Here is a 69,347-nt window from a genome sequence, read left to right on the forward strand (position 1 = left end):
GAAAAAACAACCTTTGTGTTATGGATTTGATCAGCACAGTCTATTGAATTTTCTAGTGTCAGACTTAGTGATTTTAAATGTTAAAATAGGAAAAATCTGTTCCTGGAAGCAATATTTAGTGTAATGTTTCTTGCTCAAGGAAACAAACGAGTTGCCTCTGACGCATTTTGAACCCATGCAGGTTGTTATCAATAAGTTACTAGTCTGATACGTTAACCAATCAGCCATGCGGTCATATCAAATCAGTTTTGATTCCAGCTGATTAATGGTTAAGATGATTCCCTTGAAAAATTAATATGCTATGAAAAATGGTTCCAAAATCTCATCGAGCAGCAATACTTTATATGTATTTTATTATCCTATAACTAACTACCAGTTTTGATTTATTGCCCAGGTATGACAGAGTTAGTACCTATCAGATGGCTACAAGCTATTTTATTATATGTTACAACACATGTAAAGTTGGTAACATTATTATCACTTCCATCATTATTATTGTTCACTCGTTTACATATCTTTGATATGCCTCTCTGTTTACTCTTTCTTTGATATATGTGCACTTGTAAAATTGTTCTTTAATGATATATGTGCACTTGTAAAATTGTTCTTTAATAAATTTTGTACCAGTTTTGACTATCTTTTATTATGATATGAATTATTTGTATATTAATTTTCTTGATTTCCTATCCTTTTTTTCACTTTCTTTAATTTGTCTACATGTTTGCAATTTCCGTATACCGGTATGCCTAAATTGTATGTACATTTTTTGACATTCTTCCTTAGCAATTATGGATCTTCCGGAAAAAAAACAACAGCTTACCCCTTCAAGTACTGGAGAGTGAATATCTCTGCATAAAAAATTTTTTACATGGCATATTACTTGTAAAAAAAATATGTTATTAAAAAGATAGAAGCTTGTCGATAATAATGATATAACTGTTACATTACAGTTAATAATACATTTTAACATAGGGAGAGAGGCAAAAAATGCTTAAAAGCTAAACTGCTCAATTTTAATAAAATTAAAATCAATTTTTAAAGGTATTTTGATTCAAAATGATTATGTCATAAAATGTGTTTTTTGTGCAAAAATGAGTAAAAAAAATCTTATTTTAACATAAGTAATGTGTTTTTAAGCAGATGTGATTTGTATGGATCAGCCATATCTTGTAGTGTTGAACATTATTTACAGATAAACTGAAAATATAATTAAATATTATCATTTAATATAAGATTTTTTCAATTGATTATATATACCGCAGGTTTTTAAAAGGTTCGTAAGATCAAACGATATAAATTATCTCCAAAATTGAAGAGTCATTGAGGGATAAAATGTAAAGGTGCTGTATAAGGGTTTTCACTGTTTTGATGACTGTACAGTAATGAAAAAAAAAATTTATTCAGGTATGTAACTTGGTATTAGAAATTTTAAAAGTAAAACATTTTGATTTTGCTTTTAAAAGATGGTTATTATTAAGAGATACCAAATTATGAAAATTCTGTGGGTTCAGAACTGATACGTCAAGGGACTGTAAAGTCTTTCATGTAAGGAAGTTTAATAGCAGCACAAAGGTGGTCATTGGTTATACAAATTTAAGATGATGGCTCATGCCCTGAAATAAGAATGCAAGGATGGGCACTGGAGGTCCTAATAAAAATATATCATTTAGCCATATGACATTAATAGTGTTGATGTGGTTTAAGACCTAACTGACAAATCTTGTACAGAAATAAAAGGAACTAGTGAGACAAAAAGATTTGTTGCAACCAAAGCAAATTCTTTTGAAAGCCAAAAAAAAAAGAAAAAAAAGATTAAACAATTATTTCTAATTTATACAAAAGTATATACTAGTATAAACAAAGAAAATAGAAGTGCTTAAAGGTGTTCATCTCAAGTTACCTATGACATTTATTATAATCATTATTTAGGTATGCATAGTGAGTTTGATTCGCATATAATAATGAGTGAATATTTTCCGATGATATGGGGTCACCAAGGTAACATGCTAAATCGGCTTTTATACCAAGCTGCCACACTCCATTTACATCAAATATACATAATTTCCGACCGTAATCCTTAAGATCATTGCCGTAGATGAGTGTAAATCTCTTGATGTGCGATAAAATACAATGAAACGCATATAACTCTGCGTAAATTTCTTCATCGAGGCAAAAAATTCCCGAGATTGGAATAGAGTACAAATATGGCTGAAAAATTTTGATTTCACGCCTTCTCTATCAATAAAGAATATTAAAAGTTCATAAAAGGAATGTTAGAATAATTAGCTGCTTGATTATGGGTATTTGGAGTCATTTTTATACAGGTGGGGTCTGGAGATTTGAATTTTTCTCTAATTTTGTCTTTCAGAAATTAAAGAGCCTCAGGTGTTAAAGGAGGTATTAGTCAGCAGGAATAGGTGATTTTGTTTAGTTGACAAGTGGTTATAACAAAGCAGAACATGTTCCTCAAGTTTTGACCAAGAGCCTTTGATGCGAATTTTAGACCATTTGGTGGCACAGAGTAATAGAATGGGCAAGTGGAGAAATATGGTACTCCCAAGATATTTGTCATGGTAATTAAAGATTATTACCAACTAAAAGGCGTAAAATTGAATCCAGCTGAACAATTTGACAGAAGTGCTAATTATAACTTCCAACATGTCTCCTCTGTGGAAACAGAATTATAAAGTTCACCTGGTTTTAACGTCTCCTCATTTCAAATGAAGTAAGCTCATTAGTTTTACAAGGGTTTTAAAGCATTTATAAGGCTCAGGGCCGGCAAAATCTAATTTTGATTATTTCGTTTTTATCTGAAGCATTTCTTAATTTTTCTGTATGATATTTATATAGTAAATTTCTGAAAATTTCCACTTGTCTGTACAGGTTGGTTGTCAGACAACCTTGGCAATATGGACAATTGTTTTTCGCCACCCTGCACACATGCAAACACAATTGGTGAGCGAAATCCATCAGTTGCATTATAATTGTGGCATTTACAAAGTTTCTTCATAAAAGCAGGGTTAAATTAAAATTTTAGCAATAAAAACCGTTTTTACAAAACAAGTTGTTTTTTTTCTCTTCAGAAATAAAGTTAATTTTCTTACAAATGACATGTTTTTGACCTAAAGTCTTCTTAGGTGAACTTCTTTAACACCAAAGCTTTTAAATCATTTTTAAAACTACCGGTAATGGCTGTAACTTTTAGTCTTACTGACATTTATTTATATTTTTTACGTGAAATTTACTTTTCTATCAGAGAATTAAATACTTGCAAAAAGACAGAAAGAAAAAGGCTTTAAAAGGTAAAAATTTCTGCAATATGATGTGGTATGCTTTTGTATTTTTATTTATCTACTTTTTTTTTCATTTTTAAATGCAACATCATAGTCTTAACAAAGGAAATTAACAATTACAGGCGCTGTGAAATTAATGCATGTTTTTGTCAAATTTTAAAAACGGTCCTTTCCATTAAACGCACGTAAATGTCAGCGCGAAGGAGCTTGTAGCAGGCAGAACTGTTAATATTCGGGGGAAAAAATCGGGAAAAAACTGTTAACTAAGTAATGACGGCCTCCCACTTTTAACTCTTGAAAACATTCATGGCTTTGTAAGGATGACAAAAAAAACGTTAATTCTCACCTGTAAAGCTGTTAAAACAGAGATTATTAATTGGCCTAATTAGTTTTTTCTGTATATAAAAACAGGCAAAACGTATAAAAAAAATAACGCAAGCAAAAATGAGGTCAGGACATTACAAATGAGCAAATTATGAATAGTTCAGAGGATTTATGGGAAAATTTAGAGAAGTGTGAAGTGAAAAAAGCCTGATTGTCAAGTTATAATTGTCATGTGGCAGGCAGGGAAAAATGGTGTTTTTAGACCTTATGTCACGCAATGTGGTGCAGGGATGCTGGAGGGAAGTCAATGGAAAAAAATACATTATTTATATCTCGTATAAATGTTGAATTATATTCGCCATAAAAGGATGAAACTCTATTAATATGATTTTTATGATGATTTGAAAAGTGTCACTGTTTTCCCTCAGTGGTATTCTATTAAAATTCTGCTGTATCCCAGTAGACTAAGATGAAAGTATAGAAATATATGATACAGTAACTATATTAACTCTTAGCCCCAGTGGCTACAACTGAATTTTTACCCATGCGACCATTGCAGACCATGATCGGCTGGCACATCTGTGCTGCTTAGTCTAGGTCTGAACTATTGGCAATTCAGCCAGAACTTATTTAAAATTTTCCCTGAATTGATGAATAGTTATGTCCAGATTAAATGACGGACAAGTTCATTTTAGATATTTAGTGTGTTATTAGTGTTAAAGCAGCATGCCTTCAGATCATTGCTGACTTTTATTTAAAAAATTAAATTTTGATGTCAAGTTTACAATTAAGGAAATCTTACTGCAATGCTTTCCCGCAAAAATATTTCTAACATGGGCCAGTATCGTAATAAATTCAATGATTTTCCACCCTTTATACCGGTAACCAGAATATAGTGGATGAGTGATTGTAAATAATCTAATGCCCAAGATTTTGAAAAAAGTAACATTCCTGAAATAACTGATTTGCTACAATATTTGCCGATGTTAGAAAGCTTACAGTTAAGACTTAAGTTTAAAGTAACTTTAGGTAGCATTTTGTTCTAATATCTGCGAAATTTACTTTTAAATCAATTGCTCTTCCTCTTTTAGCCCTTTACCCTGCTGAATTTATAGACTGAACCAATGTGCACGTTGGCCAGGCTCTACACTTGTGGCAAAGGCTTTTCACTTTTGGTTGCAGCAGGGTAACGGCACTAACGGGGGAATAAAGATACAGGGGATAAAACAGTATATTCTGTCATACTTTGCTAGCTGTGCTTGCAACTACATGTTTTTTCTTTTTTGACACAAATTCACTATGATTTGACATCAAAATTTTTTTACGAGAAATTCAAATTTAGAATGTCCATTAATGATATAATATAAGTTTTTTGAGTCCTTGATTATGTGTTATATAATCAAAATTTGGTTATCTGACATTTATTAATGATATCAATTAAAAGACAATTAATCATATTCAAATTTCATCTATATTAATATCTAATAAATTTGAAAAACACTTACATTTAAGAAATTGCTTTTACTCTTTAAATGGCTTAATTTTGAAAGGCTAAGGTCACATTACATCTGTGCTGTCTGGATAGCTCAATTTCTCTTGTTTGATATTAAAAGCCCTATAATTAACAATGAACTCTTCCAAAACTATAGAAATGGCAAGTGCATTATATAAAGTAAGCAAAATAAGTGTAATTGTATTATAAAATTTTAATAAAATTTTTTATTGGACCCTCATTATGCATCTTTGTACACTGATCTAAGCCAGATTGTTGTGTGTTTTTTGGGTTTTTTTTTTGTTACTTACACTGTAAACTCTGCTGTATAACGATATTCAGGGGACCACCAAATTTATTTTGTTATTATCCGAATATCTTTATTTCCAAGAGGCAACCAATTTGAAAACAAGAGTCCGGACTGCAGCAACAGGCTGGTTATAAGTGTTATATCATTATAAGTGTTGTCATTGGAGTTAACTGTATATCTATATTTGGAGATATACCTTTAAAGCATCTGGGGGCCGTTTTATCAACGTGTCGTAGTCTATGACAAATTTTTGTCGGTGTCGTACGTCTGCGACAACGTCGTACGACCGTTTTATGAAACGTGTCGCAGACGTTGTTTTTCTGCGACGTCGCAGCCTTTGTCGTAGACAATAATTCACACGAGACACAGTCTAGCCAGTGCGCGTTTTGACGTCACATATGAAATCAAAGTACTTAAAGTACTGATGGAATTTACATGACTATTATCAAACGGATAAATTTACATGATTATTAGAAAATGGATAAATATTTTTTATTGTCATTAAAAGAACAAATTTAGTGAGAAATACAGCATATATTTTCTGCACTCGATTCAACCCTTAAAATACTAAATGACGCTACGGTTCCACCATTAATGCCGGGTCTGAATACTAAAGGCACATTATGTCTCAGTCTAATCAAGTTTCTGAACACGGGTTTTATAACCTTTAAATAACTATTTCAAAGCATGCAGCCGCTTATGACTTGAAGCGGTGAATGTAAAATTATTAACCAAAAATGTCAACAAAGTAGTATTTGACTTTTATACAAAGTACTAAATAACTATCACAACTAAATTGCCAAAAATTAACAGACGCAAAAGATGGAAACGACCGATCAGCCACTTTTGGAAATTAAAACAGAAAACTAAAAATCAAAAGCATTTTTAAGAAACGCCAAAAAGTATGTTAATAGTACTTAAATAGTAAATTAAGATTTTAATAGCACCGGGCTTTTCAAGTATATCGTTTATCTATAATAAACGGATTGAAAGTAGTTACACCACGTAAGGAATACGCACATTTTTTTCAAACTTTGCTGTTATTCAACTGATTTTAACGAGATAAGTTGCGGAGTACCCGTGACTATATAAGCTACCCACAGTATATAAAAACTAAAAAAATAATAACCTGAAAGCATTCGAGTATAGCCATTTTTCATAGTATTTTCCGAGAAATACGGCACAGACTCGAATATATGAACAAGTGAATAAATAGTCCCTTGTTTTTCTAGTTGTTTGAAACAAAAATTATAATATACATGTATATTATAGATATACCATTGCCAATAAATCGAAATAATAAATTGCTGTTTTGATTTTTTTGTTTATTTCGTTTTTAATTGAAACGAAACACGCTGTTTTGTATTCTGTTCCAATTTGTAATCTTAATGAAATATTTCTATTTAAGTGTCATGTATATTTATTTGTTAGTGTTTTTTCAGAATTATATTAATTGTTTAAAGGTATTTATACATATATTTCATGTAGTATTCTAAATAATCCTCTACTCCCGGCATTGTAAATACAGTTCGGGTACTATATTTTTTCAAGTCTTAAAAAGAATTGAAATACATAACTGGAGAGGTCATCAGACCTCTTCACAGTGTTCAGACTGATTGCTGGCGGCATCCATTTTTGCATATCTGATTGTAGTGAATGAATCTCATTTATAGCGTAAAATCATTAGGAGAAGTCTACAAAAATGGTTTTGCGCATGCTCCGTTTCAAAATTCGACCTAACTTAAACGAAAAATAAACATCGAAGTAAACAAATCGGTACGTAGAAAAATCGGAAAATTTCATTTACGTCACTTAAAGCTACGTGGATGTGTCATTCCGTTTTAATCTTTTTAATTGTATAAATCAATTAGCGTATTGTTTTCTGAATAACGTTTTACTATGTCATATTCCGATAAATAGAAACAGTGAACATAACAGGTACAATATCACCATTCAATATGACCGAGAGAACCGTGTACCGAAATTTTGCTGCTCCTTAAACTTTTGAACATGTACGACTTAATAACGCAACGGAGATTTTTTTTTGGCGCAAATGCAAGATTTTCCTCAAATATCAATTGTGGTTGGAGGCATGCAGCTTTATATACTGTTTATTCCAATCAAATGATATAAACATTTTTATGTAAATTATGGGACTTAAAATTGATTAACATACTTTATGCCCGGTTTGGAAATTGTAGAGAAAATGTTTTCCGTATACTAACCATAACGTTAACCGAAAATGTGCTTATTGAATTTTACAAGAAACTTTTATTTTTGATACATGTACTACTTTTAATATAAATATATACATGTGTCTATCATTTATTATGCCCCCATTTCGAAGAAAAGGGGGTATATTGCTTTGCACTTGTCGGTCCGTCGGTCTGTCGGTCCGTCGGTCCGTCGGTCCGTAGACCAAATGGTTTCCGAGTGATAACTAAAGAACCCTTAGGCCTAGGAACTTCAAACTTGGTATGGTGATTGGTCATGATCAGTAGATGACCCCTATTGATTTTGGGGTCAAGGGGTCAAAGGTCAAGGTCACATTGACCTTGTAAGCAAAAACGGTTTCCGATCAATAACTAAAGAACTTTAAGGCCTAGGAACTTCAAACTTGGTATGGTGATTGGTCATGATCAGTAGATGACCCCTATTGATTTTGGGGTCAAGGGGTCAAAGGTCAAGGTCACATTGACCTTGTAAGCAAAAACGGTTTCCAATCAATAACTAAAGAACTTTAAGGCCTAGGAACTTCAAACTTGGTATGGTAATTAGTCATGATCAGTAGATGACCCCTTTTAATTTTAGGGTCAAGGGGTCAAAGGTCAAGTTCACATTGACCTCTTGGGTAAAAATGGTTTCTGATCAATAACAAAAGAACCCTTAGGCCTAGGAACTTCAAACTTGGTATGGTGATTGGTTATGACCAGCAGATGACCCCTGTTGATTTTGGGGTTAAGGGGTCAAAGGTCAAGGTCACATTGACCTTGTAGGTAAAAACGGTTTCCGATCAATAATGAAAGAACCCTTAGGCCTAGGGACTTCAAACTTGATATGGTGATTGGTCATGATCAGTAGATGACCCCTATTGATTTTGGGGTCAAAGGGTCAAAGGTCAAGGTCACATTGACCTCTTAGGTAAAAACGGTTTCCGATCAATAACTAAAGAACCCTTAGGCCTAGGAACTTCAAACTTGGTATGGTGATTGGTCATGACCAGCAGATGACCCCTATTGATATTGGGGTTAAGGGGTCAAAGGGCAAGGTCACATTGACCTTGTAGGTAAAAATGCTTTCCAATCAATAACTTAAGAACCCTTAGGCCTAGGAACTTCAAACTTGGTATGGTGATTGGTCATGACCAGCAGATGACCTATTGATTTTGGGGTCAAGGGGTCAAAGGTCAAGGTCACATTGACCTTGTAGGTAAAAACATTTTCCGATCAATTTACTAAAAACGCTTAGGCCTAGGAACTTCAAACTTTGTATGATGATTGGTCATGACCAGCAGATGACCCCTATTGATTTTGGGGTCAAGGGGTCAAAGGTCAAGGTCACATTGACTTGTAAGTAAAAACGGTTTCTATCAATAACTTAAGAACTCTTAGGCCTAGGAACTTCAAACTTGGTATGGTGATTTGTCATGACCAGCAGATTACCCCTATTGATTTTGGGATCAAGGGGTCAAAGGTCAAGGTCACATTGACATTGTAAGTAAAAACGGTTTCTGATCAATAACTAAAGAACCCTTCGGCCTAGGAACTTCAAACTTGGCATGGTGATTGGTCATGAGCAGCAGATGACCCCTATTAATTTTGGGGTCAAAGGTCAAGGTCACATTGACCTTGTATGTTAAAAACGGTTTCTGATCAATTAACTAAAAATGCTTAGGCCTAGGAACTTCAAACTTTGTATGATGATTGGTCGTGACCAGCAGATGTCCCCTATTGAGTTTTGGGTCAAGGGGTTAAAGGTAAAGGTCATGACCAGTAGATACTTGATAAACCTTATTAATTGTTTGATCACTGGGTCAGAAGTCATGCATAATAATCTTATCACATGACTAATTGGCTGCTGATAGGGGGCATACATGTTTTACAAACATATCTTGTTTTAAATTTAGTTTGATGGCATAACACAAATTATTTTTCTTTGTGGAAAAAGTATCGCTTAAAGTATCTCCGGCAAATAATCTTTCAAAACATTTTTAAAAAATGAAGTGTAAAACAAACTTTCATTATGATACTATATAATAATAAAGTCTATTTGTTAAATAATTGTAATTAATAACCATTCATTGTGTCTTTTATGCAAAAAATATCCCCAAATATTTTCGAATTAAACAAATCTCTCACAGCAGCAAAAAAGACCTCTCGCATGCTTCTTTTTAAAGAAGCAATCTTGTTAATATATCATGCAGTTTGTGCAGACTTACATTTTTGTTTTGCCTGTATTTCTACAGAAAGTAGTTGTGAATGTGAAAGTATTAAAATTGTTACTGTAGCAAAATTTTGACTTTCATACAAATTACTAAATCATTAACACCGTTCTTGATTGGCAAAAATTAACAGAAGCAAATGTTAGTTCAGGTTAATGATAATGGAAACAAAAATAATAAAAAAAAATTAAAAAATATAAATAAAAAGCTTTACAAAATAAAAGCATTTCTAGGGCTTTATGGGCCTTTTATGAAAGGATTTTTGCGCGTTAGAAACAATTGTAGCTGCTTTTTTTAGAAACGCCAAAATTGTGTTTAAAGTACTAGCTATCATGATAAAGCCAATGATTTGTACATAATTTACTTAAATGGCACCCAATGTAGTAGGAAGTGTGGCGCACATTTTTACCAATTTTCCGAGGAATTCAGTACACACAAGATTTCAAACTAGTTCTGTTCCTTCTCGTTGTTTGAAATAAATATATATAATTTATCTTATAGATTTACTATTGCTAAAGTATTGAATTGATGTTTTGACATATTTTTGTAAAGTTATATTAAGCGCACTGCTTTTAAATTGAAACGCCCCACGCTGTTTTTGTTGTAATTTACATGAAATAATTCACTTTAAAGTGTAGATTTTTTTGTTGTTGTTTTAGTTGTTGTTGCGTTTTTTACGGAAAGCGGATTAATTTTTCTCATAGATTAGCCTGGGTTCCAATCTGTCGATTTTTTTATGTGCTTCTTGTCGGCAAATTGACATAATTGAGCCGCATCATGACAAAACCAACATAGTGGGTTTGCGACCAGCATAGCTCCTGACCAGCATGCACCTCCGCGCAGTCTGATCAGGATCCATGCTGTTCGCTTACAAACCATATAACAAGTAGAGAAACTGAGAGCGAACAGCATGGATCCTGATCAGACTACGCGGATGCGCAGGCTCTGGTTTGGATCCATGCTGGTCGCAAAATCCAATTATGTTGGTTTTGTCATGACGCGGCTCATATCTTGATACTATCAAAACCAAAGATGTTGTGTTACCTATGACGATCGAGTATTAAATAGCGCGTTAGTTATGAATAAGCAAAAAATATATCAACGCATGAATCACAAGCTACTTATACATATATATTTACGTATATCTCATGTAGTTGTAGTATACTAAATAACTCCCCATCCGGAATTGCAATTTACGTAGTTACAGTTCGGATTCTAGATTTTTTTAAAGATTTAAAATTTATAATTAAAACACCATGCAAATTGTGCAGACTGTGCAGACTGATTACATGTACACTGTATATTGCAGTTTACCATAAAATTTGATAATTTAAACATTAGTGCTTTTCACCCACGGTAACTTTTAGTTAATGTCACCTTGTCTTGTTGATCTTCTTTATATTCTATTGACTTTTTTTTCTCTTTTTAAAATTGTTCTTCCGGAGTCATGACCACGGTAACTTTCCTGTGTCCTTTATTTTATTACCATATGGGTTTCTTCAAAGAAATATCTAAATTTATATAAAATCTAAATAAAATATTATGATTTTTCCAATATTAATGTGAAATAAAAAAGATGTGAGTTAATTTATTTTTTATTATATTTTCCGAAGACATCTTTGGAACTCATTATTTATAGAATAGAGTATGACCGTAAGGGCATATTTGCTCCAAACAAACGATATTTGAGACATTTTTATAGGGTATAAGATTTGTATATTCTGTCTCTTTCTTATACTTAGAGCACATTAAAAAAAAAACAAATTGAAATATGTTGTTTTTTTTTTATTCTGAAAAAGTTATTTCATAAAAATAAATGTGCTGAGCATGTATACATGTAAACAGTGATCGCCAGTCTTGACGTTACAGTAACGTCGTACGACAGCCCTAACCCTGTCGTAGAGCTGCGACATTTTTTACGACGTCGTAGGCTACGACAAACGTTAATAAAACGGTCTTAACGTTCTGCGACATGTCTGCGACAAAAAACTATCCTACGACGTGTCGTAGCGCGTTGATAAAACGGCCCCCTGTTGTAGGATTGGGAATTCTTGTCCTTTGATGTCATAATTACCAGTATGCGTATATGGTTAAAAAAGACTATTGCCGACTTTTCAATCCTCATTTGCTACCTTTACAAAATAAGGTTTTTAGCAAGTAGTCAGAAGCTTTTCAAGTTGGTTAACATGATGTAACATTGTTCTAATGAAGTGATCTTCACACCTCCTCAAGCAGACCATGCTGGGCTTGATTCATTGTGAAATATTTTTCTAGTCACTTGCTCTTTTGTCCTTAAATAGTTGCTTTTAGACTTGAAGTTGATTACTGTTATGTAATGGTTATAGACTGAAAATGTCCAAATATGGCATAATAGTAAATATTCTATTGTATGGTATCAATACAATGATATGTTTTTATATCTTTTGTGATGTTTTTTTTTTCCCCTGTGCTAGGAAGCGTTTTTTAAGATAATATTCTTTATATCTGCATTCGATATATTTCGGCCACAGTGAAAATTATATTTTATAATTTCACTGTCCATTGGAAAGCATGTAATAAATAATTTTATTATCAATGTTAACTTGATCATCGGTCAGAAATATATATACTGGTATATAAAATTTAAAGATTGGTAATGTTTATCAAATTTGGCGCGTAACGTGTTACGTTAAACTTATCAACAGTTACCAAAACGTCACATAAAATTTGTATAGGTCTTAACATTATGTTTAATATGATAAAAATATATTTTACAAATACATGATAAAAACTTACGATCTTTTTCGTCCGATTTAAACTACTGACCCGATACCAAATGTGTGCAATATGATAAACCATGTTAATTTTTATAACCGTGCTAATGGTAATGTATCATAAAAAAATATAAATTTTATCTAGTTTAATTTGATGTAATGCTTTTTTTTTCATTTCGCAAAAATTTCAGATTTTTTACCCGATGATATCAGTGTACCAGTTACGACTGATTTTTTTTCCGGTAAAACCATCCGTTAGTGATTAAAAGATGTTTTAACATGATAGACACATGTTTAAAAAATGATTAATATTCTCATATTCAATATGCCCAAATACAATATTCTCAAATACAAATATGTTTTTTCAAATCGTTACATTATAAAAAATGTATATTATTCAGAATTACAAATTAATGTTTTTAAATGTTATTTATAAAAACAAAAATACCATTTCTATGCATTTTAAGTTAGTTTTACTTATTCAATATTAAGTTGACGTGAATGTTTATTCAATCCCTTTCATACAGTCAAACAGTTTTACAACTATTTTGAAATGTTTCGACTTAATATTTTTCAAAGTTTTGAATAATAAAGTAAATTGACATATTACATAATAAATGTGTCAAAAATTAATGAATTTATATTGATAGTACAAGAAAAATACACAATAGATACTTTATGTCATATCGTCTTGAAGTACCCTCCGATCAAAGTCAATATTGTTATTAAGTGTCTTGTTAAATTTGTAACGCGATGAAAGATTCTGAATAACCTACGTTAATAATTTTTGCGTTAGATTGTTTACCCTGATCAATGGACCGCCTTTGTTGCGATCCACAATAACAAGGAGGTATTGTTGTCCCTAATCCCGAAAATCTACGTAAATATTATCTTTTCAAAGGTCCTAAAAGGGTAGTTTTAGCAGTCAAACCGTACTATTAGCATAGAATGATTGAATAAATATTGACGTCTATTTACAAAAACAAACTAATATTGATTTGCTTCAATGTCCGGGGATTTATCATTCCTCGTGGAATTAACCTGACCAGACGTTACTTAATTAACCGCCATCACTGTCACTATCTTTCTGTGTAATAGAATAAAATACAAGAACAAATAAAGGGTTGATCAGTTTTAACTGTTTACCTGCTGAATTTGTATAATGGATTTGCCCTTTGCTTTGGATGGGAAAGTCCACTCAAAGTTTAAAGGGTAAAAAGCTGTATCTAACAAAATATTTCTAGAAAATATGTAGACAGTAAAATTATGTTGTTTCCATAATATTATGGTAGATTCTGAAAAGAAATGTAAGATGGACCATCTCTATTATTTAACACACATGAAATATGTACACAAACATAATAAAACATTTTTGTATTTTCTGATCGTAAGATCAGTAAATACATAGCTAACATCAACGGTCTAACACAAAATTTCCTCACAGTCCTAACAACGCAAAGTAGTTCTCACTCAAAACTGCTTAAAAACCAGCAATTTAAAAGAAAGAATAATTTTTAGCTCGACTTTTCTATGAAAAGGGGAGCTATCCTACTCGCCCCGGCGTCGGCGTCGGCGTTAGCGTTGGCGTCACACCTTGGTTAAGTTTTTCGTACCACCCCACTTTATTTCAGAAGTATTACAAGTATGGCTTTGAAACTTACCATACTTGTTCACCATCATAACCTCCATCTACAGACAAGAGTACATACCTCTGTCAAGGTTTTTGACAGAATTATGGCCCTTTTTTGACTTAGAAAGTGTATTGAGCTTGGTTAAGTTTTTTTGTACCACCTCACTTTATTTCAAAACCATTGGAGGTATTGCTTTGAAACTGACCATACTTGTTTACCATCACGACCTTCATCAACAGACAAGAGGACATAACTCTGTCAAGGTTTTTGACAGAATTATGCCCCTTTTTGACTTAGAAATACATTGAATATGGGTAAAATCCACTTATTGCCTTAACCCTTTGAGATATTGCTTTGAAACTTTTAATGCTATTTCACATCATTACCCCCATCTGTACGCAAGAGAAGGTAACTCTGTCAAGGATTTGTTTTAAAAATTAAGGCCTTTTATCGACTTAGAATCTTGGTTAAGTTTTTAGTACCAGTCCACTTTTTGACTGAACTGTTTGAGATATTAATTTGAAAGTTGGAATACTTGTTTACAATCATGATTCCCAAACATGTCCAGGAGAAGGTAATTCTGTCAAAGATTTTATTTGAATTATGGCCCTTAACTGTCAATGTTTTGTATTATAGGCAAGCACTAAAAAACTTAAAAAATCTAAAAAAATTCATTCCTATCCACTTGTTCACTTTACCATAAATTATGTCATATAAACATTGCTGTAATATTCAAGGGTATCAAACAACTAGTTATTTTACCAGTAAATCATATAACTTTATTCAGTTTCGTGATGCTACACTGTGCTTACATACAGAAATTAGGAGCATTCGAAGATAGTGAGAATGAATGTGTTCAACGAGATGCCCCAATTGGTAAAAATATACTCAATGTCACGATTTTCATGAACATTTAGCATGACATTAAATAATGAATTGAACTTCCTTCATGTAATTCAAATATCAGTTTACAACGCATTATCTACATAGTGGACCCACGAAAAGTAACCAGTCACCCACAGCCTGTGTGAAAGAGATCCACTTGTGACCAACTGACAACATCTAAAAAAGCTTGATAAAATTTATCTATTACTTGTATTATAAGGTAACTATAATACTTTCACATACAAAGTCAAATCTATATATTATGCTGATTGTACAAAAATATACTGCTTCCTTGGCATAGATTTCTTGAAAAATTATGTTATTATGTCATTTACCAAGGTGTTCTGAGTGACGTAAAAATACCTTATTCTCTCAAAGTGGGTTTAATACTATTAAATTTATTTAAGGCTCAACTCAGTTTTTTTTTCTTTCTTACCAGCCCTCTTTTGACTTAAACATTTCAAACTTTGCTGCAGTGTTCAAGGGTATCACACAATTCAGTAAAATAATTCTTCACTAAATATCTTAATGCTCATGGCCATTGTTCACTTTAAAAATACAGAGATTCTTGTATTGCCTTTTACTGCAAAAACTTTTTTTATTGGCAAGCAATAAAAAAGTCGAGCGCGCTGTCTTACGGACAGCTCTTGTTAATGTAGGCATTTAACGAATTACAGTGCATTAAAAGTTTAGATTAGTCAATAGAAATATGAGGTTACAATCACAAATTTCGCGGATGAATATCTTTTTTACCCAATGAAAAATGTTCGGCTATTTCCGTAAAGCTTCGGATTATCATGAATATCATTTTAATCAATGAAAATGCTATTTTTAGCTATGTCGATTACCGAATACTCCAGAGCGTAGTACACAAATAAATCTGACTGTCGAGTAGTGGAATATATACATGTCGGACTGTTTTGGCGAGAAGATTTTCGCTAAATTATTTTCATCAGTGTTAAACAACAGGTTTATCGTGAACAAAATACCTCGAAATTAATAAGGATTACAAACACGAAATGGAAATTCTCAATGTAGAATTACATAATGTATTCATTTTTATTCAAGGTACATATGTATAACTTCGCCGTGTTGCAGAGGTAAGCGGTCTCTTTGAGGGTGTGAGAGGCCTATGGTTCAAATCCTAGTCGAGGCAATTCTATTTTTTTTCATGCAAAATTCCATATGTATCAATCTCAAACTGTTATAGAAGAAAATCAAAACGCTGTCGCTGCGTAAGATGAATTATAGTATAAAAAAATAAACTTATACAGGAAAGTACATACAGATAGTCAGTATGATTTAGATTGCAAAAATCAGAAAATACCATAGAGCTGCAGCCCTTTGATTATTTAAGGTTTTTTTTCACCAAACCTACTCTCTGGTAATGTGTAACTGCAGTTTTAAGCTGGTTGATATTCAGGGATCCTGGATTACAATTAGTGATGTTCCGATTGTCGCAAGTCGCCGATTATCACTTACTGTTATGTAAAACGACAATAATCGATTCACAAAAGTTTGTTCCGCGACGTCGTCAAAAATGTTTTAATTATCAAAGGGAATTTAATTCTGACGGTAATTTACCTTTAGGAACACCTCGCGGATCGCAAAAAATCACTCAGAGACAATTTGGAGTTGAACAGGATCAATAAGTGATGTAAAACAAAAGAAATATAATGTGATGAAAATGGTATTATTTGATATCCATTGAAAAATAAAATCTATTTCGTAAAATTATGACTATATAAGGTTAAAACTGTGTTGAAAAGTGCTAAATGAAGTTCATGTTATTAAATATAATCAAGTGCCTTGGTAAGAAATGTTACTTCCCTATTATTTTTTAACGCGACTTCATTCGAAAGTTATCGATTATGTCCCATTCGACTGAACCGATTATCGATTGGGACAAATTTCATCCGATTTCCATCACTAATTACAATTGCTTATTTTACTGATGCCCAAACTGTAAAACTGTATGTCCCTAAGCCATAAAATTGTAATACAATAATAATAATCTGCTATTTTTTGCATCTCAACTTTCCTGTCCAATTCTGACCAAAATAAATTATCCGAAAAAGGTAAAAAATCCAAGAGTTTTTGGCAATAATATGATACAATCGGACCCCCCTAAATAAAGAACACATATCTAAACAAACTTCACAACTCTGACAAGATTAACTTGTTTTATTTCTTATTCAAATTAACAGTTCTTTAAAAATGTACATAAATAACATTTAATACTAATTTAATGCAAATACTATGTATGTATGTAGATGTCACCTTAAGATACTAGAATTATTTACTATCGTAACTTCAAAAACTCGTACATTTCTTTCAAGTTTTGAATTTGTTCGCACTTGTGTGTTATTTCGTTGACACTAAAACAGATCTGAAGATTCTGAAGTGTTGTTGGAATTGTATTTAGAATTAACCGTTACAATAAATCGTGTCATCGAAGAGTTTGCGTTCAATTAAGGATCAAAGGGTGTCACTGTTTGTCTTTTGGTTCAGTTGTGTTATGAACAAATACACGAACCTGTTACCCTTATTAGATTAGTTACGGAAAATTATGCCAAAGTTTACGGTAAATTTAAATACTGTATGAGAATTTTTGTGTTTGAAAAATGCTAATTTTACTTTCGTGTGATCCTTGTTAAAATTATGGACTCTTAGAATAACAAAAAAATGTTACTCTTCATAAAGGAGATAAATATTGTTTAAAGCTTACATGTATCTTTGCCATATACAAAATGTAAGTGAGTTTGTTTGTTTTTTTCTGACTATGTTTTATTCTACAAACTTATTCTGTATAATTTACAGCTGTAGTAATAGTAAACTCACTATTTTTATTGAATTTTAATTTTCTTTTGGGGATAATGGCATAATATTTTATGACGCGAATAAGATAAGATATTTTATAATTTTTGATAATAACAGTTCGAATTCAGATTTTTTCTCTTTTTCTTTTTTTTTTCTTTTTTTTTCGTTTAAACTTTTTTCATTCAAACACAATAAATTGTTCTTTCCCCCATATCTTAAATTTAACTAATAATATAAAATAAAATACTGTCCAAAAAAAGCTTATTTCCACAAATGTTTTGCTTCTCTTTATTTCTTATTTGTGTTTGGAATAATTTTTAAACAAAAAAAAGGTTCCATGGCAGGTATCTTTAATACAAATAATGCAAAATAATAACCTGCTAGCTGCTTGTATTTAGGGAACAATCAGTAAATCTGTGACATAGCAGCCAGGTGGGGTGTGGTCATTGTATTATATTATAAATTACACTTACTGTATTGTATAATGCAGGTGTCATAACAAACAGATGATGTGTCAAGGCCAGGGGCTAACCACTTAACCACCAACTGACTTGGTCTATAATATAAATATTGCACCATTATGAGACCTGATAAAGATGATAATGACCAAAAAGAGTTGAAAGTCTATAGAACCCTTTTAAAGGGCTTCATTTCACAGTTTACCAAAGTACTTTAAGTTGTCAGTAGTTCATTATTCATTGGATATCTTTTAGAGCCCCAAATCTCATAACCATACTGTTAATGTAAGGCTTAGTGTCATTTGTTTTATATATAAATCTATGGCACATTATATGAATCAATGGTCATTCCTAGGATTTCTGTATCTATAATTCAGTATGTTTAATACATACAAAACATTTGCCTTTAAGGAAAATGTTTAAAAATTGAAAAATAATTGACTTACAAGGAGTATAAAATTAAGAATTAATGCCATAGTTTGTTTACAACCCTTACTATGCTAAATATATCTTAAATAGTTTTGTCCATTTTTTCAATTTGGATAAAAGATATTCATCACTTTTAAAGAAAATTTGAAAATATTTAATATTGACTGAACCATAGTCAGCTGATCTTGGTCTGCACTGGTTGCATGTTCAGTTGGAACCTTAGTTAGGGAAGAGTTGTTTAGTAAGACAAAGCTCACCCTTACTCCTACTCAAGTTTCTGCGAATAGTTCTTACTCATATTCAATCTTAAGAAAAGTATATTGTTATATGAATTTACTCAAAATATGTGAATTGTGAAAGAGTACAAGAACATAGTCTTTCTGAATTGTTTTCAAGGTTTTGTACAATAAGCACATATACCACATTTTTCTCCTTGTTCTTAGGTTTGTTAATTCAATTTTATAACTGAAATAAAATTGCCAAAAAGAATCGTGGCATTACAAAACTATATAAACATTCAGTATTTCCTTATTGACACTTTGATATCTTATTACCTGTGACTTTGTTAAAACATTGGTGTGTATATCTATTGTTACATTATCAGTTGATTGTCTATATTTATCTTAATCTGTATCAAACATTGAACTATATAGGGGCTTACAGTGTACAGATAGGGCCTGATCCCTTTGCTTGTGATTAGGGATTCTCAAGGGCGTTATCTTTGCCAGACAGTCCAATTGTTATTAAGGCTCTTGATTACAATTAAGGGTGTTTTGCCAGTAAGGTTTATACTAAAATATCTCTTTGTTTGTTTGTTTATTCATTTTTGGCACTTTCATTGCCATTAATGATTTCAGAGATATTTGGGGCCTAACATGACCTTTCTGACCTTTTTGGGATATTCTAGAACTGGCTACATCTAGTCATAATGATCTAGAAACGTTCAGTGTAAACCAGATAGATATTGAACAAAAAATACACTTTTGTTGAATCAATTTTACCATATTACAATAAAGTATTTATAAAATACATAATACTTACGTATACTTGATTTTATGAATTAACATGTATATTAAATTTAATTCATGAGAGAAAATAGAAAACACTCATTCATCATTCTGAAAAAAAAACAATTCTATGAAAAATTACATTATTATGTTGACAGAATGACTGTATGTACACAATTTTTCACTTTGTTTGCATTTTTCCCTTGTATCTGATGAACTTCGTCATCTATTTTCTATCTACCGCAGAATCAGCGTTTTGACTCAGTTCAGCTCAATCATGCTCCATCTTTCTCCACTACATCAAAGAGTTTTGACCAATTTTCAATTATTTTAAAATACCCCAATGTTTGTCAATTTGCATTTGTATTAAAAGTTCAGGTCAATATTAAAATTATCGACTTTATATATGTATAGTGGACCAGGGTCACCTTAAACGGTTTTTGTTCAACCGCAATAATTTACTGTTTGATACGAAATTTTGAGGGTAAACATAGGAAATAATGAAGTATTTGTATAAGTCATTAGTAACATTTGGTTCTGTGTTTAAAATAAGCAATAAGTCTTGTTTCAGACTGCTGGTTGAAAGTAACATCTGTTGAAGTGTCTTTTCAGGGATTGTAAATATATATCTGATACCCAAATCTTCCCTTTTCAATTCAGATAGATGTGGAATGTCTCTTTTGTGCAACAATGAACATCAATGAAGAATTTTTGTTTAACTGTCAACTTTTTGGGAAAAAAATGAAAGTATGCAGTAGGTTGGTTTGATTACTTGTCAAAGAAGCCATTGTAAGCTTATCATTTTTTTAAATTTCAGCTCTAATGTTGCCATAGAAAAATGTTTATCCTAAATCTGATGTAGAAGATGAAAACGCAGCACATTAATATTTATTGTAACATGTTTTTTGTTGTATTTGTCAAGAAATTTGTGAAGTGCAATATGGGAACTTATCACATACTTTCAATACTTTAATTTACATGATACATTTATTTTCATTGTCATTGAGTTATTGTGATATAGCATGTGTTACTGATGAAGCTGTTAAAATTTCCTCATTTTGAATGCAAGTGGCTGGACATGTACTAAGAATCCTAGACATTTGACCCCAGTCTCCCAGTTGTAAAATGTATGATACCCTGCCTCCGCCTCCCCCCCCCCCATAGCCCTTCCCCCTACAATCTGATGAGACTATAATAATGCTGATTGCTCAATTTCTTCATTTGAAATTTATAATATAAAATGATAAACAATAAAACAAACTGTTACACACACCATCTACTGGGCGTTACACCAAAATGGTGTACATATTTGACCTTTACCTTTCTTTTTTGACAGCAGCACACAATCATGGTATGGACCTTTTATTAACAATATACACAGTTTCAAATTTAAAGCTGGGAAAATCCATTACACAAATTCAGATTTTTGTTGTTATGGGTGATGAGATATGACTATGTTGCTAAAGTTTGTCTCCTGAAATACCTAATCATAAAACAGCCAGTTATGAAGAGAGCATTAATGCCTTCCTGCATTGAGAGCTAAAATAATATGTTTTAATTCAGATGTATAATCACCAAGTTTCATGCACTGTTAAAGTGCTCTCACATACTGCCAAGGATTGTTGCCAGCGTAATAGAAATTGTTTCCTGCACTAATAGTTTGAATAGGAAATCACACACAGAAAACACATCACTTATGTTTAGTAATGCATTTTTGCAACCTTTAGTGTTTTCATAGTAATTTGTTAATTGTAAAAATCAATGCTATTACAATTCCACCATGTTCTGTTTTGAAGTGTTCACTGGTTGTTGGTTTTTATGTCATTAAATGTTGAATGTATACAATCATGTTATCAATTCATTTTAATATTTGGTCTCTTCTTGATGTATATGAATTGCTGAGGTTCACAGGGAAGACTACCCTTGCCAAGCCCATCTGTGCTGCCTCATTAAATTAAGTTGTTACATTACTTACTTTACTTTACGATATTTTATGTTACTTTACGTTGCTTTCTTGCTTGCTTACTCAGTCACAAAATGAACTTTTCAGAAATTCAGTTGAAGTACATTGCACAAGTATTCTTAGATTTAGTATCAACAATAGATTGTCCCAAATCTAAAGCATGATTCAGAAATTTCAGGACAAGTGATGCCCTAGTGTCACCTTGTTCAAACCCTACCGTAGTCATGCCCATGATTCCTTATATGACACCGGTACTGGTTATTTAGAGTAGTTTAAATTAATTATGCTTAAAATTTTCTCCGCAATAAATAGATCATCTTTAAACTACAGAGGTTGTACCTGATTTTTCCACCAGCAATAAAGGGATTGTAACTAATTACCTCTACATTGTTACCAAAATAGAATTTTTTTAAGGTTGTTGTTATTTCTTTCTGTCAATTTGATAAACATATTATTTCAGCAAAGCTCTATAGTCACTTTACGTGTTTAATGAAGTGTTTTGAATGGAATGACTTGTTTTTCAAGATTTATCAGACGTATCAGCTGAAACCAAATATGAAACGTGGACACGGCACTTTTTAAGATTTTTTTTATTCTTTTCCATAATCCTATCATTTATATTGAAAGCTGTTCATCTGAAGTAAATATTTTTTTCATGTTCCAGTTTTTATTTCAATGGTTAAAAAGACAAAAGTTGCCCTAAAAATGTTTGTATTTGTTACCAAAATGAAACATTTGATTATTATCTAAATGGGTAAACAGTTTTCTTCCCTTTTCTTCCAAATTCCCCGTCCATTCCATATTATTTCAATCTATTGTTTTAACTTAAAGAAGCAAATCATAGGATGGTTTCGATTTGAATGGAAATTTGTCAGGTGTAGGTTGCAAACGGCCAGGTTTTTTAACGTGGATGAAGATTGTTATCTATTTAAAGTACGAGTGATGTGTGTAAAGTTACTTAGTTTCACAATTCTATTCATTCCTTTAGGGTGAAAAAAATGTTACTGTGTTTTTTTCCCATTGAAAACGCAAATGAATGTTTCGAAACAAGAAAAACCTTTTTGCGTAGTTTAATGTTATGCATTATTCAGTGACCGAATAGTTTTTTTACCTCATTGACGATCTGGCTGATATGTAGTGTATACTAATAGAAGAGTAAAGATTGTTTAAAACTAATTATGATTATGTTTTAGTAAAAATCATGTCAGCTCAATTTTATATCTATGTAGCTATAGAATTTGTTAAAACTCACTCCCTTCCTGATGAAAATATTTGATACTAGTTAATAATAATAATAATAATTAATTGATAAAACCATGCACAGTCTGTTGTTGAATTCTGCTGAAGGCAGTGCTATGTGATGTTGACTAGCTTGCAACAGTCAAAGCAAGTCAATCTGCGTTCTTTGGTGGCCTTGGAGGTTAAAGACATACAGTCAGTTTGATCCTTTATTATAAGAATGAAGATGGTATAAATAAACATTCAATCAAAGCTTAGTTTTGTGATAAAATGAATTGGAAAAATCCAAAACCATTTGACTGTTCAGCTGTTACTCCAAAAAAAATCCCTTGTTTTCCCTTTTTGGAAAAGAGGTGAAGGGACTGTGGGGGCAGAAATGAAATTATTCATTGCCATGGACACCAGTGGATTGAATCAATAGTCTTGCATCCTTGGTAACGAAGGCTTTTTACTGTATACCAGTATTAAAATTTAAATGTAGTATATACGGAATATGTACCATGGGTTCTGACGAAGTCTTGCAATTTTATCCAAATATTTTTTATTTCAAGATTAAAAAAAAAAATGATCCTAATTCTTTTCTCACAGAAATTTATACTTAAAAATCTACTTGTTAAGTTGTTATGTTTTAATTTTCGAATATATGACAAAGAACCCAAAGATATATTACCCCAAAGAAGTATCAATTGTAGCAAATTAACAAAATTGCTGACAGGTTTATGCCATATTTGTAGATGTTGGTTACAAAAGACGTATTCTTGTATCATAAAATAAACCACCCAGAAAATATTCTCAACCAGATTGTGATGAAAAGCTAATGATAGGGTTTTATTCTATAAATTACCAAATATTGTCAGTTTTATGTTGGATTTTTCAGTAACATTTACATTTTAAGAGAAAATTCTCCAGCTTTGTGAAAGGCTGGCTGATGGTTATCCAGTTTTATTTTTTTGAACTTTGAGTTCATTTTAACCATTTGGGTTTAACATTTCCTGTAAGTTAAATATTAAAATTTAAAGAATTTAGATGCATATCACTGTTTTGAGCGTCAGACGTGTACGTCCTGTATAGAGCAAGGCCAGCATGCTCCTCTTCAGACCTTCTAATCCTGGCCTATACTCCTATTGGTACTAAAATAGAGAAAATTGGAATCCCTAGTTAACCCTTAAAACAACAAAATTGAAACTGTTGCAGGCTTGGTTTAATTGAGCCTGTGCATGGACAGTACTGGCACGCCCCCTAGCACCAGCTTAAGTAGAATTTAACTTTTATACACCAAAATGGTGAAATTTTGAATTTAGAAACATAGGCAGGTGTGTTCAAACCATAAATAGGCGGTTCCAAATTCAAAGCAAGTCCATTAATGAAATTCAGCAGGATATGGATTAAAATAGATACACATTGATATAAATATAAGAATTATATGTTATCATTTGTTAAAAAAACAAAGACAATTTAAAACATTTGATTAGAATTAGGAAAAATATAATAAACATCCGAAATATTGCAAAAGAAGGATAAAAATTTTTTAAAGGATGTGCTTGGAAATTTATTTTTACTGAAATTATATGACAAAAAAAAATATAGCTTTTTTCTTGCCTAACATAAATTGTAAAAATTAACAATAAATAATAGCTTTTGGAAACACTTCCACAGTAAAATATAATAACATATAAAGCAGAATTGCTTAACCCATGTCACATTAAGTCAAATTACGCATTATGCCAAGTGATATTAAAAGGCTGTCATAAAAGGAAAGTTAAATCCAAAAACGATTGACAAATCAAAGGGGTGTCGGAACCTTGGTTCAGATTTGATTGTCGACTAATTTCAGATTAACAGATTATTGGTTTAATCCTCTGTAAGTTAAAAGGAAATTAAGTGACAGTCGTAATAGAATTAATTTGTATGTCAGGATTTTGTTTATTAGTTTATAACAAGATTAACCTACGGGCTTTCGGTGTTGCATTTTTTTATTGTCCATGATATACTAACCACTTCATATTTTGTTGTACTTTAACTATACCAAGCATTTGTAAATTTGCCCAGTATTTGAATTTTGAACTATCAGTTGTATTAAAAAAATAAATGAATAAAACAGACTTAAATGAATGTGGCAATAAGTGAATATAAGTGCGAACCTTTCTTTTGCAAAAATCCTATTAATAATAGTTAAGGCAAGTGAATGGGATACAACACAAATGATATGTTTACTGATAAAGGATGCAGATTTATAATTTGAAAGTTTTCACCTCTGAAAAAGACTTAAACAATCTGTTTTGATAGATTGTCTACTTCATAACCATAAAAAATATGAGACGAATCATTTTTCATGAAAATATTATACAGGTCCTAACCCTCGAGGTAGTAAAAGCATAAATTTTCAAAGTCACCAGTAAGTTTATATCCATTAGAATTAAATACTTATTAATATGCGTTTAATGGTTGGACTACGGAATACAGTAGCGGCATTATGCCAATTACATTGACAAGATTCGACCTTACCTTGAAAATTGAAACATTGCGACATTTGGTTGCATAAAACCTTGTATCAGTGAAATCAGAAATTAATAATTAACCATACTATTTAATTATACAGTATCGGATTAGCCACTGATTAAAATCTGTACTGTGTGTCCTGTTAAATAATTGAAGACGTCTGCTTTGCAGTTTCTTTTATTTCGGAAAGTGACATGTGCCATAGAAGGCCATTAAGATCTTAGAATTGAATAGAATGTGATAAGTATCTGTTGCCACCTAGTAACATTATATAGGAAAAGAAGAAATGGTCTACTTTTTTTACTTTTTCAGACTGGGCTTTGAGCATGTTGGGAGATGGTGATATCATTTACTTCTAGACTAGATCTGTGGATTTTGTTTGGTTTTACTAAAATAAGGTGAGTGCCGTATTTTTTTTTAGAAATAAATTATGATACAGATTGTGTATCATTTGAATAATTTCTATAACTGATTTGTATATTTTATTTTGGTATGTTCTTATGCTTATATTCATTTAAAGTCTTTCAATTCTATGGGCCATAATTTTAGTGGTAGTGTTGGTAGTTTAACCTCACAGCAGAAGACCACTTTAAATTTACCAGAACACAGTTTAGCTGCCGCATCATTCCTGGGCATGCTTTCAAGCAATTTACCGGTACTAGTTGCTATCACTTTCGTAAGGAACTGATAACTTCTGTACATGCTAGAGCAGAGGTACAATTCTAATGACTAGAATGTAGAAAGGCTTATATGATCAATCACAAAGAAAATGACCTGTATCGTCTGGGAATCGAACCCAATTCAGTCTAATGCTTTAGCACTATTGAGCTTAAAGCAGAGGGTTATGCATAATTATGTATTACATGCCACCAATATATATTTGATAAGCTAGCACACTCGTCAGTGGGAGGTGCACTGTTGGCTACCCAATTGAATCTGTTTTGATACTGCAGCCCTTACAATTCCGATACAAGCAAAGAGTTGTGTCCCTTTAAATCTCAAAACTGCTGCTTTGTCATTCCTCTATATTACTCACGGACAGAAATTTCTCCCGTTTATATTTGTCAATAGAGGGCTGAGTAACAAGAGCACCAGCTTTGTCAATAAATATTTATTTAGATCCAAGTTAAATAAATTGTTATATCAAGTATTATTATAATATCTTAAGCTCTCATAATCCATTTTACTTCTGAAATAGCACCAAAATGAACTTTTCTTAATCTGCTGCAAACGTGGGAAAGTGACTTTTAGTTCCTGTTTGAACTTCTTCTTTATAAATTTGTGTCTGTATAAGTTCATTCACTCTTTTCCTTGTGTGTTTCCAAAGACTGTGTTATATAACTTGGTTTAATGTGTAAATTATTTTCATTTTATTTAAGGTGATGAAGCCCATAGTCTTTTTTTGCAAAAATGACACCTTTATATAAAGGTTTGATTATTAATTTTACATTTATGCAACATTGGTTTGGTTCAAATAGTTTATATGTCCACTTTGTTTGAAAACCCCTAGATTTGAATTTTCACAAGTTGCTTTGATTTTGAAGGTCAGCTCTCTAGATGAATTTAGCATTGATTTAATTATATTTTCAAACCTTAAATATCTGCCAGTTCCAGTTGCAGGCTACCATGCCCACCTGATCAATTTAAGTCAATTTTTGAATTTCATATTCAAATCCCAATAGTTTCTGATGGACTGTTCTTAATTCAAAGCAAGGAAAATCCATTATAAAAATTCAGCATTTTAGGGTACAGAATACTTTTTTGTTACTTATTTAACAATATAATTGACTGTCTAAATTTTGGTCTTAAGTTGACTATTGCAACTAACTTGGCTAGTAAATGTATTTTAGGTGCCAGAGGCATATCCAAAAAAGGAAAGTCAAAATCTGCTTAAATGCTTACTAAATATCAGCAATATAGGATCTGTGAAATACTTTATAATAATAATACATAACTGTTAGATATACTGGTCCTGAAGCCAATGATAGCAATCTTTACTTTTACTTAAGTACAAAGTCTTGTTTTCCAAATACATGATAAAGATCTGTTTTAAGTTGGTAATAATGTGATTAAGATGTTATAATCATCATAATCCTATTAACTCCCTTTATTATATTCATGAATTACTATGTAACATATCCGTATTTTGTTTTGTGACCGTATAGCCGTATATATTTTTTTAATATAAACAATTTCATGCCAGGTAAATCAAAAGTGCAATTTCTGATAGCCTTGTGTTACAAAGCGAAATTAATAAAAGGTTTGGTTATGTAAGATAAATAAATGGGAAAGACTCTGTGTCTGGAATGAATTTGATTTCAAACAAAATAGTGTAAGATAGGACTTAGACTTTACTTTATACCTTTGTTTGATTAAATTTCATAAATTTATATTACACATATGTAATACAATTAAACATACATGTTTATAATACATTTGTCCAGAACATAAATTTTGTAAATATTTTTTTCTTATATTTGATCACTTTTATTATTTATATTAACTTGAAAATTTAAAATAATATTTATTTGTACATGTATATCATATTTTAATTTGTTTTTACATTACTTTTTTACATGTCAACTATGAAAACTCTCACCTCCCAATTTTTATAAATCATTTACATTTACTTCTTTGTGACATTTATTTTAATTCTTACATCATAATATTAATTATGGGTGTATGTAATGCTTTAATGTCTGTTTTAATATTTATTGTTGTTTTTTTTCTCCTTCTCTTAAATTAAAGTTTTGAAATTTTATCAAATTAAATATTGATTTCAGCAATGGATTTTTTTTAAAGTAATTTAATTTAGATTAAAGTTTGTTCATCATATTTGTTTCCACATTTATTTCTTAATTGCTATTTCAGTCCCAATGTTTACATTTATCTGTCATATTGATCATTGCCTGATGATGATTTTCAATATTATATGCTCATGAATATTAATGAGCCATCCTTTAATATGATTGGCTGTTTAAATTATCAATAGTGGACAGATAAACAGCTATCGTCCAATCAGACGCGAGGTGTATCAGTGCCTATCTACCCTGTATCAGTGTTTACTATACATCTCAATACGGCTAATATATGGTAGTAAAAATAACGAGAGCACTTCAAAAACTGGCTACCGATATTATGCAAATTTTAAACACTTTTCTATTAAATATTCTGTCATGTATTTAGATGCTTGAAGATTTCAAGGTATTATGAATATTTATTAAAAATTAGATGTTTATTCAAATCAATTAGTAATAACATCGTATTGAATTTATAATATGTCAGAAAAAGGTAGAGTTCGCATTTCAGTCTTTTGTAAATGAAAGTAATGATGGATTTTTAAGTCGTTTACAAAAATATTCGCAAAATGAAGGTTCAGTATACAAATTTGATAAAAATTGTGTTGCAAATTTTTTCTTGTAGATTATTATCAGTATCTTTAAACAAATTTTTGTTGTTTTAAAAATATTGTGTGAAGCATAAAAGATAAAGATCTTAAGGTTTCTTTTGTTTCTTTAGCCTTTTCCAACATCTTCGTACATAATTATCACATGTTAACATCTTTTGTCTTTTCTTTCAGTTTAATCAAATAGGATCTCTTGATCAGAGTTTGACAAATACTACGGTCCTATGAAGTGGAACGCTCGTTCTTGTATAACGTTGAAAAAAAAAGATCGTTGACAAAAGCTAAGGTAATAACACTGTGGTCACTGTACCACGAGCCTTGAGGTGTTTACAATACGCTATAACGTTATAGAAGAGATCAGTTTGGTAAACGAGACTGCTATTTGATAGGATAGCTTTACCAGTTACACGATACCTCTGTAAAAATTGGATATTTTTGTAAAATCGGACACACATGGGATCCACTCAGTATAGTAAAGGACGTGACAGTGGCCAGCATGCTTTTGTGATTAATTTAATGGATTTATGATTAATGAATATGTGCAAGTGAAACATTTTGAATGGGATTTTTGAACGAAAAAAAAAATTGTTAAAAATACAAAAGTGTGATTTGATTGTTTTTGTAAAAAGGACGTTTAGTGCTGGTATATTTTTACATGGAAAAGGAGTGTTCCTGTTAACTGTTTTGGATTTAAACCAAGCTTTGGTAAATATTATATATTATAAAAATTTATTACATTGAATAATAAGATCTTTTTATATCAATTTATTCTACCATATCAGTCAATGATTAATTTGATTGTTTTGTTAATTAGCCTTCAATTTACAAATCTTTTGAACAATGTTAACTTTCAGTTATTTATATTTCGTCAAAAGCAAAAGCAGGTCAGTTAGAAAATTTGTGCAAGTGTTGATTTACTAATTTTTAAAAGACATTTGAAATTTGACACATATATTTACATGCAAGATTTTTTTTATCCAACCCTAATCATGCAAATGCATTTATTTGATCAATCTTGTATTTTTTTACTTTTTCTTTGGCACAACTCCACAGGATGTATATTTGATACTTATTGTTTAAATGGGTGACAAAACGTCTGTGGAATTTCTCTGCGGAACTTATCGCTGAGTTATTCATACTGTTAAATATAATAGCAGAATTATTCTATTGAAAGTGTAAATATTCGATTTCGTGTACTTTCACATAGTCTCAAACGTGGCTTTTTTTCATGTGGTGTGGTAGGGATAGTCCTGTTTTGTCGTTCCTGGATTGTCATGTTTGTGGTTCCCTGGACTGTCCTGTTTTGTGGTTCCCTGGACTGTCCTGTTTTGTGGTTCCCTTGATTGTCATGTTTTTTGGTTCCCTGGATTGTCCTGTTTTGTGGTTCCCTGAATTGTCCTAAATTGTGGTAGGGATTGCCTTTGAGATTTTACATTAACTATACACAATTGTATTTATAATAATTGAATGAATATATTGTTTGTACATATAACATTGTCAGAATGATGCACCAATAAGTTGTACTTAGAAATATATAACATTTAGTCAGCATGTTCTCCAATTCCTTACCTTGTGTAACTGTAAATATTATGACAAAAAAGTGTAGTTCTTTAGCAAGTATTGTTATGTTTCATTTGATAGACTGCTATATCATATCAAAACGCTGAAGTGGTTGTACCAGTATATGTTGTTTTGTACCAAAGTACAATATGAAGGAAAGAATGATAATTTAGAAAAGATGTCTCTTCACAAATTATGACTAACTTTTATTCAGTTCTATTTCTAAAGAGGAAAAATCAGTAAAAAGTAAAATTTATTAAATATACAAAGTGTTTGATTTTTACAATATTTCTTTATGAAATCTTTTTAGGGCAATAACTAAAATAACAATTAAAGTTTTGGTTTTGGCAGAAAAAATGTTATTTACAAAATTTATAAGAACCGTGGAATAAAATCAAGTCAAAAATGAAATATCAAAATTTCAAACAACATTTTCTTTTGATGTTTGGTATGACCAGATATACACACATGTAGCAAATAATGATTAATTTCACCACAAATCAAGCTGGACATGTGCACAAAACTGACCACAATAGCTTTTTTGACTGGCTGACTGTCCGAAGAGATGTCATAACAGGTCGGTTAAAGAAATCAATAAAAATGCACGTTGATGTGATAGATGCATTTATTACGAAGGTGTCCATTGTTCACAAGTTACATATCAATCACACGAATTCCTAACTGTCAATATTGATCATAAAAATTATGTGTCTTTTATCACCTTGTATGTAGAAGAATTTCTCCTTTGCTTTGATTGGCTGTCAAAATAATGACAGGAACAAAGTTGTTACTTACTTAACTGGTAGCAAAAAAAAATAATCTTGATATATGCTATCCAATAATGCTTGAGAAATAAATAAGTAACTTGTATCGATTCTGTAGAAAATTTTATAAGCTGTAAAATTAAGTTGTATGGTATTTTAGTCATTCACAGTTATTTTAATATCAATATTATTTTGAAATTAAACAATAAACTGACTGTACTAATAATTCTTTACTACTCTGTTTGAAAATGTTAAAGTAAATATAAAACTCTTGTTATATTCACTTTTACAGTCTATTATACTTTTAATGATTATTAAACTTTCCATGGTTTGTTTACATATTTGACCGCAGTATTTGAAATTAAACAATATATTAATGATTCTTTGCTAATAATTATAATTTTATATTTCAAAGCAGTACATGGAATGCCTTTTATCGAATTGCATAAAACATATAAAGTCAATATATAATGTAATATTTTCATATAATTCAACTTTAATTTGAAGATCTTAAATTTATAAAGAAGTGGGGATTTTTTGCCTACAATGCAGGTTCTTTTCCTACCTAGCAATTTATTAGACCTGCATTTAAAGCAATGCACTTTCTTAGATTTATTATTCAGGAAATACATTTATAGAAAATATTTTTTTAGATATCTATTAATTTACCTAGAAAAACTAGAAACACATTTTATACATTATGTACAACTTATTTTTCTAATAAATCTATTGTCGCACTGTTTTATCCAAGGAACGTTATTTTATTTACGAGGTAAACTTAGTTAATATGCAAAAAAGAAAAAAAAAATTTTTTTTCTTCAGTAAATGACTAATAGTATAAATGTCTTTGAGGTTTTTTTATATTATTAAATTAACATCGTGTAATCATGATGAGCGAGACGAGCCCCCGAAAAAAAAATAACAACACTTTAATTGTCATACATGATTTAGTGATATCTTGATATAATAATATCAACAATTTGTGTACTGAAGTTTGAAATAACATTTCACGCTATTAAAGCCGAGTGTACGAAACTGTACGAAAATTGAGCAATCGTAAAGGCGAACATTTTTTTTTTTGTTATCAATGCACTAAATGGTGTCTTGACTTTATAAATGTTGAAATGTTATGAATTAATGGATGGAGAAAAAATATAATCTAGACTAGAGAGAAAAATATGTAATTGAATTTTTGATTGACATTTCTTAATTTATTTTGCCAACAGCTGGATTTCTTCTTTTATTTTTGTGTAAATTCATATTCATCATATATCTGTCCAATTTCTCTATTAAAGGTTAAAGGTTTTTATATCTTCATATAGACTGAAAGAAATGGAGAAACATTTCTATAAAAATTCTAACATTTTGATGATTTCTAATAACAATAACGAGGAAACATTCTGTCCTTCGCATAAAGTTTAAAAGTCATCATTTGAATACAAACAAAATCATTATAAACAAAATTGTTCGCAAGAGCAGCAATTTATCGTTCATTTATTTGTTTATTCATTTATTTTGAAAAGAACGTGTTGTTCGAAAATTCGTCCAAAGGCATTAAAGACCCATAGATTTTAAACTATCCATATTTAATAGGTTTTATATTATAATGAATAGAGCATTAAGGGACAGATAATTTCTGGCGACTGTCAAGGTAAAAGTTTTAATTTCATTGTGAAAAATGCACGGACATGCATCCTTTACACCTCGTATGTCAACCTTATTTCTAAGCCCGAGTGATGACTTTATTTTAATGGCGATATTACAATATAAACATACATAAATCATGGACTTTAATCATATAGTTTGTTTTGTCATTTGACATTTTTTAAAGAAAAATAGCCAATGGGCGTTTTATGTACAGTTTTGAATTTTTTTTACGAAGAGGAAAAAGTTAATACTAGTTGTTATGAATGATTTTGACGAATGGGGTAATTAGATGTATGATAACCATCTTTTAAGACAAAGTTATGACATATCAATTATTAACAAGACAAAGTGACCCAGCAAAATATTTCTATTCGGTAATGAACTTTTACTTTTTTAAAAAAAATTATTATATTTAGCATAACAGCCACTGATGATGTAGGTATGAAAGAGTGGATATTTAACTCAAAGATTTAATAAAGTGAGGAAAGGATTTAAATAGTGTAAAAGTAAGAAGGTTTTACATTTTGGATCAAATTTATTTGTAATTATATAATTGTAATAAGGTTTGTTAAATAAAACAAATAGAAATAAGAATACATTAATTAGAAAAGAGCAATAAAAAGATATTTTCATGTTAATACAGAAATTCAGTTATGCAAGAAAATTTATTGGAAGAGAAAAAAAGTAGAAAAAAAAATATAAAAAGAAAAAAAATATTATTCTTTCACACAAAAATGTATGCATTTATTAATTTATAAACTAAATTATTTTAATGTCAGTATATGTATGAACTGAAAAGAAAATAAAGTATTTAAATACAAAAGTAGGGTTTACTATAAGTTAATTAAAGGCCCATTATGCTTAAAAATTCATTTTTAGCTCGACTTTTCTATGAAAAGGGGAGCTATCCTACTCGCCCCGGCGTCGGCGTCGGCGTCGGCGTTGGCGTCACACCTTGGTTAAGTTTTTCGTACCACCCCACTTTATTTCAGAAGTATTACAAGTATGGCTTTGAAACTTACCATACTTGTTCACCATCATAACCTCCATGTACAGACAAGAGTACATAACTCTGTCAAGGTTTTTGACAGAATTATGGCCCTTTTTTGACTTAGAAAGTGTATTGAGCTTGGTTAAGTTTTTTGTACCACCTCACTTTATTTCAAAACCATTGGAGGTATTGCTTTGAAACTGACCATACTTGTTTACCATCACGACCTTCATCAACAGACAAGAGGACATAACTCTGTCAAGGTTTTTGACAGAATTATGCCCCTTTTTGACTTAGAAAATACATTGAATATGGGTAAAATCCACTTATTGCCTTAACCCTTTGAGATATTGCTTTGAAACTTTTAATGCTATTTCACATCATTACCCCCATCTGTACGCAAGAGAAGGTAACTCTGTCAAGGATTTGTTTTAAAAATTAAGGCCTTTTATCGACTTAGAATCTTGGTTAAGTTTTTAGTACCAGTCCACTTTTTGACTGAACTGTTTGAGATATTAATTTGAAAGTTGGAATACTTCTTTACAATCATGATTCCCAAACATGTCCAGGAGAAGGTAATTCTGTCAAAGATTTTATTTGAATTATGGCCCTTAACTGTCAATGTTTTGTATTATAGGCAAGCACTGACAACATCTAAAAAAGCTTGATAAAATTTATCTATTACTTGTATTATAAGGTAACTATAATACTTTCACATACAAAGTCAAATCTATATATTATGCTGATTGTACAAAAATATACTGCTTCCTTGGCATAGATTTCTTGAAAAATTATGTTATTATGTCATTTACCAAGGTGTTCTGAGTGACGTAAAAATACCTTATTCTCTCAAAGTGGGTTTAATACTATTAAATTTATTTAAGGCTCAACTCAGTTTTTTTTTCTTTCTTACCAGCCCTCTTTTGACTTAAACATTTCAAACTTTGCTGCAGTGTTCAAGGGTATCACACAATTCAGTAAAATAATTCTTCACTAAATATCTTAATGCTCATGGCCATTGTTCACTTTAAAAATACAGAGATTCTTGTATTGCCTTTTACTGCAAAAACTTTTTTTATTGGCAAGCAATAAAAAAGTCGAGCGCGCTGTCTTACGGACAGCTCTTGTTTTTATATATCTCACAATTTTTTTTATTTTTGGTGTCCTCACAGTATTAGTGTCTAGAAAGATACTTAGCCATTTACCATAAGCTTCTTTATTCATTTCTGGTGCACAATTTGCCTTTAAGACGTTTTAACCCTGCACTTAAAAAAATTACAACATACTAGTTATTGGAGCTTGAACTTTTTTTTAAAACGGTAATAAATATTAATTATCAACAAAGAGTCATAAATGCTATATGATATTATATATACTATTACATTGTGTTGTGTGTTTTTGAAACAGAACGCAGCAGTGCGTTTAATTTCTAATTCTTAAATACAAGTTAACGGCTTTGTTTTCTAATTGTCGGCCAAACGGACAAATTATAGTATGACAATCAGCACAATTGTATTCATTTCGTGTAGAGGACAAAAAAGTCGGTTTTTCAACGCAAAATCTTGAACATTGACTCGGTGAAGTTTTTGTGGTTTTTCTTCACTTTAGTTTATACAATTAGGGTTTTTGGCGAGTAGGCGAGCCCATGAAATTATAGGGTTTTAGTGCGGGCACTAACCCTGACCTTTGGTGCGAACAATGCTGGCCCTGTTTTTCGTTACTGATTGCGGTACCTCATGTGTACATCCTATTGAATTATGGGCTGTAATTTTTTCATTCATAAACGATGTACCATTTAAACGTTAAGACAAGTATGAAATTTATAGTCATCGTCCTGGTTTTCTCGTGAAGCAGAAGATTGTTCCTTTTCATACGGAAGTAAACACTTGTGTTTTTTGGGGGCCCATATATTAAATATGTAAGTTTCTATTAATAAGTTTTTTTTAGTTTCAGTCATTTAAGACTAATGGAAATACAATAAGATTTGGTGAAAGATTTTTTTATGTACTATTCAGTACATGTGCTGGTAGTTAAGTTTGTAGAAAAAGGAATTTTTTTCATAATGAAAGTCCAGGGGTTATTGTGTAGATCATATTGAACAAATATCAAATATTGCTGTTAACAAATTTTTTAAACATTCAAGCTTTTGATATCCCACTGTCTCAACCTTCCTATTGAAGAGTTTGTTTATTCCTTCCATTTGAAGAGCTAAAATTGAGAGTGCCAACATCGGAGAATATAGCGCTAAAACTTTGACATTCTGTTTTATATTGTCATAAGTTTTGATATCCTACTGTTTCAACCTCCACATTGAAGAGGTACTAACAGTTCTCCTCCATTTTGAAGAGTCTGAATCGAGAGTGCCAACTGAAATATTTAAGCAGTGAGATATGGTGTATTTAAACAGCTAATGATTGTATGATAGAAGATGATAGACATTGTTTTCCGTCCCTCGGTAGTTTTAAAGGAATTTGTCTCTATTTTCATATAATTTCCTTCTGACCTTTCGGCAATTTATTGCATTACTTTAAACTACTCGTGCCTCTGCCTATATGCTTGTTTTGAATTTTGAATTGGTATGTTATTGTATGAAAGTTTCATTTTTATCGTATTCTAGTGAAAACAAAATTTTGGATTTACGCATGGTTAAAATCAGTATTAAAATGTTTTCATGTAGAGTTTTTAGAAGTTTATCTAAAAGTTTAATTTACATTTTAATAAATAATGCGTTTTTTTCACATTGACAGATTTCACTTTAAGTATTTTATTACATGGAGGCGAGAGTGATTAATTTTACGCTCGATTTATCACATTTACCGATTTACTGAATTTTACATTTTTGGACTGTTGCGATAGATATGAATTTTCTTTTTCAATTTAAAAGAATTCAGAGTCTGGTGAGTATATCACCCTATGTAACAAGTTATTTTTTGTCGTGATTTATTTAAATTTCATAAAAGAGGAAAATTGAAACTATACAGCCGTTTCAACTCATGCTGCGTGTGTATCAAATCGTAGATTTATACGATTATGGAAAACAAGTGCGACATTGTTCACGGTCTACTTGTAATTTCTTGTTCTGCTAACAAGAAACATTATGTTTTCAGTTTTTGGCAGATTATGTGAAATATTTAGAAATTTAACATAAATTTTTTGGTGACATCGACCATATATGTCAGGCCCGTCGGTTGTCACCTTCCCATTTTTCACCGCATGAAATAAATGTATGTTTTTATAAACAAATTTCCATTTCTGCATGTAGATTTCTTTCATTTTTATTTAATATTAGAGATTCTGTATAAATACAAACATGAAAATAAATTGATTAAATTCAAACAATTTTTTTAAAAATTGTTTCATGATAAGTTCAAGCATTTATAAGCTATTAAAATCAAAGTTCAAGCATTAATAAGATATTACAATCAAATACTTAAAAAAAAAAAGCAACAAAAAAACCTACTGTTTATTTTCTATGTCTGCTTTTGAACAGCAGTCTTAACTTTAACTTAATCTTTAATCCAATCATCATTATTTTAGATATTCAGGTTTTTTTGGGTTTTTTTCAATTTCTTTTCATATAAATCAAAATTTTGATTGGTATATAAAATAATGTGCTATGTCAGATTTTAAAAGTTGTTGAAGATGATCTTTGAAAGTGAGAAAAGGTTGATTAGATAATGACAGCTGTGTTGAAGATATTCTCCACATGCGATAGAAAATCTTCTCTTTAAGTGGAGAAGTTGTGACAAATATAGGGATTGGTGTACCACTACCACACATATGTTCAGTTTTTTTTTTTTCTCTCCATATTTTTACATGGAAACTTTGAAGATTATTTGCTAATATTTTAATCTTGTTCTACTGATTTGGATTAATAATAAGATTAAATGATTATCCAGGTTGATTTAGCAATTATAACAGATGATTCATACTGTGTCAAAAAATATGTTACATCGAAATTTTAGATATATAATCGGTAGTTTTGTTTTGTGGTTTGAATTGAGTAAAAGTGACAAAAAGTTATTCGGTTTTTAATGGAGTTTTAGGAATAGAAACAATGTTTTGGTAAAATATTTATTTTATTTAATTAAATATTCATGCATATGAAAGATTATAAAAGTTTGAGTTGTAGATTTTTTGTTATGTTTAAAGAAGCAAGTGTCCAAATTCATTGAATAATCTTTATGTAAGTTTAGAAAGTCATTTCATTAGAACAAAATACTGTGAAGTAAAAAAATAAAATGATTTAAGCAAGTTAAAGTTGTTAAGGATACTAAAGGATAACCTAAAATGTGCCTGAATTAAAAATTGGCCATAACTTTGTTATTACTTGGAACAGATATGTAGAGGAAACTAAACTGTCATAGATTCAGTCAATATTTTGGACATAGTTTTTACCATGCTAAATATCTTAAATGGACTTGTCCATGCTTCAGTCTGGACAAAACCATTCATCATTTATAGGGAAAATTTCAAAATAAGTACTGACTGAATAGCAAACAGTGCAGACCAATGATCAGATGGCACATAGTTATGTGATCTGTACTGGTCACATGAATAGATTCAGTTGCCGTCAAACAGGCTTCAGAATATACATTTCTGAAACTCGTATATTAATTTTTTTCCTTACGTTTGATACTCTAGAGTTTGGTCTGCTCATCCTTATGCGAGCAGCTTTAAGGTCAAAGATTTCACATCCTCCCATTCATTACAAAGAATGAATCTGAAATTTATGCCGTATATATTATCCTATCTTGCAACAAAAAAAACCAAAACAGTGCATGATTATATCTGTTTGATTTACTGTCTCCCGATATGAGACTGTAACAAGAATGTTTTTTGCGGTACTGGTAATTTTAAACTAAAATTGCACCACCTTGAGTGTATAGGTATAAGGTAACGAGAAAAAAACAAAAATATCTGTGTTTGGTAAGAAAGGTGGGTCTCGGTTTTACATCCCGCCAGTGAAACTTTAGAGGTATCACTGTGCAGAATATGGTAACACAAACCTTTTGATTTTCATCTGTATTAAAGTTATGATTGAGCTTGTATGTTTTGGTCGATTTTTTTTTTCTTTTTTGACTAATCAGAAAACTGCACTAAATTGTTTCTTAACAGTTATTTAGATACAATAACATATTGGTTACAATTTTTTTCAATTTCTATTATACGTAATGTTAACAATAAGTTAACTTTCTGTGCTGAACATGTTTTTTCCCAACGTGTTGATGTGACGTTGATATTCGTGGGATGTAACAAGAAATTGTGGTAAAGTTTACTACAAACATGTGAACCGTTCTGGAGACAGAGAGGAGATTTTACAAGGTTGTAAGCAATTAACGTACGTGTTATCATGACTAATTAATGGAGTCATTATGATGTAACAAAGCTGTGACCAGAATTTTATTCTCGCACAAATATTGCGGCTAAATACATGTGGCACTTTATAACTTGTCTTGAATTAGCTTATAATGATTGATGGACTTATGTGAAGAGAAACTAAGGTAGTTTAAATAATGTTAATTTATTACATTTTATTTTATTTCATTTCTTATAATTTTTCTCAAATTTTCTTATATTTCTTTAAAATATTTGATTGGTTTGTTTTACCTGTTTGCACTTTTTAACATAATTATGTGAAATACAGTTATGAATCATGAATTGAATTAAGTTCATTAAAAATTGTTCCATCTTTTTTGACGCATAATTTTAATACCAAATTTTAATAACAAATCGGTCAAAAAGTTAATTTTAAAAACTATATTGTTTTGATTATGATAATATATGTATGATAAATACATTCACATTTGTATATTCCTTCGATCTTCATTAGATGCATCAATGTCGTAATGTTAAGAAATATTTTCGTTATCAATCATATACAGGACATGACAGATAGGTTCGCCTACCTCGACAAGTGGTCCGAAACGCGAACCATCCTGGCTCTTCAAACCATTTTATTACATTAAAGTCAACTCAAGACAGCTGGTACTTGAAAATTTATCAGAGTCATCTATGATAACAAAATGCTTGCGTTGAAAAATATATACCAGTTTGTTATTTTTTGGAGTGGTTTCTTTTCCTTAACATTTGAAATATGGCACTGACTGTGTTCTTCAAGTGTAGCCTCCAACAAAGATATGCTTGATTTTTATTCTTGCGTAACTTTGCAAAATATTCATCAGCAGATACAAGTGTGTGCTTGGTTAAATTTTTTTGAACATATTCTTATCTGTTTTGCTTCTTTTTTTTTATCATATTATGAGAATAATCAGGAGGATAATTATGTCTATTATCATTAGCTAATTATCTGTCTAGGATATTAACAGTAGTTATTAAAAGATGACAGAATTCTCCTAAATTTACCATTAGTAAGCATAATATTTTTTGCTTAGTAATTTGACTGTTTCAGAGTTTCTTATTACATAACTCTCTTTGATGTAGCGTTTTAATTTAACTATAGTAACTGTATAATTATTACATTAATTGTAGGCATGTTAGCTGAGGCAAGGTTTCTTTTACCTTTAATTAAGTTGAATGTATTATCTCTAATTATTTACAGACAAAATGTTCTGCGGCTGTGCTTTACACATCTTTCAATGCGGTTTTACTCTCGGTCCGACTTAGTTCTGTTTTAACAGCGATATTTTTAAATAAAAATAATATGCAGATTGGATAACGAGCGTATAGCTTTCAGAAATATTGACAAGTGGATTATGGGAGATATTTTTCTCGGATTATGGGAATTACTAGTGCATTATGGGGGTATTATCTGTGACTTTCAATGACCACTATAGACCCCTAGGGTTTTCGCTTTGATAGATTTGAGCTTAGGTTTTTATTTCTGCTGGGATTTTATTCATCGATAATGATCTCCTATGGAGATGATGTTTCGATGTTGTTATCTTTGTTATTAATTGGATATAAAATATAACTTTTAGCGTGGTTTATTTTTATTAATGTCTCCGCAGCGGTCATACGGCAGAGTGTCATAAGTACAGACTGTATGGATTTTTACTTATAAAGTGTTGATATCATGCAAATTTTCACCACAGGTACTCAAATTAGATATTATTTATTTGAATATTGTTTATTCCTAGAAATTATTTTGTGCTTTTTAAGGCAGCGCTTTTTGCAGTGATGCAATTCTGCGAATGTTTGTATCGGCAAAAAAAGTTGCATGTATGTTATTTTTAAAGTTGGTTTTCTAAAATGGGTTTATTTTGGTTCTTCTTTGTTTTTTTGTTTTTTTACACATTCATTTTGATAGCTCTATTAAAATTGTGCTGATATCAATAGACAAGGGGACAGTGCAGACCTGGCCTATCTGAACATGAATCAATATGGCAGTAAGAGTTAAGTTAGTTTTTCAATGTCTCTTACCATCTAAAAAAATATATTATTGGATATTATATCTTTAAATTGATGTTGCTGTTGTTTATAATAATTTGTAATTTTTAAATTAAATTATTAGATTATTTGTAATTATTATCAAATATATCAGAAATGTTAAATTTGCTTGATCTTAAAATATTTCATACAGAACTTCAGCATACACTTAAAACAGAAATTTTTTGTTTAAAGTACAAATTTTTGACACATAAAATACCCCTTTTCATTCACTCTATATGTATTCTGCGAATGAAAACATGTGTATTTAATTTGCTTATAAAATTCTTATTCAAATGTTTAAGAAACAATCTTATTCTAAATCGATTTTACTCCAAACAAATGTTTGTTTAATTATTGACTTTTCCGTGACAGTCTTTCACCTTAGGAGTACAGGGGGCGTAAAAGCATACAATTTGCTTTTATAGGAGATGAAAAAACGTTTTTTTATATTTATAATACTTGGTATATTTGCATGACACTAATTCTAGACGCCCATGGTTCTATTTAAAACATGAAGGTTGTATGGAATTATCTCATGCAAAGGTTTTTTGCAACTGTACTATTGAACTTATGGTCGGCATATTCAAAACCTAAGCTTATATTCTATCATATAGAGAAAAGACTTTATATAGGGAAGAAGTTTGAAATCTGAATTTTAGAACGCCTGGGAAAAATTGTGCATATTATCTATGAAGACACACTTGTTAATGCATCTGTTAAGGAATAATTTCTATTATCATGTTCTAACAACATGCCAAGTTTAAAGAAATTCTATTGAACAGTTTTAATTTTGCCTATATGTAAACTTCCAAAAACGTCCTTAACCCTATAATCTTGCTAAATTTAAATAATGGACTGGTCCTTAGCTGTTCCTAGTTTTAGGGATCCCAATGTTAAAATACCTCTTATTTAAGCAGACAAAAGTATGAATTCACATCAAACTGTGTGTAACTAACTGGTTCTATTCCGCTGGCATCAAACATTCAAAATTATCATTGCTAAATAGTGAGAGTTAAACCTGAAATGTAAATGTGATTCTATTGATTTTTGGTGCCTGAGTTTTCAGGTGGATTTTTTTTTCTTCTTATAATTAAACAATTAGCTCGTTTTATTCTCATATATTTTGATGTTGGCATGTATAGCATATCTTCAAGCTTTTAAAAAAGGTGTATTATTTGTACCCTCATGTTCTTTGATTGCCAAATGAAAAATTATTGAATGCTGGTTCGTTTTATAGTCTTTTATGTTATAAAATCTATCTCCATATTTAGATTATTATAAAGCCATCCATTATCAGTAATGCGTCAAAATGTAGGGGAAAAAATGCAAAGTTACCTTAATGGTATCATTGAATATTAGACTGGCCTAAGGGTTTTTGTTTAATCATAGAGAATATGTTTTTTTAGTGAGAAAGTCGGAAATCCAGTCTGAAATTCTTGCTTTTATGATATGAGTCAGAAACCAGTCTGCGATTTTTTTTCTGTATATTATCAAAGGATATTGATTGTATTGTATATGATATCTATATGAGGGAAGATATTGCTTGAAGATTTTGTCACTGCTGGATTATCTTTTATTATGTACACCTGTCGAGGGTTTTCACACGTTTTAAGTTTTAGAATGACAACTTGTATGAATGTCAATCAGCCTTATCTGTAAGATTTGCCACAAATCCCTGACTTTTGTACAGATTCTTAACTCAGGTTTTCTATCATTTTGGTTCTCGTAGTGAACACGAAGTTCCGCGATTGTTTACTTTAATCTACTGTCCGACAATTTGTTTATATATCATGATTAATGAAAGATACCGGTCTTTAGTTATCTTTTTCACAGGTTTTTGTAATAATATGGCAAAATTCAATAAATTTTATCAAGAAGTCATTCTTTACGTTAAGTTTTCCTTTTCCGATTTTCATTTTGAAAAAGAGCGACGACGAAGGTCTTAGTCAGAAATTGTTAAAATTTTATGGAAATTGTATTTCTTTGTGAAGATTGATAGATGGTTATTTTTCCGAATAGATGAATTCAGTGAAAGTGGTGTGAAATAGATAAGGTAGTATATCATAAGGCAATCTATTTTAGTATTTACTGAAAAACTGGACTTCAAAAAGATAATTTGAATTTATCACTTAGTTTGCAAGTGTCAAAGGAATTTGTATATAAAAAATGCTGCCTAAAAATTGACCAATTGGTTTTTGTGGTCGTTTTCTTTATACATCTTGAGTAAGATTTAAAAATAAAAGAACTGTTTTATAAATAGAATTTTTATTTATATTTTCAGGCATGTAAGCTGTATCAGTCTGAGATGGGGCAAAGTATGTGAATTAAATACAGAAATTTAAAAAATGAGATAAAAACTTTTCGTACATTGTAAAACAACAACTACAAAGAAGAGCAGCAAAATGAAGGCTATTTGCAGAGTTTTGTGTTCTCTTCTGCTAGGGATGGTCACCATGGTTACATGCCAGACTCCAGACCCACCTGTAACCGAGATCACTTTTGTGATAAATGAGGAGCAGACGACAGGCACTTACATCGGAAATATTGCTGCAGAATCTCGACTGGGAACCGAAAATGGATATAACTTCCAGATTGTGAAAGATAATGATGCCCTGGTATCATTAAACAAAACAACTGGTGAATTGAAAACAGCTAGAGTAATTGACAGAGAAACTATTTGTAAAAACCAGAAAACTTGTGATATACAATATGAAGTTCTTACTAATAAAGACTCAGATGTTTTTCCAATTTTGGTAATTTTGACAATAAGTGATATAAACGATAATACGCCAACATTTGATCCAAGTAAAATGATGTTGAATTTATCTGAGTCCACCCCGGAAGGCAATAGTTATCCTTTAAAATCTGCGATCGACTTGGATACTGGAGTAAATAATAGCATTACATCCTACAGGTTCTCCCCGTTCAGTTCGCAAAATGAAAATTTTGAAATAGTAGTTAACAGCGATAATAGCGATAATTTAGGCCTGACTTTAAAGCTTGTTAAAAAGCTTGATCGTGAAGTACGTGACAAATTTCAGCTACTTATCTTAGCTGAGGATAGTGGAAAACCGATAAGGACTGGAACTCTGACTGTTGATGTTAATGTTATTGATGAAAATGATAACAAACCAAAGTTTGAGAATTCCATTGTTAATATAACTGTCACAGAAGATATTGCTATAGGTAAAGGAATTGTAACTCTACGTGCTAAGGATGAAGATTATGGGAAAAATGGTCAGGTTGTTTACATGCTTGCCGGAACTCAGGAAAACTATGTCCTAGAGCATTTCAATGTGGATAAAATTTCAGGCCAACTGACAGTCGCTCAGAAACTTGAATACGAACCAGATAATGCGCATAAAACAATTTATATTGTAGCGAGTGACCAGGGATCAACACCACAATCAGCAACTGCCACTGTTTACTTGACCATTGAAGACATTGGAAATACTGCACCAAAAATAAGTCTGATTTTCTGGGCCACTAAAATTTCTGAAAATGTTATTCAGGTGTCCGAAAATTCAAAGAAAGGCACAGCGATTGTTTCTGTCAATATCGAAGATTCTGATTCTGGTGAGAACGGACAAGTTTCGTGTCAGTTGTTCAATACATACTTTGGTTTAGAGAGTGTAACTAATTCTAGAAATAACTACAAAGTGTTTGTGCAGCATACACTAGATCGTGAATCCATGGCAGAGCATAACGTGACTGTTTGGTGCGAGGATGGTGGCGGCTTAAGGTCCGAGGTAGCATTTATAGTTAAAGTCAAGGACGAAAATGATAACTCTCCAATATTTAATACTTATGTTTACCAGAAAGCATTTAAAGAGAATAATACATATGGAGCAGAAATCTTGACCGTTAGTGCCACTGATAAAGATGATCCAGAAGAAAATGGCCGCATTTCGTACTTCATTCATCCAGATGATGCAAAAGAATTTGAAGTTGAAGAGAACACTGGAGTCATTAGAGCGAAAGTGAAACTAGACAGGGAAACGTCTGCTGAGAAAATTTTTGAAGTTATTGCAGTGGATCATGGGAAGACACCAAGGTCTAGTACAGCAACAGTTAGGCTTGATTTGATTGATATTAATGATGTGAGACCAGAGTTCACCCAACCGGACCTGTATGAGTTTCGCGTTAAAGAAGGACTGGAATCAAACACCATTTGTAGATCAGGTGACAGCCACTGATGGGGATCAGGGAAATAATGGAAAGGTTACCTATTATTTACCTGACGAATACAAAATTGGAGGCAGATATGCAGTTCCGTTTGACGTTCTTGATAATGGAAGTATCAAAACAACAATGGAACTTGATCGTGAAACAAAAAGTTTATATAATTTCCAAGTGGGTGTTAAAGATTTCGGAATTCCCCCACTCAATAACACTGTACGAGTAGTTGTTAAAGTTGAAGATGTCAATGATAATGCTCCAGTATTTATTTTCCCTTCTGCTGAAAATAACACTGTAATAGCCTTTAATGAAGTTTCAGATACGGAAATCACAATTTTAAATGCAGAAGACCTAGACACAGGTATTAACCAGAAACTTGTATATTTCATATTAGAAGGAAACAATGACGGCATTTTCTCATTGGATCCAAATTCTGGGAAGCTATTTATTAGTAAAATACGTTCATTTAGCAGAAGATAAGAGATATCCGCTTTCTGTGTCTGTATACGATAAAGGCAAGCCTCAGTTGTCAGCAAAAGAAGAACTTTTGGTAACTTTGCGCTATACCAATGTGACTCGTCAAGCTCACCTCGGGGAAGATTCAAACAAAAGCTATGTTATTATCGTTGTTACTGTCGTCTGCATCACATGTTTGTTATCTGTGACAATTATCACCGTTATTTGCCTGATCCGCAGGAAAGACATTCACAAGTGCGGTAAAAATAGTACATTTGCAAAAGATCAAATCCCAACATTGCGTAATTCCAAGTCATCGGCACCTCCACAGCAACTAGGAAATGACAAAGTTTATCCCGAAGCAGCTCAGTCAAAGAATAAGAAGGAGGTCAGTTTCTCATTCGAAGATGGCGACAGTTTCTCGAGTACCGACAACAAAATGATGATGAATAAAGAAAAGGTAAAACATTTTTATATTTCAACTTTTCAATTATTTAACGAAAAATGTTCATTTCCGTTCACTATAAAAAATATAAAATTAGTTATAAAAGAAGTGGGGATGTAATGATATGCTTTTCATATGTAAAAATGGTGATTAAAACAATATAGATGTTGTAAACATGAATGTTTAGTAAAATTTTGCTATAAAAAAACTATTTTTTCATAGTATTTTTTTGCCCTGCACTAACTGAACTTATTTTATCTGTGAAATAAATGAATTCAATTTTATTCCTTTAATAGATATCCTTAGTGATATTAGCATTATTGAACGCAGCAAAGTTTTCAATTTTTATTACACGTTTCATAAAAGAATGTGATATCAAAGTAAACTAGTTATCAATTTTACATAAAATATTGCAATTACTTTGTTAAGCAGATGTTGGAGAATTTTACTAATTTTATCATTTTCCGACCCATTAACTATGATTATAAATCAATAAACTGTAACAAGTTTTCTTTAATAGAAAAAAAATTGTTGAAATTACGTTAAAGAGTGTGTTTAAATTTTGAAACATTTTACAAAAAGCTAGCACTTATTCATTTAGCCATAAAGTAGTGTCTATTTCATAATGAACTTCCGTGGGTGATTAATGTATTGAAATTATTTTTAGCGTACGACCTTATCGTACAAGTACACAAAACATAAGGAGTCCCGCTAAAGAGTCATTTTATGCCCGCCACAAACAGCTCATAGATTGACATTATCGATACCCTCCGCGTTAACGTCCTGACATATAATTAAAGACAAAAACATTTGTTTACAAATAATTATCGCTCTGATCATTGGGTAAGAAGTGCTTCATTGATTTTGATCTATATCTCTAAGACGTGATAGGGTGACGATGATTTTTCTAAACATGTACAAAAAACCCAACTGTTTACGGGTCTTTAAAATTCAATCAAATTTTGCGCAGAGGTATATTCGATATCCTACCAATTTAGATTAACCGATAATACAGGTCAGTGTTTATTATATTTTGTATCAAAGAGAAATCACCGGCCAATCTCTGCTTTTTTCCTTTTAAAAAATCAAAGGAATAAACAAAGATAGTGACCAAAGCTTTCATCCATGTTTCACTGGGTTTCTTTTGCAGAATGTTTTTTTTACACCCAATATCTTTTCTTGATGATTTTAAAAAAAAGCCGCATCATTTTACCATCTTTTCCATCAATCCGGATTTAAGAGCTATCATTAGCTACTTTTGATGCAATTTGAAACTGTAACAATCAAACGCACCATAGAATGTCAGATGCGCTTGATTGACCATCAACAATTTATGTATTACTATGAAAAGAACACGTTCTGATTTCTGGACTGATTTGACCATTTGAAATGGTCATCTGATGCAAGACATTTTAGTCTGAATTTAATGACATTTTTGCCACTATTTACTTTAATGGGTCAAATTTAATGTTTTTATAAACTTTCTCTCTTTTTTGTTGAATTAAACTTCCTTTAAGGTATTTGTATATATCTACCAGTGTATAAAAGTAAATTAAAATGTTTAAGGTAAACAACTTCATGAGTTAAAAAAAAAATTAAATAAAATATACAAAGATCATTACTAAATAAAGTCTCTTTAACTAATTAGTCATTTTAGAACCAGACTTTTCGTGCCTTTTAATTTATGAAGAATGAAAAGACATTGTTACAGAACAAAAAATAATGATTAGTATTTGCAGCGGAATGGACTTTAAATACATTTCTGTGGATTTTGAATCAAAAACAATTCATTTATTGTCTATACACCAAAAATTCTAAAATTCCAAAGTTATTCTTACATGCCTTTAATATTATGTCTCAATAGTATATTATAGACACAACTCATTTGACCGTATGACAAAGCCGTTATGTGGTGGCCGTAAAAAAACGCCCGATAATATCTTTTAGACACCTATAAATATCATAGTAGTCATCGGTTTATCAAAGAACTGAAGAGATATGTTTATAATTCAGTATTGTATTTGGTGATAAAGACGGATCGGGAATGATGTAGTCTTAGCTGTCATCGTTGAAAAAATTAGAACAATCCGTCACAGATATTTTAGCATACAATTCACACCATCATACTATCAATTAAAACAAATAGAATCTTAATTGACATATGCTTGATTGGTAGAATACTAATCACCTGCTTGAATAATTGAGTAAAAGATTTAAAAAAATCTTCTGGACTAATTAATTGACTAAAATTCTCATTTTTTTTATCCGCAATGTTTTGTTATTTATATCGATTCATTTCCTGTTTGTGAAGGGGGATAGTTATTGTTGTTGCACTGATCGCTGTATAATTTCATATGGTACTGAAGAATGAAGTTGAATAATTATCATAATAACATTTTCATCATCATCATCATCACAGTAAGTCTCATCATCATGATCAATATCATAATATTTATCATAATAATCATCTTAATTATTATCATCATTGTCATCATTATTATCATTACATTTGTCGTTATCATCATTTTTATCATCAACATTTTATCATCATCAATATCATCATAATCATTATAGTTTTCATCATTGTCATTTTCATTGAATTTTGTAAACTTTTATCAGTCTATTTGACTCGTGATTCATTTGACCTTAGATTGTTGCCTAATTAAACTTGGCAATAAAACTGTTATACACTAATTGCTAAAACATTAAACTTTAACAAGATGAAACCTTTGATTCAACTGGCATTAAAATTCTTTGTTGCTCATTAGAATTGCAAATTATCTATCAAGAAAAAAAGTGTCATGTTTAACATATAACACAAATATTTTCTATGATTGAAAAAAACTTTAATTAAACAAGTTAATGAATTCTTGCAAATAAGAGCGGAAAATGCTATTTTTAGAAATCATTTACTTCAACAGAATATGATTGTTTTCATGTTATTTTTTCTGTTTGTTCTAAATTTGTAAATATAATCTTAAATTATTAATGAAAATATAATTAGATGCAAAGATATACATAATTAAAGCCACAATAATTCATTAATTAATTCAAAAACTTAATAGATAAGTTCATTGAGTACAAATTGATTCATGTTTATAATAGTGGAGAGTTAAAAGATATGGAAAATATTTTTTATTTGATAAATATCCTGATGAATTACAATAGCGGACTTGCTCTGCTTTAAATTTCAAACACTCTGTTGTGAGTTTTAGGGTTTTCAATATCAAAATTCATCATCAGATACCCACGGCCGAACCATTAACATGTTATGTGACATGTTTATCAATCATGGGTATCCGACGATGATCAAAATTGAGCCTGCCATCAGAATGTACAAGTTTACAGGCTGGCCTGGCTCTATACCGGTGGCAAAGGTCAATGACTTTTAGTTCCAGCATGTTAAATCAATTAATTGTATTTTAGACCTATCTCATTTGTAACATATGTGTCCATGTGAGTACATGTAGGTGGTTTGAGGAAAAACATATGTTGCTTATATCCTTGTGCTTTATCAAATATGGAAATTATTAATTGTCTGAAATTTAATTTATCATATGACAAATGTGGCTTATCAACTTAGGGTGGGGTTTACCTTGTTAATTGTCATACACAATCCTTAAAATGGCATATGATAATGTAAAGTTAGTTTAAGTACAGTATGATAAATTTTTACTATAGACTTACAGACTTAAAGCAAAACTTTTGAGGTTTTAATTATCAATGATTATTGTATGTTCTCTAATAAACGCCCCTAAATGTTACATTTTCAAAAAAGAGAAGCCGTACAATATACATATATCAAAGTAAAAATAATGGTTAAACCATCATCAAAATAGAATTATTAATGGCTGTTTTTGTGTTAATACTACTGAAAACACCAGCTGGATTAAAATTTGAGCTCATCTCCTTAGATTTGTAATATACTGCAATCATTCTGGTATCTCAGCTTTTTTTTTCTATGTCCAAAATATGGGTGGGCACATTTAATAGTGGAGGGGTGTTTATTAAAGAATATATGGTAGATGTTCATTTTACAGGTCTGATATACCTAAATTTAATGTTCATTTTTGAGGTTTGATAACTCTAAATAAGGTGGACATATCTCAAATTATATCTCAATGATTATTCATCCTTTACTGACACTCACCAGAAGTTGTTGAACATTAGTGGAGAATTTACTGGTTATGAAAACAAAATTGCTTAGGCACACATGACTCTCAGTATGAAATTTGGCTCTGAAAAATCTTACAACCACTTATTCAGCATCAGTTTTAATAAATAATTTGATAAAAAGGATGCATTGACTATGAGGTTCTTTGTTAGAAAATTTTGTATACAAACAAGTTTCAGATAATATATCATATTTAATAGTCAGACACAATAATATGCCTTGCTACATATGGATCATTTTATTGCTACTTTATCAAAAATTTCCTGAAATAGAAACTGATAATAAACTAGATATGCTTTTAAAGAAATTAATTTTGTGTCATCAATCCAAAATTTAACATCAATTTGGGAATTCATATTTCATAAAATGCTTGCAGAAAATTATAGTAATATCAAAGTAATAGTGAATCTTCTTATCATTTTAAAGAAAGTAGCAAAATAGATTTCAAATTCTGTTTTAGTTTTGTGTTTTTTATCAGAAATAATCTGTGAAATTATAGATTTGTAGCATATTTAGAAAAGCAAAATCATCGAGCCGACGTTATCGAACGAGTCAAGTACCTTTCAACAGTCGCGGCAGAAGTTGAAACATCTTAAGATTTAAGACAAGCTAAGATTATGCTTGTTTACCCAAACTCTCCCATAAAGAGACAAATATTTACCTAGATATTCCGCCATACTGAATGTACGGAACTATTTTTAGTACTTCAAAAAAAACGACATCAGGAACGCAGGCACTTAACTAAGTGAAATAGTTCCATTAAACTTTATGCAATGAGGTAGTTGTAAATTTAAAACTGAAATAAATAAAAATGGAAAGATATTGAAATCAGGGTGGATTTAATCTTTGATTTACAATGAAAAAGATGAGCTTCAAACTTTTTTGGTCTACTTAATAAGGAATGGGATTTAAACAAATAAGAAAAAAAGTATTTTAAGCTGATATCAATTCCAACTTATAAATGGAAGCTGACCAAGCATAGCTTTTAAATTATAAGAATTGACTAGTCCCCCTTCTATAATTCAGAACAGTTCATTGTAAGTTCAAGATGTTGAATTAGAATTTATTTTATTTTTTTCAGGGCCCATTTCCGAGTCGGCAGACGACCTTGAATGATATGCCCGAGGAGATGGAGAGTCCCGGTAACAGCCAGCACTCAAATATTTTACGAACTCAACAGTACAGTCAGTTATCGGCTCAAACCAAATACCTAGATCACACAGATGCTTCATTGGTGAGTATCACTTTTCCCACTTTACTTCCCTTTTGCTTCATTTTACTTATTTTGCTTAAATTGTAAAATGCAAAATTCATTTCTTAATACTGAGACAAACAATTAATGAAAAAAAGTCCAGTAGACGTTTAAGACTAGTTGGAGTTTTGTTTTGTTGTAAGTTTCGTTTTAAACAGTAAAAGGTGAAATTAAAAACTTGACTTTCTGTGAAAACATGGAAAATTGGTTGAGATTTTACAGATAATGAAGTTTATATGGTAACTTAAATCTTACATTGCATTTTGATCTGAAATTTAAATCCCCATTGCAGTAATTAACTTTCAAACTTAATGACTCTTATTTCATGATTTTTTGTAAAAACGTTTATTTTCAAACGCTATCTCGATAACATTAGGAAAATTTATACCTCTATAAAGAAAATAAGATATGTTTGAGTATGGTATTTATAAATTCATTTCATGAAAATTTCTGGGTGTTTTTCTGTAACGGGTTTTTAATTATCATTAAAAATAAGTATGAGTACAGTATCCTGTCTGTTTTTAACAGATTTGGGTTTAGTCTACGATTGTCTACTTTCTTAAAATAGAAATTACGACCAAAAACACAAAGACGGAAGGTAAAAAAAAATGTGCTTTAAATTAACGATACAGGGAAAATTGAAAAAATTGCTTAATAATAATTTGTTAAGTTATGAGGGCATAGTTCATTGATGCTGGTTAGTGGGTTACATATGATATGTTGGTAATTCTGGTTAGCTGCATATATGTCATATTAGTAATTCTGGTTAACTGCATTTCTGCAGGGAGCTGACATAATTCCTTTGAAAGCTTTAAGAATTTTTATTTCCCCTTTTTCCATTTATAACATGTGACCTCTTTAACCAATCAAAATGCTTAGATTTTAAGCAAGCTTGTAGTTAGTGCATATGGTAATTTAGTCCAACCTGTTTTAAAGCTATCATCAATAAGTGGATAAAATGTGCGACCCTTTCCAACCTGGAAATAGTGGTAGACATTTTTTGTATTTTAAAGTGAATTGAAAACAGGTAATTTGCAAACAGACAAAGCATGCATCATTTAAGCATAAAAAGTTGCTCATTTTTAGAGGTCAAATCCTTATTGCATTGATTAATTTAAGCCAAAAGAGCTTATTGCATATTAATTAGGGGCCAAGACATATCCAGAAATATTTCTGATAATAATGATTATTTTCTTTATCAGATTGTCACTGCTTTGAAAGAATAAATGTTGTCTTTATTAATTTTTTCTATATAATATTTAAAACTCATTACTGTATTAAAGTTTTTTCTCTAAAATGTGTATTGTATATTTTAACATATTTCAACTTTTGAGATATATATATCAGTAAAAATTTGAAAATACGGTATTTGTTGTTGCTAGGTAACGGTTTCATGACTTAACCATACTATCTTAACTTCTGTTTAAACTTTCCTACCATATTTGTCTTGTATAAATGTATCATAGTAACAATGTTTAACCTCTGGGGTCAAGGTGAGTTTAAAAGTATTTAAAATATTTTTATACAAAAAAAAAAAAAATTAAGGTAGAAAGTACAAAAAAGTACTACTTGAATATTGAAAATTTTATGCTAGAAATTTATTATGCAGTTGATTACATATAAGGCTTGTGTTTTGAAAATTTTCGAACAATTGATAATTAAGTCTTATAAATTACCGGTAGGCCTTTGTTTAGATTTATTGTTTTACAGTTTAGATTATGAACAGGTCAATCATTTTGTCTGGTTGAAACAAACATAAGGAAATGCATAAATTATTGTACTTTTAAGGAAGAAATTTTGATACTTAAATTCAGAAATTAAATTTTTTTTGTTTTGTATTTCAGACTGCGAGTCATCAACGTGAGGACAGTCATAGTGAGACGTCAGGGGAGACAACCACAAGTCACGATAGCGGGAAAGGTGGCAGCGTAGAGGGAGATAATCATGGTATGTTTTATACTGTTTTAAGTTCTGTTAGGTTGAATAACAGACACCTTAATCAATAGGCCCCTTTACATATTGTTTTTATTTTTTTTAACTTATCTTGTCCAATAGTTTTGTTGAGCCTGGAAGCTGTCAGCAGACAGCTGTCGGCATTAGACCGAAGCCGGGCATGCAAGCATACTTTCCCATTGTGCTAGAAAAGAAAACAAAATTTTCATATGGAAATCAAGATATTTAACCTCGAGAATTTTAATTTGATATCAAAATTAATAATCTTATTCAATGCCTGAAATTTATATCGCAGTGAAATTTGAATGATTGTCTGAAATAGAATGTATTCAAAATTGTCCTCGGATATTTTTATGGTGATTATAATAGATCGCATTTATATGTATGCTCTTAATAACATTTTTGTATCATCCATTACTGACTATAAATGATGATAGATTCTGTAATCAATTTTGATTCATGTATGAAATATTATTCATAACTGTTAAACACCTTGAATTTTAAACAATCCACGGTTAATATTTATTTGATAGTAAATATAAAGTAATTAAAGGCATTATTTACATATTAAGTGATTCTAATTTGTACAGTTTGAAATAAAAGTTCAAAGTAATGAAAATGTTTTATAAATAAATCATTTCCAAAAGATTCAAAGTGCTTTTTTTATTGATCAGGAAAACTTGGTTATCAGTTTATTCTGAAATTGAAAATGAAATTTATGCATGCCCCATCTATTATATTATAAATAAAACGCCTATTTTGATATCATTGAAATAAAAAGAATTCATTGACATTGATTTATTATTTTGCCCCTTTATTTTTCAGACTTACAGCTTCATATTAATGCATTGAATCCATCAGCGTACCTCATCCGAGACGGGCGACCATCGCACAGCTCATACAGACAACCCAAACCGTCTTCACCGGTCAAAAACATTCCGCCGAACACCTTACCGCTGCCTTATAAAACTACCGACTCAAAACCCAAATCCGCTTTTACTGACAATAAATTCCACATTGCTCCGCCTAGTCATCGGACAAGTCAAAACAGAATTCCGCAACTTGACTCGACCGGAAGTTATCCGGATTCAGACTATATTAGTTTAAGCTCAAATCATAACTATAGTCAAGGGCATATTCATCCATTCAGAGACCCTAAGTATCATTATAATACTCATAATATAAACTCGTTAAAACCGCCGGTTCATAATACCGGATATTATAATCAAGGATATGGAAATTATTCAACGTATCGAAGCAATAGCACGAGAGACGATGACGAAACGACGACTACGTCAGGAAGTTATACAATAAATCATGACGATCTTGATGATGACCTTGCTGCAGCGCAGTTTCAAGTGTCGCAAGTCGTGTGATCACATGACGTAAAGTGTGCTGAATATGCATTTGTTTTTACCTCAAAGTGCCAAATTTACTTTGTTAACCTTGAAACACTTCCCGTGTTCAAACTAAACTGATGTCAAATATACAGTTCATTGTGTAACCATGTTAACGTTAACAAAAAATTATAATCATAGAATGCTCTCAGTAAAAATGGCTTTAAAAGTGTTGAAATATTAATATCAAACCAGGACTAAAGGAAATTTGTATCATATGTGTTTCTCCAAGAATGAAAGATATGAAATGCCATGGTGGAAAAAAAGCCTTGAATTTGATTATCAAGGATGTTAAATGGATTTGAATGCAGGGACACACTGGTTGGCAGTTAAGAAATGTATATCAATGTAAGTATCCTATTTTTAATCAAGCTTATTGAAAACTCAGAGTTAGAAAATTACAAAATATATAGAATGATCTATCATTTATAATTAGAATCTGTGTTAAAAGTAATTTTTAGCTCGACTATTCGATAAGAATAAGTAGAGCTATTGTAGTCACCCGAGCGTCGGCGTCGGCGTTGGTGTCCGCGTCGGCGTAACCACTTATGTTAAAGTTTTTGTAATAGTTCAAATATTTTCAAAGTCCATTGACATATGGCTTTGAAACTTGGCACACTTGTTCACCATCATGACCCCAACCTGTAGACAGGAGGAGGTAACTGTATCAAGCATTTTGACAGAATTATGCCCCTTTTTCGACTTAGAATTTACGTTAAAGTTTTTGTAATAGTTCAAATATTTTCAAAGTCCATTGACATATGGCTTTGAAACTTTGCACACTTGTTCACCATCATGACCACAACCTGTAGACAGGAGGAGGTAACTGTATCAAGCATTTTGACAGAATTATGCCCCTTTTTCGACTTAGAATTTACGTTAAAGTTTTTGTAATAGTTCAAATATTTTCAAAGTCCATTGACATATGGCTTTGAAACTTTGCACACTTGTTCACCATCATGACCCCAACCTGTAGACAGGAGGAGGTAACTGTATCAAGCATTTTGACAGAATTATGCCCCTTTTTCGACTTAGAATTTATGTTAAAGTTCTTGTAATAGTTCAAATATTTTCAAAGTCCATTGACATATGGTTTTGAAACTTTGCACACTTGTTCACCATCATTACCCCAACCTGTAAACAGGAGGAGGTAATTGTATCAAGCATTTTTTTTTACTATCAAGCACTAAGAATAGTCGAGCGTTGCTGTCCTACCGACAGCTCTTGTTGATATTGGCTTTTCTTAAGGTTGGTCTTTGACCAAGTGGCTTGAGCCAAAAGTCTACTGGTATCAACTGAAATTACTCTTTCAAACAGTACAGACCAAGAATATGGTCTTCAATCAATACATATTGTAGCAAATTTTCCCCTAAAAATGATGAATGGTTTTGTCCAGTTAAAAGATGGACAGGTCCATTTAAGATATATAGCAGGTTTAGGTATAAGGTGTAAATTATAAACTTGCATCTTTTATACTTGCTGGGAGTTTCCTCCCCTTTCTGACAGAGCTATAAAACCAGCTTATGATTCTTTACAAAGGAACATTTTGTACTATAATAATTCATATATATTGTGTTGCAACTTAAGTCTTTGTTCACACTTATATCACTGACCTTAATGTTCAATTAAGGTCTGTGCTTATGTGTAGTAAAAAGCAAGTGACAGTATTTTTACGAAATGTCAGCCGACTTGTAAATAATTTGCATTGGCATGTTATTTTTTATCAAACTCCTTGACAGGTTGTGGATTTGAGCAATGTATTTATTGTTATACATTTGCATTAAGTAAAATTCCCTTACTTTTTTTCTTTCACAGGTCCTGCAAAACACACTTTGAAGGAAAAGCTCCAGATGTAAAGAGAAGACTCCAGATGCAAGAATGTATTACAAACAGTTATGGGCTAGATATTCATGGTTTAACTATATACACTATGACCATAGATTTATCTTTGTAATTTCGCATACTGTGGAATTTTTGTAATGAAATCTTACCATGAAATTTGCATTGTAAGGCATACCATGGCATTGTGTCTTGGTATGTAATAGCCAAGTTATTACTGCAAAAGAAAAACAGGGATTTTGCTGGATTAACAAAAAGCATATTAAACAAGATAAAAAAAATGAAATAAATTTACTATTTTTCATACCTTCATTTGTTAAAACTAATACTTTCATCTGGAGGCATGCAGCTTTAGGGGATGATTTGTTATTGTTAAATGATCTCAGACTAAAAGTTTATATTAATTTTGTTGCATATTGGCTGCCTGCTTATTGCACTCATTGGTGAAATACTGATCGTCATTAATTTCTATTTTTTATATTTTCCTGTAAGCTGTCTTTTTAGCATAATCAGTAGATCATGTGTTCAATATTTTTAACCAATCAAAATTCATGTTACATGTTTGGGTACCAGGTGCTTTTCTGTATGATGTAGAAACAAAGGTTTTGATTAGTTGATTCCTTTAATGTTAAATGTGATACTGTTGTCTTGTATTGTGAAATTAAAAAATCATGTGACCATATGGTTATATTGTAATGAAAATTGATATTTTATTCAGATTTATTTAGGTCTTTATTCAGGTTTTTATGAAGTTAAATGAAGGGGCAAAAATGTATTTTAGACAATACATAAAATTGAAATCTTTGAAAGAAAAGCTTATTTTTATCTGGCAATTAGAGCAGTATGGAATGTAAACCATTTTTCGATGATTTCTACAAATATTGTTCATTTCCAAATACCTGATTTAATTCTGCTGTGAAGAAAATGATTTTCATAGAATAATTACTGATTTAAAATATGGTTATTAATATTTACAAAAATATTATTTTCCTCTGAAATCATATTGATTTCCATTGAACCTAATTTTTTTCCACTAAGATTATTGATTTCCTTTAAACATAATTTTTTCCACTAAAATTATTGATTTCCATTGAATATTATTGATTTTCTGCTGAAATTATTGATTTAATGAAATAGTTATTAATATTTATTAAAATATTATTTTCCACTGAAATCTTATTGATTTTTGTTGAATATTATTGATTTTCCACTGAAATTATTGATTTATATTAATATTTACTAAAATATTATTTTCCACTGAAATCTTGTTGATTTCTACTGAAACATAATTGATTTCCACTGAAAAAAAATTGCATTTTACTGAAAAATTATTGATTTCTGGGAGAAAAAAAATCTTTGATTTTTACTCAAATATTATTGATTTCTACTTAAAAGTTATTTTTATTAAACATCCACTGGATTTGTAGAAATATTTTACCAATCAGTGCTAACTATTGCTTAATTTAAGCTATTTTTGTACATATGTCATTCATTATACATGTATTTTTTTTAACAAAAATAACATGTTTACAGAGTAAATACAAGTGTTGTTATGTATATGACAAAACCAATCCTGTCCTTAAAATTAATGATTAAATAGAAATGTTTGAATCATATTTGGATATTATATTTTAAAGATTTTCTTTCTCTTTTTTCAATGAATATTTCTAATATTCCGTTACATTCCTTTGTTTGAAACGTTTTCCTTGTTATAAGATATATTTGTACATAATATTTGTTATATGTGATAAAATATTGAAAAAATGAGATAATCTTAAAAAAGAATAAAATGAAGAAAAATGAACATGTGTTATTTTTCATTACTATTTCTTAGTCATATGAGATAAGTACATGTAGTTGGCAAGGTATTACTGGTTAGTCATCCAGGAAAGCCGGTTAGGTGGAATGACGGCCGAGATACGGCCAACAAATGCGTCAAAATCGTCCTGGAATCCCAACATAATTGACTCCTATCTGGGACAAAGTATGAAGTTATTGTACGTGATACGGACATTATATTTGTGACGTAAGAAACATAGAACATCCGTATGTGGAAAAAAATCATGAAAAACTTTGGTTTGTCAAGTTTTAATATATAATTATCATGACCGAATATTAGAGTTAAAACAAACTTGTTTCATTTGGGTTCATAAAAATAAAATCTTTGTCTGTGGTAAGAAAAGAGACCGGTCCACATGTCGTTTAAGAGCACTTTTTGGCTGACCCTTTCATTGAGACCACCTGTCCTAAATGGTCATATTACCTCCCATGATATATATGAAGAAGAAAAAAGTATCAAATAACTTGTATTTACATACAGATATTCTTCTCTTTATTAATATATATTAACTTAAACGTGGTTCAAACGAGATCAGTTCAGAGGTTGGCATTTAAATTGCTGTAGAATTGTGAAACATCAATAGGCCAGTTTTATAAAATCGGCGAAATCAGCAACATGCCGGATGCCTAGTTTCGCTGTTTGGTTATCTAGCAAAAGTCTGTCCAGAACATATTATGTCCCAGGTCTAAGGAAGTGTCGATGTTACCTTCTGGCATATCTTGTATTAAATACAGTTTTGCATTATTTGTTACAAAAGAAAAAATGTGGGTGTTTGATCTTGGCGAAATATCAAAGATCCTCGTTTTATTGTAATTTATAACAGCAGGAAGCTTTGTATATCTCTAATAAAATTTTTCCCGAAAAGTTGACCGTCCTTCTAGCCGTTGTCCTTTAAGTCTCTATATTACAGTGCGCACCTGTTACAGTCAATTAAAGTCGGAATGTTGTCATTTAGTTGGCTAATGTTTGCTTAAATAACAACACTTTATGACCATGCAATTCCACAGTGACCGCCAATGTTTATTTTATAGTCCTACGAAAACACGTGGGACAGACTGACCATAATAACAAAATTTTATTTGTATTCATTTATACATTATTAATAAGAGCTCAGATCAATTTCGATAACTAGAGCAATAGACAATGTGTGTAGTCTATGCTACTTCTGTATCATGAAATTTAATAGTTTTCAAAATGGTGCAGGACAATGACTTGTATGCGTTCCTTTAACGTCGGTTGTTTTCGTATGCTCAACTAAATACTGTGCACAATATTACAAGTGTTAAAGACTAAAAGCCAATCGGCAATGTTAAATACACCTTTCAAAGTTCCATAACTATGACAAAAAGACACAATCACAGTTACATGACTTCATATGTCATGATCAAAATCATCTAGGTTGCTTTTTTAAAAATGTTTTAAGTGCATGAACATTTTCTCCTAAAGTTTGTCATAACTCCTAGGATCCATGAAATGCAACCCTGGATTCCACTACAACCATGAGAACAGAAGAACTTTACAAGAATAGGAAAAGGTTGAAATGTGCCGTGTCGTTGCTTGGAGCATAAATGAGTCTGTATCAAGGCAGGGTCTTTTCAAAAAGACCCTGATTAAGGGCATACGCTTCTCTCCTAACCAACATCAGAGCATTCCTATCCAATGATGCAAGTACGAAGATGGTGGGGAGGATGGTCACAGTCCATTTTGCAATGAAAATCTTCAGTTCGCTATGTTGAACTGTTAGAAGATACTAAACTTGTGTACCGCGACCGCAATAATCATAAACACGTTGACATTTTGTTGTTCTTCCGAAGTTACGCAAGTATTTGCCTCAGGTCTTGGCGTAACATTAATTTTAGTATAGATAAATTATACCATAGCCAAGATGGTCACTACTGACCACAGGTATTATCTTGCAATTAAAATGTTAATGATTTTTAAATTAGAACGTGTCGGTCTATTTTAATGGCCTTGAAATGAAGACCGCCGTGACAATAACTTTGTCATACCCGTTCGTTGTAGGATTACACTGCAGTGTTTTATCATGTGCAGTTGGTTGTTCAATAGTGCAGTAAAGATAATATTAGTTTAAAGGGACTCCTCTTTTGTTTCACATGATGGGACTGAAAATATTTTTTTTAGAGATTATTGTTCCATTTGATGTAGATCTAGACCAATAACTTGTCCAAAATGTCAAATCATTCGTTTACTATCTCCGTTGTTTTCTTTCCAAAATACATATAAGCTGTCGGTTGGACAGCACGCTCGACTATTCTGTGCTTGATAGTAAAAGAGCCTTGATAATGTAAAATTTTCTAAATTCAAAAAGGGCCTATTATGCCCTCGAATAAGTGTATAAAAATTAAACAGATGTCAATGGAATATGAAAATATTTTGGTGGTACCCAGACTTTAACGTTAATTGAACTAAAGTCGAAAAGGGGACTTATTCTGTCACAATGATTAAAAGAGTTACATCCTCCTCCTGTCTACATGTTAAGGGCATGATGGTGAACAAGTGTACAAAGTTTCAAAGCCATATGTCAATGGACTTTCAAAATACTTGAGGTGGTACACAAACTTAAACAAAAGTGGTTATGCAGACGCCGACACCGACGCTCGGGTGACTAGGATAGCTCTACTTATTCTTATCGAATAATCGAGCTAAAAATTACCCAAAATTGAAAAACATTATAACGTTTCCTCTCAAATCGGGCTAATATAACAAAACAATATACTAGTAATTTTTAATTTTTTTCCTAATTATCTTTTAATTTGATCTTCCAGTATATAGGATTTTTTTCGCTTTTGGACCTCAGTGGAAATCCTTTTATCTACATAAGCTTGATCGAAAGAATCATTGTCAATAAGATCATTGCTTTTTCAAAATAATCTTGGCAAACCGATGAATTCAAATATACTGTTAAATTTCGCCAGGGTCTATCAAATGTCTATCTGTAAGACCCTTATTTTGCTTTAAATTAAAACAAACAACTTCATATTTTCAGATGGACCTTTCAGTTAATCTAGAGTCTGCTTTTATCTCTTTAGTTTTATCTTTGCATTAATCCATTTCTTGTTTTCTTCCTTTTAGTATGATTAACAGAGAAAGTTTCTTTCACTCGTTTATTTATTTAAGATTACCGCAGCCAGATAGTTTTACTCATTAGGTCGACAGTCTCCGAGAGATGGCGCTATTCGTGTACACGATGCTGGGTGTTTGTGTCCCATTGTTTCTTTGCTGGGTAATAGGGATTTAATGAGAGTCAACGTAAATATTTTGCGATAATAATTATAAACAGGACACGAGGTAATGAGGCAACTTGTGAAGTTGAAAATTACACCGTTGAGCAGGAACTACTTTTCGGGAAGGTCTCCGCGTGAGGAAATGGGTCAGAGAGGACTATCTATTTGTACAGCATTTGTAAATTGTTGTCTTATGTTTTGGTCACTCTGACAAAGCGCACGTGCCTGTTATATAATTTATTTGATGAAATAACTACACACATGTAGTCTAAATATATGACTATATTTCTGGATTTTAGGCATTTCCGTGTATCACTCTATAAGCAGTTACAAAATGTATGACAAAATGCATTTAACTAAATATGCAAAAGATAGTTTATGTATATAGCAAATGAGTATGTTCCTTGGAAACTGTAACATGCTACCAAAAATTAACAGTTTTTGAGAAATAAAAAATGATGGTATTTCTGAGACATAATGGGCCTTTAAGTATTTATAATACATGCAAACTGCAGCTCAAGCGTCTGCAATCAATGCACTGGTAACGCAAGAATCGTGCCCAGCGCGGATACTCAACTTTCCTTGGATGCAGTGACATGAGTTTGCATAATTAGCGACTCTTTGAAAACAGATATTTGATTGATATGAAATATTCAATGTTTAGCAGTTATCGATGATTAATCAGGAAACATTGACAACAGACGTGTGCGCAACGTCTCACATTATTTTGATACACTGCCCATGGTCACGATATTTACGGCTGGTCCTTGATGGCCCTTTGTCGGCTCGCCAGTACTTTTTTCTGAAGACCCGCGGGGTTCACCGTAGATGCATAGCGTGCTTGAGATTTCACCTGTCTTATTACGTAATATTAAAAGGATATGATGTCCTATTGTTGACTTTAGTGACAGATTAATTTCAGTTTCATTATCCAAACTCTCAGTGTAAAGGGATAGCAAACCTTGCTCATTGTTTAACTTTTATCTCAACCCTTACCATGATGGAACCGATTTATAAACTTTGCCATTCGTATACAACCTGGCCAGCTATATTATTATTAAGTGACATTATGCTCATTTGCGAGTACATAGTGAGTGAATTAGTGAATTTAAAGGTCAAAATAAGTTGCCATCATTCCATTCAATTTTATAATATGTTTTTATTATTATTATTATTACTATTATTATTATTATTATTTTTATTATTATTATTATTATTATTATTATTATTATTATTATTATTATTATTTAGTGTTTTGAACTTTGTTTTTAACTTTGAATTGACTGTTTCAAATTCAAAACACGGTGATATATTATACAAATCTTAGAACAGTTTATATTAATGCGCAGACAAATGAAGCAGAAGAGCATATAAGGTCTTTCTTCATAAAATAAATCATGGAAGTCGCCATAAAACATTTACATTATAACCATGATAACATTTACATGATTTCAGTATCAGAAAAAGTGATTCTGACAGAATGAAGATTCTCTTTTCTCGGTGCTGGTTAAATCTCTCCGGTCATGTGCAGTGAGGAGAGACATACAATTTTGCTAGAACATTGTATAAATTTGCAAATACCGTCGTCAACATACAATGACAAGAATGCAATTTATATTAACCAAAATCTACTTTGACGAATGCCAATCATCAAATATTGCCAATGATTACAACAGCAGTGGGTCATGACCTCAGTTCGATCAGCATCCGTATGCCTGTCCGAGGGTCTTTCAGCCGGTCAGTAATATGTGTCAACAAGGTTATAACTTCAAAGTAACTTTCCGTCAAATAAACGATTCCCGACAAAGGCAGTTTTCTCGATGGCGCGGATAATGCAAAATTCATTGGAAACTCCGCTCTGTTGGTCATCAGACATTTAATGAAGAGTTTTAACTGGACACGTTGTAGAAAAGAAGATTTATTAGGCAGTTTATTGAAATTCATGATACTTTTGTTACTGTGGAAGTTGATTAATAACCATTTTGCTGTAAATGAAACCTTTCGCGAATTTATAATGGTACATTCACGCTATGGGAGCAGACGACAAAGTTGGGACCTGCTCGTTCTTAATTTTTGTTACATGTCGCCTGAAAAGATGAAATTTATCACTTTTAGGGAAGCAAAGTATTGAAAAGAAATGTTGAATTTATTCTGAATATTATTTTGAAACCATGGTCTGAAGGACATAAAAAACTTGCAAGGGCTATTGCTTCCTTTCTATTGAGTCATTCTGTCAGATTATTATTATTTTTTTTTTTTTTAACATATTATAAGTTACACATATGTATTTATATAAGTTTTCACTGTTTTACTCAGACAGTTTTTAATTGGACAGAATTTAAGTAACTACCGTATGTTTTTCTTTATAAATACAGTTCAAATTTTAATATAAAAAATAGATGGTTGAAAAAAGCGCCATTCTGAATCATTTCATTCAGACGCTTAGCTATGTTCCGCGTGCTTTAGCACGAGCGGCGCGTGTTAACTTCCGGTTTCAATATGATACTAAAACATTACCAAGACCTCTTATTAGAGATTTCATGGGCTTCGTTGACTCCTTTCACGGGTGTCAAGGAAATGAAAGCACAACAAGATAAAATGAAATGCGAAACAAGTCGAGGAGAAAATGATACCTTGTCAAAATGCTTAATGATGGATATTTCTTTACAAAATATTATTTTATGAGAACAATTCAACATTGTTTGAAACAAATATAACATTATCTCTTCCTGAATATGGGCAACTGTTTAAAAACAACTATGGACAGTTTTGAGTGTGCTACTTCATCGCCTTTTCGTTTTTTGAGAGATTTTGGAGGGTAATTTAGATATCAAAAAGACGAATTATATTGCAACTTTATTAGGCTGAAAAAATCGGTTGACTAAAATATGTATTGACCAAAATGCACGACGCGGTAAAATGTTGCAGGCTAACAATCTAAATAACAAAGACTTCATATTTGATATGTTATCATTTATATTGGCTGAAATGTTGTGTAAAACGCTCGAGTATGTTTGAAATATACACTGTTTTACGCAAATAAAGATCAATATTAAAAGCACATCATGCTTCAGAAGCGAATACTTTTTTCCTTATTTAAAAAATGCAAACATGAGTTTAGAAATTGTTTTAACAATGGTTTAAGAACAGTAAATTGCCAAAATGTAAACAAAGTAGTATTTTGACTTCCATACAAAATACATAATCTCTATACCTGAAAGTTAAAGACACAAAATTGATTCAGATAATTAGTCAATGACTTTAACCAAATTTAAACGTTTTTGAGAAATAAAGATGCAAGCATTTCTGAAGCATAATGATAATGGGCCTTTAATGATAATTCAACAGGTTTTAATTATACATAAAGATGTAACGACTGCTGGCAACCGTCCGCTACAGTATCTAACAGTATTTAAAAATCTCGGAGAGAATGTTGACGAATTTTAGTGTTTGATCAGTTTAAAATTCTTCGATAAATTGTTTTAGATATAAAAACAGTAACTCTGCTTGATAAAGATTAGGATTTAAAGTTTAATAGTTATATATTAAAATCAGACTGAAACTAGAAGCTGCGAGACTATCTCAAAGTAACTCCACTGAGGTCCAAAAGCCTAACGACGTAAAATTTGAATTTCTTACATAGATATAAGCTGGGACACTTAAAACAGATAGATATGCAAAGGCTTATTGCGAAATACACGCAGAAATTATAGTGTAATTGAAAATCTATTTTTATGCTGATTTAGCACAGATTTGAGTGAAAAGCGTTCCGACGCTTTTCAATTTTACATCATTTTTCATAATTAGAATAATTGTTCAAAAAACAGAATGAGCAAATGATCTGAAATTTTGCGCACACGTTATTGGTTTAGACGTAGATCAAATGGAACATTAATATCTCGGAAAAAAAATTTAGTCCCGTCATGTAAAAAAACCTCAGTGGAGTCCCTTTAATACAGCAATGTAAATGATACGGCTTACGGGAGCTGAAAATATGCATCATTTTATTGTCGGGTGTCTGTCGAACATTTAAACAAATGATGAATGTCTATCAATTGTGTACAGTATCATAAAAAGGATACAAAAACCTTGATCTTCAGTGTTTATTTAAGACTGACAAGTGCACGTTTTCATACTTAGTATGACGGACATTTTGATGCTGTATAAATGGCAAGTATGACATACGAAATTAGGCTTTGAATAAACAGACTGTCCACTTTCCACTCTCCATATTAGTGTATCAAAATGAGCAAAACCTGGAAAATGATTTGCAGCACATTTGTCCATGGAATGCAAAAAAGAGAACATAAAACCAAATTTCCCTTTTTTGGGAAAATACAAGAGCTATCAGATGTTTTTTCGATATACATGTTTTATTTACGAAATTTAAAAAAAGGGTTTTCCAGGGCGGTATTTTTGGATTAAATTTTTAAAATTTTTTAACTTTCAAAAAATTGTAATTAAACCTTTTTAAATATTTTCATATTTTTTTTAAAGGATAAAAAAGGAGAATTTATTGTCCCATAAGAAACTTTAACGTTTCGAATTTACATGCTTTTCAATTTTGTTATTATTTTTAAAATTTAATTTTTAAAAAAACTCCTTGAAAAAAATGGCAAAAAATTTCGTTGTTCCCCTTTAAAAAAAGTATAAAAAAAAGGGAAAAAAGGTAATTTTTAAACAGTTACATTTTCCCCTAAGATTTTTTTGAATTAAAGTATGGGGCCCGTAATGTATAGTAGTTTTACGTGTTTTTAATAATTAAATTTTCATGATGGGAATTTCATTTTAAATCAAGTCCGGTGAAAATTTAAAAAAACTTTTTCTATAATTACAATGTTTTTTTCCCAGAACCATTTTTCCCCGGATATGAGCATCATTAAAATTTGCTGTTCGCCAAAACAGCCTCCCATTGATCTGTATATTTACGTTAAAGGTGCCCCACGTACTGCATCAGGCCCAAAAGGATACAAACCTGAAATTTGAAAATATACTTTGATCAACTGTGGCACTTAAAAACAGAAAAAAATAAAGACATATTCTCAAATTTCAAATCGGTATTCATCGCGATTCGAACCCCGATTTAAAGTATTAAACAGTTTTTCAATCTAGGTAGCTGCACAATGAAAATAGTATCATGGAAGAAACGAATTATAGTCACATGTTATTGTTATTATTGTTACAGACCTACATCTAAGTGTATAAAAAATCCAAAAGATGTTTCCAGTCCAGTCATATAACAAAAAACAAAATAATAATAATAAACCTCAGCGTAGAAAATCACAAGGAAAAAGCGATCTACTAAAGGGACATAACCCCTAAATTTGCAAAAAGAGTAACACATTTTGATTAGTCTCTCTTGCTTTTAACCCTTCTATCAATTGGAAGAATTTCAAGACTAACTTCTTGCAAATGTTAATTTGTAGCCACAACTGATAATCCATATGAACGATTCCTTCTGAAGAGTGTTTACCTTATCATGATTTCGATAAGTGCTGCAAATGATATAAATGTACATTCATTCCCAGGAATAATAGCTGTAAATAGAGTGCATACATAATTTGCAAACTTTAACGCGAAATATACGATGTCTATGTTCTTCTGTTCTTGATAATCAAATCCCCTGGTAAAAGTCCCAATCCTACGGAACAGTCATTCGGTAAAATCCCCCGCTAAATGCATCCGAGATGGAAATTATCTTAAAATCTTTGAAACAAATTAATTTTATATCAGTATATGTCACACATAAAAAAGACTTAACGAAAAATCGAAAGAAAACCTCTGCATTTTTTCAATAAAAAAAGATAAATACACAGATTTACATGCTTGAATGAAATTTTTTCCAACAAAAAAAGTTGTTTCAGACACCAAAGGATTTTTTTTTGCGATTCATGTGAGAATTAACCGTGCAGGTCAGGCTCTCGCATTTCAACATGGCAAGCGACTGGTTGAAAAAAGTGCAAGGAAACAGTAAAATTCAATTAGAAATGAGGTCATTGGATGTACTTTTGGGTATGAAAACTAATAAGGAAACCAGCACTATATTGTTTCATGAAGAAAATGAAACATTCCATAAGTCTTCATATTAATTTATGATTTGGATATTTGCATTATAAAAAGTGTATGTCAGTCTTGTTATCAGCAAAAAAATTCAATGAAAATGGGGGTTATACTCTTTGAAACCATTTTGCCAAAAATTTGGCTGGCTACCCCTATATAACATGATCATTTTAATGTGTCATTTCATTTTGCTAGAAAAAGTCACCTCTTTAGCATAAAAACTCAATTTTAAGGTAGGATTATGGACCATTTCTTATAATTCAAGTCTATGGGAAAATCAATGTAGGTGTCTGACCTGCAGCAATTTAGTGTGTTAATGCCTATTTCATTTTTCACGACGTGTGAATTTTCTCACGAACATTTTTGTATAAAGGCAACGCAAAATTATGTATCATGTAGAAATCTAGGTTAGTATATTCTATTACGATATTAGCAATTTAAAATTTTAAGTAACACATATTTAATTTTACGGCAATAGCTAATTTTACATACAATAGTTTTGAATGACACATGTTTTCGCGAGATAAGCACTGAAGTATAGGATTTTCGGATTAGGCATGTTCGGATATGACACGATTGAGTTTATTATTTGGCAATCTCCTGGATTAGACCCCTATGTATATTTCAGAAGTAATATAGTAAAATAAAACGGAATAAACCTTATAAATACTCCTGGTTTAATCCAGGATACAGCCAAATTGACTATGACATTCAAGCACAGGCACTAGACACAATTAATTTACCTCTATATGCTCATAATACTATATATAAAGAATAAAGGCCCCTAACGAGAGAAAACTATCATGCAAAACCAACAAGAACTGTTCTGTAAAAATAGACCAGATCACTATTTTGTCTTTGTGGTCGTCTCTATGGATGATTTATCCTATATAAAAACTTTTTACTTCATCGAAAATCCCTCAAAATGCTCCAAAATACGAGCAAGTTTCCAAATTTCACTGAAATTTCATTGCATGTCGTTTCCGACGTCCAAGCGATGCGTGTAAACAAAGGTGAATTCTGGTCAATTCCTACGAAATCAACGAATAACTGTTAAAATTTCCACATACTTTCTTTAAAACAACTTGTTTACAGTCAAACTGCGAAGCCTTTACTTCTCAACTGTCCGATGATAACGCCATCAAGCTGAACTTGTAATAAAATTCGATTGTTTGTTCTCCTGGCGGCCATTTTACAACTGAC

The 69,347-nt window shown here is 31.1% G+C and overlaps 1 long non-coding RNA gene and 1 pseudogene across 1 annotated transcript; both read left to right on the forward strand.

The window, feature by feature from the left end:
- Nucleotides 1–28,547: 28,547 nt before the first annotated feature.
- On the forward strand, nt 28,548–54,818 carry LOC132743784 (protocadherin-19-like; annotated as a pseudogene).
- A 2-nt stretch (nt 54,819–54,820) lies between these two features.
- On the forward strand, nt 54,821–58,803 carry LOC132743785 (uncharacterized). The gene is made up of 2 exons (XR_009627619.1): nt 54,821–55,508; nt 56,976–58,803. It is a non-coding gene; the product is annotated as an uncharacterized LOC132743785 (long non-coding RNA).
- The last annotated feature ends 10,544 nt before the right edge of the window (nt 58,804–69,347 follow it).

The sequence above is a fragment of the Ruditapes philippinarum genome, unplaced genomic scaffold (genome assembly GCF_026571515.1).
Source record: "Ruditapes philippinarum isolate M1 unplaced genomic scaffold, ASM2657151v2 ctg3345_1_1_1_1, whole genome shotgun sequence".
NCBI lineage: Eukaryota > Metazoa > Mollusca > Bivalvia > Venerida > Veneridae > Ruditapes > Ruditapes philippinarum.